The 58314-nt window shown below is 38.6% G+C and overlaps 2 protein-coding genes across 2 annotated transcripts; both read left to right on the top strand.

The window, feature by feature from the left end:
* The first annotated feature begins 6280 nt into the window (after positions 1–6280).
* On the top strand, positions 6281–6850 carry LOC141637717 (uncharacterized). Its single transcript, XM_074447165.1, has one exon. It carries the CDS (start codon positions 6281–6283, stop codon positions 6848–6850), a length of 570 nt encoding a protein of 189 aa, XP_074303266.1.
* A 9230-nt stretch (positions 6851–16080) lies between these two features.
* LOC141637704 (uncharacterized) lies at positions 16081–40283 on the top strand. Its single transcript, XM_074447156.1, has 3 exons — positions 16081–16790; positions 38585–38788; positions 39473–40283. Exons 1-3 carry the CDS (start codon positions 16081–16083, stop codon positions 40281–40283), a joined length of 1725 nt encoding a protein of 574 aa, XP_074303257.1.
* The last annotated feature ends 18031 nt before the right edge of the window (positions 40284–58314 follow it).

Raw genomic sequence — 58314 nt, 5'->3', positions numbered from 1 at the left:
GGAAGTCGTATCCCAGAACCGATCCAAGAAAGCACGGACCAGGCTAAGGTTAGCCCGCAGCTTCCTCTTCACGATATCCCTCCAAACCTGAACCAGAGGACCAAACGCTCCGCGCTCGATCATGGCCCTCTCCTCCGCCGACAGCCGCTCGTAGTGCTCCATCGCTGTCGTGTAACCCGAGAACGACATGATGTTCCCGGCCTCCTATTATGATTTGAAGCAAAGCTATCTTTAGTTTTGACTGGAATTTGCAAGAAGTTTGGACAAAAAGAATGAAAGAGAATAGGTGATGAGTAGTGAATTCTTATTTACCAAGCTCTTCACCGTCCTGTAGGATAGGTGACCCTCTGCAGCACACACGAGGTGCCTACTCTCCCAAGTCTCAGCCCACGCGGGAGCTCCCCTCAGCTGACGACCTCCTCGCCTGACGTTGGCCCGTCTCGGGGCCTCCTCCTCCTCCGCTTCCTCGTGTGCCTCGTCTCCAGTGGCCATCACCGCGTCGGTGAAAGCCTGCTCCAAAGCCTCCTCAACCACACTGGCGTCTACCTCCATGGGAGTCCTCCCGGAAGTGGAAGCCCCTTCACCTGCAACATTGAAGTAAATTTAGGCCGCGTCACATGACGGCGAGCCTTTGTTAAGAAGTTTTCGAGCCTCCGGAGCCCTGAAAACTGTCCTTTCTGGCCATCTTTGGTCATATTCCCGCCAACCCGATCACTCATGTGATAAATTGGGTCAAGTCAAGTCCAAGTCAAAGCCTGGTCCCGGGTTTGAGTCGAAAATTCGGCAGCATTTCGTTATAACGGCGATTATGCCCTAGAAAGGTGCCCTGAAAAGTTGTCACAAACCAAAATTTCGAGATGACAGGAAGTTTAACCATCATCCAAGGATTCCAAATATCAAATTTCATCGCCAATGGACAATCCTAAGGCTATTTTCGAAGCGATTTACGGTTCAGCTGTGAAACCGTCTCAAAATTCGCTCAAGGGCTCAAAACTCGACGGAAATTCAAAGTAAATACATGGTTATGTTCCTAACATTGCCTACTATCCATTTATAGCATCAATTTGGCAAAACAAATCCATTTGGGGGAAAAGCCCCAAATTTTCGATCAAAAGGGTCGAAAACCCTAGTTATTGCGGCTCGAAATTCGACAAATGTAGATGATTAATGCAAGATTAAGACACATACCTCGGTTAGTCATATTTAAAGCAAGATTTTGAATCCAACCTTGACGGAAATGGTGAAGATTTGAGAGAGAAATTGAAGGAAATGAGTTTCGAAATAATGAAACATAAACCTCCTGATTTCGCGTTTTTACGCGGAAATTGCCAAATTGGGGAAAAGACGCAGCAGGCGCTGCGCCTCTTCCAAGAGACGCAGCTCTTGCTGCGCCTCTTCCTTTTGTTCCCTCCATACGAATTTTCAAAAGTTCGTTATGAGTTCGTTATTTGCGGGCCCATCTTTGGTGCGCCTCTTCTTCAATGCTATTATATCCTTTTGGTCCGTTTCGACGATTTTCTTTCGTTTCGGTCCGCATTTTATCCAAATAAGCGACAGATTTTTTGCAAGATCTTGTCCAAACCCATTTTATCCCGCGCAGCAGTATTTTGCAGTATTGCCCAATTTGTTTTGCCCAGCGCAGTAGTATTTTGCAGTACTGCTCACGCAAGACTTCTCCTCCGACGATCAAGATGTTCCTAGTCGTCAATATATTCCCCAACAAGAGTTCGCTTGAGACCAACGCAAGCAGATTCAACCTCAAGTTTTCTTGCCTGAGTTCGTTTGAGACCGACGCAAGCGGATTCCCCCAGCAGTTTCTACCGACGTCCTGCTGCTTTCAATATTTCTTGTTTCCCTGCGGAGTTCGACAGGGTGTCATTCTCCGGAAGTTCCCATACTCAAACCTTAGTTACCTTTAGGTCGAAACTCATATTTGGCCTCCTTCCCGTCAATGCTTTCCTTTAGGGTCCCACACCCTAGCACAATCCTTATAACTTTTAGGTCTTACCCTTAGCTCCCAAGCTCAAACCTTAGCTCCTATGCACCTCCGAAAGCATCTCGAGAAGAAGTCTCAGGTATGGTCTCTTCTTATGGCTGACGAGCCTCCTTACGTAGTCTAATGGACTTTAAACGACCCTCCCCGATAGTTGACAGACTCTAAAATATTCCCGACAACAGGTCCTTGGCTCAGACCCCTTGAGCCGCCTCGCGTCGCCATAGTCGTCAGGTTGTAATCGTCGATTGACCTGATGGCTATACTTTCACTTTCGCCTTGTCCAAGCCTCAGTCAAAGTGGGGGCTCTGTAGACACCTCGTTTCTGCACCTCCCGCAAACCACCCGGTGATGATTGGGTCGCATGTTTGATTCGCGGAACGATTTGTGACAGTTCGTAAGATTATTGTCAAGTGTTTGCTCAAATATTAATGTCAACCTCTTAGTTGTCATCTACGTCCTGATACGGTCGTTTTGGCAGTAATTAGAGTATATTCGGAGTCCGGGTCAAAAACCGTCTCCATTTTCTCGATAATCGTTAAATCCCGAGTCAGAATGTTCTGGAATGTTCCGGATATTTCTATTCCATATTTCACAAATTTTATCTTTTGGCAAATAATATCCCGTAATATTCAAAAGATAACCGAATTATTTCCGTCCTACCATAACTCAAACACGGAAATCTTTCTTCAGCAGGAGGAAACCTCCTGGGAACAGACGCAGCAGTCTTTGCGCGCTCTTCCAAAGGACGCAGTGGCTGCTGCGCCTCTTCCCAGGCCCTTCTTTGCATGATTTACGTATCTTTTTTATATCTTTCCGAGATTCACTTCCAAAGGGTCTCCGAAACCCTATTCCTTCACGTGATTAGTATAAAAAGGAGCCTTCGCTCCTCATATTTCTGACGTGAGTGTCCGCCCTTCTCTTCTCCCTTTGCATTCTAGACTTCGTTCTTACTAATTGGCGCCTACGTGCTTGGACTTCCGACCACGTAAGCTCGGATCTTTCCGGGTACCAGCCTCTCCGTTGCATGACCGACCAATTTGACCAACTACACTCAATCAATTTAATTAATTAATCGTTTTCCTCTTACGAGGGCACTCTTTCCTTGCATACGCGTCGAGCATTCACTAGTTGATTTTCTTAGTCCTTCTCGTTCCGTCAACATGTAAGTCTGAGGGTGTATATTCTCTTTTATTTATTGTATTTTATTTATCGTATCATCATTGTAAGATTTATGTCGAAAACACAATTAAAATCGATTTCTAAAACCGTGCTTTAAAACCTGTTTTTGCGGATTTCCAGTAGATAGACGTCGAGAAAAGACGCAGCAACTGTTGCGCCTCTTCGAAGGAGCGCAGTTCCTGCTGCGCCTCTTCGTGAGGCTGCCGCAGTTCCTGCTTCTTTTCTTCTTCTTCGTCCTCTGTAATTCTTTTTTCGTTTATATTTGCTTTCAATTGTTTTCCGTTGATTCGTTCACATCATCATTAATAATTTCATATGTATATTATTCATTCATCATTAACATGTTTAATCCATCATTGTTCCGACTTAAATCCTAAATAATCAATATTTACGGGTTTTCGTCTTTAATATTCAAACCCGGATTTTAGAAGTTCAATCTGTTCATATTGGGTTTCTGGGATTCGTCATTGATATATTTGCATCCATATTCGTCATCATTCATCATGTTTAGTCTAATTAATTGTTTAGTTTGTTTCATTCACCGATGTCACTAATTAATCATTCATTAACATCGTCCCTTCACATAATTTATCCGTTTAATTCCGTCTTATCCATGTTTACTGTTTTATGACCCATTCACATGTAATTAATACATTAAATCACTTTCATCTGAGTCCAATTATCAAATCAATCCTTAAAATTACCAATCGACATTAACGATTTGCAGTTCCGGCTTCACAGCCAGAACTCACCCTTGGAACAGACGCGAAGAATCGCTGCGCCTCTTCCAGGGCGCGATTTCTGCTGCTTTGTTCCAGATGAGTTCTGCCCAACCCCGTTTACGCGCTTGACCTAGTTATTTAGTTTACGTATTAATCTACTATTAATCGTATTATCGCCCTAATTTATGTTCGTTAATTTCTTAATTTTTATTCTTTTATTCTTTTTCTCAAATCATCCGTTTTAAAGGTATTTTCGACATAAATCGCCTAGTCCCTTGTAATTAATGTAATTTTATTGTAATTTATAGTTATTGTATTTCTTTTATTCATTCGTATGTGTTTTCACATGTAATTGAATTTAAATTCTACTTTGACCCAATTGTATGCTAAATTACGTGTCAACCGACTTAGCCTAATTCTCACATGCTAGGATTAAAACTTGGATGTTGCATTGCATGCATATAGCCGACGATATATCAAGTACGAATAAACTCCCTAATCATTAGTAGAGGCCGCTATCGAGGCGGGCGGGATTAGGTGTTCGATCAAAAGAGCTTCCTAATACGTACCCTCACCCCTTACTCCAGATCTCCGTGAGCACCCGTGTTCATTGGCATCCACGAGAGTCATTCTAGACATAGAATGCTAAGGGTAACGATTGCTTAGTGTTCATGTCACTACTTTGTGTCTTGACATGACACGAGGTATTCGAACGGTTCCAATTTCCCATAAAAATTGGTGGCGACTCCTTACAAAATGCAAACGCTTGTCCCTCGTTTCTCACCAAGCGCCCCCGTGGGCGGCCCGCTGTCCACAGTATCTCATTAAGTGCTAAATCTATAAATACTATTAAAAGGTTAGCCTAAAAATGCCACATAGACGCGCCACAATCAATAAAATCCATACAATAAAATCAATAAAATCCATAGATTCTCTCTAGGGTTTCCTATGAGGGTTCCTACTGGACGGCGTTTCTGAGTTTTCATTATTTTCGAGGCTTCTCCCTCACTTTTGTGTAGGGTTTTCGCTTCTTTTTCTATTTTAAATCTCTCTTTTCGATATCTCTGGTAGTTTTCGTGTGATTGGCAGTTATGGAGAATAGGGCACAAAAAAACAAGGCTATCGTTTGTGATAATGAATATGTTTGGGATGTGGGTGAACAACGAGGGCAGGAGAAGGAGATATTTATTCTTATTGGGCGAATTTGGACAACGAAGGCAATCAATGTCAAAGCCGCCATCGACACAATGATACGACTATGGCAAACGAAAGGTACGATTGTTGCTAATGTTCTCGATGCAAAAGATAGAGTTTTTATATTCAAATTTGAAAATGAGAAGGATAGAACCAAGATTATTGATGGACAACCATGGCATTTCGATAAGTTTATCTGGTGCTTTAATGAACCAAATGGGGAAGGGAAGCTAACTGAAACACCGCTATACCATATTCCTTTGTGGACAAAGGTGTATGACCTTCCTATAAAGGGCAGAACCAATGAGGCGAATCTTCGATTTTTAGGTCAGCAATTAGGGCAATATATGTGCAGTGAGGAATCGTCCTTATCTGAAATCGATAGAGCGGTTAGACTGAGGATAGTTCATGATGTCCGGAAACCTCTTAAGAAGTATGTAGGGGTACGAATGGCAAAGGGCAACATGGTGGAGTTCAAGGTTAAATATGAGCGACTACCCATCTTCTATTATGGGTGTGGGCAATTAGGGCATGGAGAAAAGGACTGCGACGAAGGACCGTATGAGGATGGAGAATTGCAATTTGGTGAGGATCTTAGAGCTTCGCCATGGAAGCCTATCAAGACAGTGGCAGAAACTTCAAAGGGGAAAGGTAGATCGTTGGGCAAGGAGATGGATAATGAATATCAAAGGAGGGAAGAGGAGGCAGTACAAATTCTCATTGATAAACTTCAACAAATTGTTGTGAAGGGGAAGGAAAGGGGTAGGGCTGCGAATCCAAGGGAGGATGCTGGGGGGAGAGAGCAGCTGGAGGTACATGGAGATAATAGGCCGGCTATGTGAGGGGATTGTGGGATTGAGGGGCAGGGATATGAGGTAACACAAAATCAGGAAAGGGGAGAGGACCGTGGAGTGGTGGATATGGAGGCAGATGGGGGAGGAGAACGAGGGTCTATAGCTGAAAGGGGTGGGCATGAGACTACGGGGTCGGAGAAGCGTGGAGGATCATGGGTTCGAATAGGGCAAGAGCAGGACAAGGGGGAGAAGGGGGACATTACAAGCAAGCTGGGCAAAAGAGAACGTGTGGAGGGGGAGAAGGGAGGAGTTGGGAGTGGTAAGAAGTTAAAATCAATCATGGGTGTCAGTTCACCTGAGGCGGAGGCTGAGACGACTCAGCCCCGCCGGGCATCATGAGTCTTTTGAGCCTAAACTGCCGGGGCCTGGGCAACCCCGATGCAGTAGGCGGGTTACGAAACCTCCTAAGGAGGGAAGCCCCTGCTATAGTCTTTCTTTGCGAGACGAGACTTAACAGTAAGGAGTTTGGGAGAGTTAGGGCGTGCTTAGATGATTATGAGGGGCTTGAGGTGGACAGTGCGGGAAGGTCGGGGGGTCTTGCTTTTATGTGGAAAAGAGAGATAGGGTGTACTTTGAGGTCTGCATCGATGCATCATATCGATGTGGAGGTTAGCTGGAATAGTAAGGTGTGGAGAGTAACCGGTTTTTATGGGTGGCCGGTTGTGAGTGATAGGCATTTATCGTGGCAATTACTGAGAATGCTGAAGGAGGAGTATGATGGACCGTGGGTTTGCGTGGGGGACATCAACGAGGTTTTGTATGCGACGGAGATGAAGGGTGGCGCCCGAGCACAATGGCAAATGAATAATTTTCGGGAAGCGGTAAATGATTGTGGGCTGCGAGATGTGGTGTTTGAAGGTTATGAGTTTACTTTTGATAATGGGCAAGCTAACGAGGCAATGTAGACTTGATAGGGCTATGGGAAATGAGGGGTGGTTTGAGTTGTTTCCCTATGCAAGGGTGGAACACTTGGTTAGGGAATGGTCAGACCGAATGGTCAGACCATTCCCCTATCAAATTATTGTTGGAAAGAAGAAGGGGCCGGAGGGATGGGAAGAAGTTGTTTCGTTTTGAGCAGGTATGGATTGGTGAAGAGGAGTGCGAGGATACCATTCGACTGGCGTGGGGAAGGGGTGAGGGTGAGATTATGGATAGGCTGAAACGGTGTGGGGAGGAGCTGCTTGCTTGGAAAGGTGTGAGTATTGGCAAGGTGATGCGTGATATTCAGAAGAAGAGACGTAGGCTTGGCATTCTCAATGAGGGTGCAAGGACACCGGCTTTGTTGAAATAAAGAAATGGGCTCGTTAAAGAGATTTCGAATTTACTTAAGCAAGAAGAAGTGTTCTAGAGGCAGCGATCGAGAGCTATTTGGCTACAGGAAGGGGACAAAAATACAAAATATTTCCACCGGAAAGCGACACAACGCAAGCAAAAGAATACTATTCTGAAATTGATTGACGATGGAGGTGTTTGTCGCATGGGAACCGAGAATATTTAAGCGGTGGCGTGTGATTATCTTGAAAAATTATTCCAAAGCGAAGAGCCAAGTAATTTTGAGGAGGTCCTTGAAGGGGTGGCTGGGAGATTTACGGAAAACATGAATAATATCCTATGTGCTGACTATACCGAGGAGGAAGTAATCCGAGCATTGGAACAGATGCATCCGGATAAGGCGTCGGGTCCAGACGGAATGAATGGCTTATTTTATCAAACATATTGGCACATTGTTGGACCGGCTGTGCTTAAGACGGTGCTCGGAATTTTAAGAGGTGGTCAGTTCCCGCCAGGTATGAATAAAACTTTTATTGTGCTTATCCCTAAGGTGAAGAGCCCTGATAAGATGAGTGAGTTCCGTCCTATTAGCCTTTGCAATGTTGTGTATAAGCTTGTGTCGAAAGTCCTCGCTAATAGATTGAAAATTTTTCTTGGGGAAATAGTTTCTGAGAATCAAAGTGCATTTACCCCGGGGAGATTAATTACGGATAATATTCTCATAGCTTTTGAAATATTCCATCATAACACACGCAGGGGTGAGGGACATATGGCTCTTAAACTTGACATGGCCAAAGCTTATGACAGAGTGGAATGGGGCTTTCTAGAGCGAGTTTTGCAGAGGATGGGTTTTGATGATCGATGGATTGATAGAGTGATGATGTGTATTCAGACGGTCTCCTTTGCTGTGCTTGTTAATGGTAAACCTACGAGGGAATTTCGACCGCGAAGAGGTCTACGTCAAGGGGACCCGTTATCACCATACCTTTTCATTTTGTGTGCCGAGGTGCTTTCGAGTTTAATGAGAAGGGCAGTTGAAAACGGGTCTATACACGGCATTAAAATCTCGAATGAAGCACCAATGATCTCTCACCTTTTATTCGCTGACGACAGCTTATTCTTTTGCAAAGCCAATCTGGATGAAGTGCGGACAGTGAAGGGTATATTGACGGCGTATGAGATGGCGTCGGGACAACAGGTGAATTTTGATAAAAACGACGGCGTCATTTAGCCGAGGGACGGGAATGTTGAGGAAGGAACAGGTGGCGCAGGAGTTGGGTGTGTGTGTGCTCGATAATCCGGGTAAGTACTTGGGATTACCCACGGTACTAAGCCACTCTAAACAGGCCCTTACGAGTCTACTACGAGATAAACTTAGCAAGAAACTGCAGGGGTGGCGATGGATGTTACTTTCGAAGGACGGTAGAGAAGTCTTGATAAAGGCAGTTGCCCAATCAATCTCTACCTATGCTATGAGTGTCTTCAAACTCCCGAGTGATTTTTGCGAGGAATTGTGATCGTTGGTCTCAAGGTTTTGGTGGGGCTCGGAAAATGGGAAGCGCAAGATTCCATGGATCGCTTGGCAAAAGCTATGTAGGTCGAAGCATCTTGGTGGGTTGGGATTTAGAGATTTCCATAAATTTAACATGGCTATGCTCGGAAAACAAGCTTGGAGGCTTTTGACGGAGACTGGCTCACTACTTGCGCGGCTGCTAAGGGCGAAGTACTATCGAGGAAAGTCGTTCATGAAGGCGGGTTTAGGATATAATCCGAGCTACACTTGGAAAGGAATATGGGAAGCCAAAGAGGTGTTGAAGAAGGGTGCCTTGCGACGAATAGGAAATGGGATGAGTACTAAAATATGGGGTGATCCTTGGATTCGAAGCTCAAACTCAGGCTATGTACTATCGACTAGGGTGAATGGGGTTGAGGAGTTGATGGTCTCTGATCTTATTGCAGCTGATGGGAAATCGTGGAATATACATACGGTACGCTCACTTTTCTTGCCCTTTGAACAAGACGAGATCCTTAACATGAAATTGTGTGGAGGACATAAGGAGGATATTTGGTGTTGGAGAATGGAAAAAGACGGTATTTATACTGTTAGGTCCGCATATCGAGCCCTTATGGAGGATGATAGCATTGAACAAGGTCCGTCTGACTATACTCGGGGTAAGTTGTTATGGAAGGGGATTTGGAGTGCGAATGTGCTCCCTCGAGTTAAAGTTTTCTTTTGGCAACTATGCAACGAAGCGATTCCCACAAAAGAAAATGTTGCAAAACGAATTCAAGGCTTTAACGCCATCTGTCCGGTCTGTTTGGCTGAGGTGGAGACTTGTCTCCATCTCATTAAGGGTTGTGGTTGGGTGGGAGGGTTTTGGGACGGGTTGGGTTTGGAGCCAAAGAAGGAAGTTGGGCATGAGAGGGTGAGGGAGTGGGTGGAGGATTTGTGGAGGGAGATGGGGGCAGAGGAGCGAGGGAAGCTTATGACGGGATGTTGGGCGATATGGGAAGCTAGGAATAATTGGGTGTTTGAGCAAAGGGCGATGAACTTGGATAACACGAGGAGAAGGGTGGAGGAGCTATTAATGGAGATGGAGATAGGGAATGCAAGGAGGAGTGTTGGGACTGTAGGTGCTGGTAGGAAAGGCTGCAATCAGGAGAGTGGGAGTGGTAGTATAGCAAGAAGGGAGCGGGGTGATGACAGGTTGGAGGAGGAATGGGTACGTATCATGTGTGATGCAGGGGTAAAGTAGGGATGGGGAGTGGGTTTGGGCATGGTATGCTGGGACCATGAGAAGGTAGTATAATGGGCGGTGATGGAAAGGAGACGAGGAATGGCGGAGGCAGACGAGGTAGAAGCAGAAGCAATTTTTGAAGGCGTGAAGGAAGCAGCTAGGCGAGAAGCAAGGCGAGTTGTAGTGGAAAGTGACTGCAAATCCGTCATCGATATCTTGAAGGACGGAATGAAGGGACGGAGTTTTCTATACTTGCTTATTGACGAGATACGACATATGTGTGGCAACTTTGATTCTGTCATTTGGCGTTATGTAAACCGTAAGGATACTAGAGTAGCTCATGATTTAGCTCACTTGTCGGATTTTGTAATCGGTAGGAAAGTGTGGGAAGGTCGACTTCCGTGTAGCTCTGAGTTTTCATATATGCAAATTTAATCCCTCTATGGGGTTTTCAAAAAAAATAAAAATGCCACATAGACAATGCCACATTGGATGAAAAAAAGCCACGTATACAATAACATGTGACTTGGCAAACTAATATGACGTGGATTATCTAATTTATTATTATATTGCATTAATTTAGTTCACTTATTTACTTTAAAAATCCATCCATATTCCATTAGATTTAAATTTAATTAACTCAAAAAAAAATTACAATAAAAAAATACGCATTAACTATAAGTTAATAATTTCAAGATATTTCATATGGAGTACTATTATATGTATTCGAAATATAAAAAAAATTGAATACATAAGAAATTAAGAACGAAGAAGAATAAATGAAGTTGAAAACAAAAAAAATTGTATTGTCACTAATTCACTACTTTTTTTTAAAGGCATTAACTCACTATTATTGTTACTATAACTTTGTTGTATATAGAAGATGTTTTACAGAATTAATTAATCGACAAATAAGTATTAACGATCATATAAAATATTTTCTTAGGAAAATGTAAAATATATGAAAACGAAAATATTTATTTAATTTAAGTAATTTACAAACAAATTCTGTAAATACTTGTGAAATTAAACACTAATAATAGAATTTTAAAAGGGTAGAAATACCATATTTAGTTCATGAAATTATTTCACGTAAAGGATAAGGTTTTGGAAAATATAAAATATATGGAAAAGAAAATATTTATTTAATTTAAGTAATTTACAAACAAATTCTGTAAATACTTAAGCAAATCTATGCAATGTAGTTAAAAGGCTAGATTAAAGCATTTAATTTAATTTCACATGGCATTAGCATTTAATATTTTATACCCCACTAATTTCCATTAATTTTTATTGACTGTTTAATTATTATTTATTAATTATTATTAGATTATTGGTTATTTGATATGATTCTTTAAAAAAAAAATGAATGATTACTAAAAGTCCTTACAAAAAAGTCATTACATATTGTGTAACATACAAATAAAGAAAATCAAAAGATATCATTAATATTCTTAAACTAAATGTATATATTAAAGATTTGATGAGCTAAAAAAACCAAAAAAAGATGTAATTTACCAAAATTCACATAAAAGTTTCATAATTTACAATTATATTTCACATTTTAATTGAAATTTTTGGAAGAGAACATAGATGTTAGTGAATTGGTTAAATTTTTTCATATTAATACAACTCATCAAATTAAAGTATATATTTATTTATTTCTTTAAAATCTATATAATAAATAGTATAAAAAGGCTAACATTGAGTACACTTTTAAATGACATTTGATATAACCACATGATTTCAAGAAGCCATATTACAAGTCTCATCATTATTGTCTTTTATGTCCCCTAATATTTATTCTTACAATTACAATATTAAAAAAAAATTAAAGAAGACAACAAACTTTTTATCTTCTTCCACTTCAATACTTTATTCAATTCACTACAAGCATTTAACCATACTTTTCATATTCTTTCTCCATAACTCATTTCTCAAGTTTCTTTATAATGATTCATATTTTTAGTTTACCTTAAATCTTTTGATGATATTATAACTTCTTAATTACTACTTTTTTTTTAGATGATAATGCTATTCCATGAGCACAACAATAGACATGCATTTTTATTATAATTTTTTATCAGCCTACAGCTCATTCGTTTTTCTCATGTTCTCTTTTCCATTATAAGATTTTACTATATTGGTCAAACTTATTTGATAATATTTTAAATATACTCGGTATATCTTATGCAATTTTGTATTTCGTTTACAATTGATTTTGGCATAATACTAATTTGTACAATTGATTGAATTTCCAGGAGCATGACATGCCTGGAGATCAATACGTGCAAATGACAATCGACAAGTATGTGGATATTTTAAGAGGTAGCATAGTATTTCTCATTTTTTTTCTTGGAATTTCTTTTTTTGGGAGATTTTTCTATTTTAATTATTAATACAAAACTCATTTGATAATATTTTACATATACTCGGTATATCTTATGCAATTTTGTATTTTGTGTACAAATAATTTTGGCATAATACTAATTTGTACAATTGATTGAATTTTGAGGAGCATGACATACTTGGAGATCAATACGTGCAAATGACAATCGACAAGTATGTGGATTTTTTAAGAGGTAGCAGGATGTTTCTCATTTTTTTCTTGGAATTTCTGTTTTTTTGGGAGATTTTCCTAATTTAATTATTAATACATGACAATCGGTGACTCGGTGAGTACAGAACACAATTTAAGAATTATCAATTTTTTTTCGGAAAATTCACGTGGTACCCTCGAACTTTGTCATTTTGCACGTGGTATCCAACTTTTTAAGTTTGTGTACATGATACCCTCCATTTTTCATTTTCATGCACAACATGTCCTTTTTGTCGCTATAAAAAAACTCAATTGCGCATAATTCATAGACCGAAATTCAGAATTGGCCAATTTTTTTCCTAAAATGATTATCTCGTCATAATTTATGATTTGAGGAAAAAAAAAATTATCAACTGACATTTTATAGGGTTTTTTGTTAACGTAAATATCAAATCAACCATAGCTTCGATCTTAAATTTTCGAATGACCATTTTTCTTTTATCAATTTATATATCTCGAAGAGGTAATGAGTTTGAAAAAAAATTAGTCAATTCCGATTCCTAGTCTATGATTTATGCTCAATTGAAAATCTTAAGAACGATAAAAAGGGCACGTTGTGCTTGAAAATCAAATCTCAAGGATATTTTGTGCAAAAACTTAAAAAGTTGGATACCACGTGCAAAATGACAAAGTTCGAGGGTACCACATAAATTTTTCGATTTTTTTTTATTTTAGATATTAGTTCAATATCAGTTAACATGATATTTGATGTTGGAGGATGTGTTCATATGGATGATCAAATCTGAAACTCGTGAATGGAGTAATCACCATATTGAGAATGTATTTTTATGTCGCTGACATTTTAATTGATATTAGTCTATCTATTTTTGTTCCAATAATTATGCTAAGGTTTTAGCCTATTAGTTATTCTTGGCCTTTTAGTTGTAGTGATAGTATCGACACAACATCGACGGATAATCTTACAAGAGAAAAAAAAACCATCAAATGATAATTAAATTTGAAATGGAGAGACACGTATTCAATGTATTCAATTACTATATTAGTCTTACTTCATTCATTTTGTTAGGCTATTTTTCTTTTACCTATTGAAGGAGAAAAACTTGATCGCCTTTGGTAAATTGGCGGTTAAGAAGATCTTCAATATCCGGAGCACCAATATCTTGAAGTTACATAATACATAACCCATGTATAAGTATTAATCATTGATTTCTATATAAACAACTTATGTCTATATACATGTAATTAGACTATTTAATTTGAGTATGATGAATTGAGAATGCAAATCATTACTGAATTTACGAGTTAGCATAAATTATGAATCATTAGAGCAATGAGCAACGTCATTCGTTCAACATATACATTCAAAAAAAACTCTCTACTAAATGCCTAAATCCCATTAATTTACTAGGTTGTTAATAGAGGAGAAGAAGAGTTATTCATGATTAGATTTTTTTTGTATCTTTTACAAAGACCCACATTTTAACGATAAATACAATGCCTCTATTCCCCACTAATCTAATATTATTATTGTTTATATTACCGTGTTATTATGTTCAATCTCATAATTTCCATCCTATTTTATCGTCTGCAATGTTTCCAAATCAAAATCTGTTTTATACAAGTAGTATTAATAAAAAAAGAAAATTTGTATAGGACCCGTGATTTTTCAAGGGTTTCAAAACTAGTTAATTATTAAAAGTAAAGCGGTGAGTAGGTCGAACCTAGGAAAAGGTAGATTGCTAATGAACTTAAATGTGAAATGAGACCAAATTGTAAACAAAGGACACAACAAAACAATAAAAAGGGGGGGTTTTGATTTGATTAATATGAACATAGTAGCTTTTACATATCTAGCTTGTATATAAATACCTTGTAACAACCTACATAACTAACTTAATCATAATACAACAAACTTTATTTAGCTTTATGTTTCTCTCTCTACATTCTGTTACTCTGTTTTCAAGCTTTATTTCCTCAATCAATGGCGATCTCCATCATTTCACATGGTATCAGTCGCTCAGTACTGCTGATCCTGTAGTTCTTTCTTCATTTTCTCTTCGATCATCTTCTGGAGATCTCGCGATTCTTCGTCCTCATTATTTTTCTCAAATTTTTTACTCTCTCCGCGTTTATTTCGCGATTATTTCTTCGAATTTCGAGGTAAATTCGTTCTTCTTTGCTAATCCTTTCCGCTAATCTTCATCAGCAAGTGATTTCGCATCTTTCAGTACGTTTTTTAGCTTCAATTGTTTCTGGTCAAATTAAACCCTAAAATTCTCAATTCTTTACATTTCTGGAGTTTTCTTGCTATTAAATGGCGATTGATTCTGATTCTACTGCTTCCACTACACCTTTTGCTTACGCTGTCTTTGATGATCCATTATATCTCAGTAATAATGAATCTACATCACTTTCACTTGTTTCTACTAAATTTGATGGAACTAAGTTTCTCTCTTGGAAACGCGAGGCTTATCTTACCTTAATTGCCAAAAATAAAGAAGGTTTTGTTGACGGTACTTGTAAAATGCCTCCAGTTTCTGACGATAAGTATCACCAATGGATACGTTGTGATTACATGGTGTTAAAATGGATTTCCAACTCTTTGACACCTGAAATTAAGGAGACTGTGGATTATGCTACTTCAGCAAGGGAAATTTGGTCTGATTTGTTGGAACGTTATGGTCAGATGAACAGTGTTGAGATCTATCAGTTACGCAAGGAATTATCTGGTATTTCTCAGGCTAATGCTCCTGTAGTCGAGTATTATAGCAAATTGAAGCGTACTTGGGAGACTTTGGACAGTGTTGATCCAATTCCTATGTGTACTTGTGGTGCTATGGCAGCTTGCACTTGCTTTCTATTTAAGCGTTTGTTTGCCAGGGAGACACAGACCAAGCTAATTCAGTTTCTCATGGGATTAAATGGCGGTTTTGAGAATGTGAAGACTAATGTTCTTTCCATGGATCCTTTGCCCCCTCTTAATAAGGCATATGCTTTATTGCAGCAAGTTGAAAAGCAGAAACAGGTGACTGGGGCTGTTGATTCCTTGACAGAGGCCAATGCTTATGCCTCTGCAAGGCAGTCTAATAACAGCCAGGGTCAGTGGAAGAAAGCTAAGGTTGAAGATGATTCTGTTGAACCAGTTGTGAAGGTCTGCACCAACTGTAAGAAGGAAGGACATCTTGTTGATACATGTCACCGACTTATGACTTGTACCGATTGTGGGAAGAAGGGTCATATCAGAGATTATTGTTTTGATCTTCTCAGGCCTTCTCCCAATTCACAGTTCAGCAATCCACAATTCAACAATCCACAGTTTAGTAGTGGACAATTTAAGAGCAAACGTGGTGCTGCTTCTTACAGACCATCTAATACTTACTTTCAGAATGGCAGAAATGTTTATAGGCGTGCAGCATATACTGCAGACGTTCTTCTTGATGAATATTCTCCTCTTGATTTTTCTGATGAAGTTTTCCAGCCTCCTGAGAGTGTTATGAAACCTCAGGACTTGCCTTCTAATTCTGCTTCTGGTGATGCCTCAACATCTACTATTGATCCTATTTTGATGCAAGGAATTGTTCAATCTGTTTATCAACAGGTCATGAAATCTTTACCAGACAATACTGCAAATTCCTCTTTGAATTTTGCAGGTATTATTCCTTCCTCTCATGTCAATAATGCCCGTATTCAGTTTGATATGCTAAATTTGATTGTTGACATTGGTGCTAGTGATTACATGACCTCAAATGAATCTTTATTACATGACATTCAACTCCTGAACTATCCTGTTCATATTGGTCTTCCTGATGGCACAATAAAAGTTGTTTATAAAGCTGGTAAAATTAGACTTAATGCACACATCACTCTGCATAATGTTCTGATTGTTCCAGATTTTAAGGAAAACTTACTTTCTGTTGGTAAGTTACTTGATACTACAAAGCTTGTAGTTCATTTTACTGAGAGTATCTGTTGTTTTCAGGACCTTTCAAGTAAGGTCGTTTATGCTGTGGCAAGGAAGATAGCTGGCCTCTATAGACTAATAATTGATCCTAAAGACATTAAGCTTCATCCTGAGAGATGTGTAAATGCTAATGTTGTTCATTCTGCTGGTTTTTCTTGTAATGCTAATAAGACTAGTGTTGAGTTGTTACATGCTAGGCTGGGCCATACCTCTAAGGACAAACTTTGCCATGTAACAGGATCTTTCACCACTTCTATGAAAGATTTTTTTTGTGAAGCTTGTGCTTTGGCCAAGCATCATATGCTTCCTGATACGTGCATTTTATATAGTCTTACTGGTCTATTTTATGCACGTATTTATATGCTTTTATCGTGGTTTTATGCTACGAAATGCCCCGAATATGCTACTTTGGGTTGTTTTGTCTTATTTGCAGGAATGAACCCAAAAGTAGTGAAATCAAGCCTTTTACCATCCTTTTAGCATGCATTTGGAGGAAGAGTGAATTTGGAGCGGGAATGAAGCTATTTTGAGATGCGCATTGGAGTAAGGAAGTTAGGCGAGCCAAGAGAGTGCTTCAATTTGCTAGTTCCTGCTTGTAAGAGCCATATCTCGAGTTCTACAACAGATATTCAGGTGATTCCAATTGGAGATGAAAGTTTGTCTTTTTAGCTTTCCAACGCCACCAACCACGCCCTGTTTGCCTAAGTAACAAAAGAAATGGCAGCCGTTTGAAGTTTGGTGCGCGAAGCGAATTACGCGTGGCGAGAAGTGCTCGATCGAGGACTACTTCTTCGATCGAGAGTTTATTTGCTCGATCGAGAGCTACTTCTACTCGATCGAGTGATTAAAGGGAAAGAAGTTCTGGATCGAGAGGAATTGTTCTCGATCGAGAGGAATGCTAAGGAATATCACTCGATCGAGAGCCTTAAGTGCTCGATCGAGTGGATTTTGCTACGGGATGGGCTTTTTAGGTTTAATTCCGTCATTAGGTTTAACTTTACCCCTAATTTCTTATAAATAGGAGTAAAGGTTGTCATTTGTAATGGACCGAGTGATCACGCTCTCTCTTCTCCTCTCTCACACACTTTTTATTTCGTTCCTTTTCTCTCTGGTTCGGCTATTGCTACTGTTACTTTTGTTCATTTTCCGGATCTCTTTAATTCAGTAATTCTTTCTTCCTTTCTCTCCTTTTAATGTTTATTATTCTTATTTCCTTTAAGTTTGTTTCCCTTATTTCCATGAGTAGCTAATTCCCCCTAGTATGTTAGGATTAGGGAAGCCGTGGTAGCATGTTTTAATTGTACTAAATAGATTAGCCCTGTGATAAGAATTGAATTAGGCAATTTAACTGTTATTCGGTCGAATGAATGCATGCAGGAGACCATAAATTTAGTTAACCCCGACCTAGATCGAAAGATTGGAAGGGAAGGCTTGCTTAATTACAATAGGGTATCGTAGTGAGGGCGAAAGTTAAGCTATTTACGCTCTAGGGCGGTTTAAGGACCGAAAGGTGACGACCATAGCTCTTCTTATCAATAGTCTAGTCGCCTTAGTATTCATGATAGTATAAGATCTGATAGCTGCCACGGTAGACCGACTCCTAGCATACTACCCTTCTCTTATTGTTAATTTCTTTTATTCATTTCCCTCGCTTTAGTCTCTAGTCAGTTAACAATCAATCAAAACCCCCATTAGTGACATTTAGACAGATAAATAGACAAATAGATAGTACACCGCCTCCCTGTGGAGATCGACCCTACTTACCGCTGACTTCTGTTAGTTGTACTTAGGTATTTTATTTTTGGTACGAAACGACAGTATCAAATTTTGGCGCCGTTCTTGGGAGGCAATCTATTTATTTATTTGTTTAATTTTATCTGTTTTTAGCCTCAGGGGATTTTTCCCTTGAGGCCGTTCTGATCTTTTTCCTTGAGTGCTGTTTTGATAGGCCTTACAGGTACTACCTAGACAGTTCTAGGTGAAAGACAGTCAAAGGGAAGGCTTGAGTACCTTTGATCCATCACCGATGTCCCATTATATGGAACAGCCGGTGATCTGCTACGGGAGATGTGGTTCTGCTGAGCACAATACAGCTGTAGTTGTGCCGCCACATCCACCCTATCAATGGCCACCGCAACAAGATCCTCCTGATATACAAGAAGAAGAGATTGCGGAGCTGAAATCCTTACTGCAGACACTTGCATCTCAATTGCAAGATCGTGACCGAGAGAGGCAAGATCATGATAGACGCACTTCTTCGCGACTTGAAAAGCTCGAATCGACATTGCTCGGTTAGCGGTGAGATACAAGAAGAAGAGGTTGCAGAATTGAGGTCTTTAATGGAGATACTTGCATCTCAAATACAGAATTATGATCGAGTGAGGCAAGAGAGTGATAGACGTGCGGATGCTCAAATCATTGAGCTGAAGTCTAAAATTGCTCGATTAACGGTGAGTCGGATAATTGGCAACCAGAAGAGGTATACCTTGTTGAGAACGGTTTTTCCCATGAAAAAACCGTGTTGCCCAATCTTGAGAGGATGACTTTTATGACTCGGACGACGAGTTTCTATCACATTTCATTGCCCCACACGAGGATTTCATTTACAGACAGAGGAATCACTCGATCGAGTGACTTATATTGGTCGATCGAGTGATTTTCCAGGAAAAACAGCTCGATCGAGTGAAATTGCTGCTCGATCGAGTGGAATTCGAGAGGAAGTTGGTCGATCGAGTGATTATTCTCGCTCGATCGACGAGTTGGCCATTGGGAGCTTTGGTTCGTCATTCTGGTTTGATTTGGATGACGAGTCTGACGATGATGAAGGTTACGGTGAACCTCCCCTTATTCACAGCCGAGTCGGATACACTTGAAGCTGCGATCTACGGGATGGATTCCACTGAGGAGGTTGAAGAAGAAGCAGCTGAGTCATTTTTTCCTCCTAGCACAGATGAGGTATTACATTCCTTTGTCAGTGATTCCTTCGTTGAGAGCAACCAACCTGAGGTAGTAAACGGTAATTTTATTATTGTTTGTATATTACCTCGTCTGATTCATGCATGTCCTTTTAATGCTTTACCCCCTTCCATGTGGACATATAATTTAACTGATTTTCACCGTACATGTCATCTCAAAATTGCTAATTTGAATTTAAACCATAATGTATTGACGATCGCTCCCGCGCTCCTTTATTTTGTGGATAAGTTTAGGAGCGCTCATAGGAAATTTGTTCGACTTAAACGGTCTTATATTTTAATTTCCTATTCTCGTTATTCCACTTTGGTGCTACTTATCTTTGTTGTGTAGCACATGCGCAGCTATTTGACAAAGTTTTTCGCGCTTTGAGCTGTTTTGATTGTGATTAGTTGAGTGGCTCGAAGAAAAGAAGGTCGAGCTGGGACCTTCTTGAAGCTAGCGCTATCCGGGAGGCAACCCGGCGATTTTATTTTGCTTTTTATTTTATTTCATTGTAATAAATGGTTTTTACACCATAGACTATCTCGGTATGCGTGTTTTTGTCGATTGAGGGCTGTTTTCATTGCGTTTGCAGGAATTACATTGAGGATTACTCGATCGAGTGGTTTTTCTACTCGATCGAGTGATTAACCCACTCGATCGACCACCAAGCAAGATGAAAACTACTCGATCGACCGGTATCTTCCTCGATCGAGCGCTTTTAGATGCCCATTCACTCGTGTTGACCTGGATTAGCTTCCTGAGACGGTTTTCCGGGCCCTTAGCAACCTCCCAATTCATGGTCGGTTTGGGGAGGTCCCCTTATTCGCGCATTTTGTGAGTTTTTCCGCATTTACTCTCTCTTCTCCTTCGATTTGCATTTCCTTTCCATGTTTTGGTACAATGGGGGCATTGTACGGTTTGGTTTGGGGAGGCTATGCATCCATATCTCGTGTTCCGCATTTCGTTTTCATTGCATTTCAGTAATCACGTTTAATTTCCTGTTTGCATTGTTATTTATTTCATAAAAAATTAAAAAATTCAATAAAAATTTGAAAAATTGTTAAAATTCAAAAAATTCACGTTTATTTTAGCATATAGGTTGAGTCGAACGGTAGATTTCCATGATGATATTGCTCTATAACTCTTTTTTTGCTTAAGCCTTGCATTAAACTATTATCTTATTAGCTTTGTCTCTTTGCATAATCTACGAGTTTATGTTTAAATTTAGCTGAACGAATAGACTTGACTGAAATTTTGGCAACCTACTTATAATTTCTAAGATTTAGAGCCTTATAAACTGGTGTCATTTATGACCGATTTCATGTAGGATTGTGAGTAGTTACTCCTTGCATAACATGTATCATCAATTTGCACATATATGAAATTCAATTGCTTTTTGCCGTCATACATTCGGGATAGTGGTTGGTGTCACATGCCGGGAGGTGCTTACATTTTCCCTTTCTTTCATTTTTTACCCATTTAACTCCACATTAGCCAAATTTGCCAGTTGACCCTTTAGCTACATCCAAATTTAGCCTGCCTTGTCAAGCTAGTTTAGATTGTTGTTTTGCGGTATATATTTCATTGTATCAAATATTGGCGCATATTCTATTGAATCGGAGTTGGTATTTTATGAAGAAAAGGAGGATGATGGAAAAAAAATGACGTGAAAAAGAAAAAAAAAGAATTCGGAAAAGAAGAAAACAAGAAACCGTGAGTAAAGAAAAAAAATAGAAAAAAAAAATCGAAAAGAAAAAAAAGATGTTGTTAGTTGACGGTTTCTACTCCTATGTTCTATCTTACATTATTTGAGGAGTATGTTTGGTTTGGTTTGGTGAGTTTTATGCCAAATGAAGGGCATTGTGCTTATTTCATAATTGAGTTGAGAATTGGATTTGTTTCATATGGTTTTGTTAGGTACTAGCTTGGCCGCCTATACCTCCACATTCCCATAAATGTTTTGCCTTTTCTTACCCATTGCCTCACTTTACCATATTTTTGTAAGCCCTCGGCTGTGACAGGACCTTGTTTGGTTGGAATGTATATACGGTAGCTAGAATTGTCTATCATATTAGTTGCATGCATGTTTATGTGGGTCGTAGTCTAGGTGAGCGACTATTTTTTTCTCTCTACATATATATGTTCACCCTTTGCTTCATGAGAGAAGAGTGACCCGTGAGAGTCCATTATTAAAGGTCTTGCAAGGTCGACAGTTCAGCTTTATTTATAAACATCTTACAACTCGTTTGCATTTGACTATTTGCTATAGGTGTTAGTTTGCTTGCATTAAATTGGCTTAAGTGGGCATTTGTAGCTAGCTCTGAGTTATCTTTTTCCGTTCCTTTAGTTGCATTTTAGTTTACTCGGGGACGAGTAAAGGTTTGGTTTGGGGAGATTTGATACGTGCATTTTATATAGTCTTATTGGTCTATTTTATGCACGTATTTATATGCTTTTATCGTGGTTTTATGCTACAAAATGCCCCGAATATGCTACTTTGGGTTGTTTTGTCTTATTTGCAGGAATGAACCCAAAAGTAGTGAAATCAAGCCTTTTACCATCCTTTTAGCATGCATTTGGAGGAAGAGTGAATTTGGAGCGGGAATGAAGCTATTTTGAGATGCGCATTGGAGTAAGGAAGTTAGGCGAGCCAAGAGAGTGCTTCAATTTGCTAGTTCCTGCTTGTAAGAGCCATATCTCGAGTTCTACAACAGATATTCAGGTGATTCCAATTGGAGATGAAAGTTTGTCTTTTTAGCTTTCCAACGCCACCAACCACGCCCTGTTTGCCTAAGTAACGAAGAAATGGCAGCCGTTTGAAGTTTGGTGCGCGAAGCGGAATTACGCGGCGAGAAGTGCTCGATCGAGGACTACTTCTGTTCGATCGAGAGCCCATTTGCTCGATCGAGAGCTACTTCTACTCAATCGAGTGATTAAAGGGAAAGAAGTTCTGGATCGAGAGGAATTGTTCTCGATCGAGAGGAATGCTAAGGAATATCACTCGATCGAGAGCCTTAAGTGCTCGATCGAGTGGATTTTGCTACGGGATGGGCTTTTTAGGTTTAATTCCGTCATTAGGTTTAACTTTACCCCTAATTTCTTATAAATAGGAGTAAAGGTTGTCATTTGTAATGGACCGAGTGATCACGCTCTCTCTTCTCCTCTCTCACACACTTTTTATTTCGTTCCTTTTCTCTCTCGGTTCTGGCTATTGCTCATCATTACTTTTGTTCATTTTCCGGATCTCTTTAATTCAGTAATTCTTTCTTCCTTTCTCTCCTTTTAATGTTTATTATTCTTATTTCCTTTAAGTTTGTTTCCCTTATTTCCATGAGTAGCTAATTCCCCCTAGTATGTTAGGATTAGGGAAGCCGTGGTAGCATGTTTTAATTGTACTAAATAGATTAGCCTTTGTGATAAGAATTGAATTAGGCAATTTAACTCGTTATTCGGTCGAATGAATGCATGCAAGAGACCATAAATTTAGTTAACCCCGACCTAGATCGAAAGATTGGAAGGGAAGGCTTGCTTAATTACAATAGGGTATCGTAGTGAGGGCGAAAGTTAAGCTATTTACGCTCTAGGGCGGTTTAAGGACCGAAAGGTGACGACCATAGCTCTTCTTATCAATAGTCTAGTCGCCTTAGTATTCATGATAGTATAAGATCTGATAGCTGCCACGGTAGACCGACTCCTAGCATACTACCCTTCTCTTATTGTTAATTTCTTTTATTCATTTCCCTCGCTTTAGTCTCTAGTCAGTTAACAATCAATCAAAACCCCCATTAGTGACATTTAGACAGATAAATAGACAAATAGATAGTACACCGCCTCCCGTGGAGATCGACCCTACTTACCGACTTACATTAGTTGTACTTAGGTATTTTATTTTTGGTACGAAACGACAAAGATCAAATTTTGGCGCCGTTCTTGGGAGGCAATCTATTTATTTATTTGTTAAATTTTATCTGTTTTTAGCCTCAGGGGATTTTTCCCTTGAGGCCGTTCTGATCTTTTTCCTTGAGTGCTGTTTTGATAGGCCTTACAGGTACTACCTAGACAGTTCTAGGTGAAAGACAGTCAAAGGGAAGGCTTGAGTACCTTTGACCCATCACCGATGTCCCATTATATGGAATGCGACGGTGATCTCGCTACGGAGATGTGGTTCTGCGAGCACAATACACCGTAGTTGTGCCGCCACATCCACCCTATCAATGGCCACCGCAACAAGATCCTCCTGATATACAAGAAGAAGAGATTGCGGAGCTGAAATCCTTACTGCAGACACTTGCATCTCAATTGCAAGATCGTGACCGAGAGAGGCAAGATCATGATAGACGCACTTCTTCGCGACTTGAAAAGCTCGAATCGACATTGCTCGGTTAGCGGTGAGATACAAGAAGAAGAGGTTGCAGAATTGAGGTCTTTAATGGAGATACTTGCATCTCAAATACAGAATTATGATCGAGTGAGGCAAGAGAGTGATAGACGTGCGGATGCTCAAATCATTGAGTCGAGTCTAAAATTGCTCGATTAACAAATGAGTCGGATAATTGGCAACCGAAGAGGTATACCTTGCGAGAACGGTTTTTCCCATGAAGAAACCGTGTTGCCCAATGTTGAGGATGACTTTTATGACTCGGACGACGAGTTTCTATCACATTTCATTGCCCCACACGAGGATTTCAGCACAGACAGGGAGGAATCACTCGATCGAGTGACTTATACTAGTCGATCGAGTGATTTTCCAGGAGAAACAGCTCGATCGAGTGAAATTGCTGCTCGATCGAGTGGAATTCAGGAGGAAGTTGGTCGATCGAGTGATTATTCTGCTCGATCGACTGAGTTGGCCATTGGGAGCTTTGGTTCGTCATTCTGGTTTGATTTGGATGACGAGTCTGACGATGATGAAGGTTACGGTGAACCTCCCCTATTCACAAATAGAGTCGGATACACTTGAAGTCTGCGATCTACGGGATGGATTCCACCGAGGAGGTTGAAGAAGAAGCGGTGAGTCATTTTTTCCTCCTAGCACGATGAGGTATTACATTCCTTTGTCGGTGATTCCTTCGTTGAGAGCAACCAACCTGAGGTAGTAAACGGTAATTTTATTATTGTTTGTATATTACCTCGTCTGATTCATGCATGTCCTTTTAATGCTTTACCCCCTTCCATGTGGACATATAATTTAACTGATTTTCACCGTACATGTCATCTCAAAATTGCTAATTTGAATTTAAACCATAATGTATTGACGATCGCTCCCGCGCTCCTTTATTTTGTGGATAAGTTTAGGAGCGCTCATAGGAAATTTGTTCGACTTAAACGGTCTTATATTTTAATTTCCTATTCTCGTTATTCCACTTTGGTGCTACTTATCTTTGTTGTGTAGCACATGCGCAGCTATTTGACAAAGTTCTGCGCGCTTTGAGCTGTTTTGATTGTGATTAGTTGAGTGGCTCGAAGAAAAGAAGGTCGAGCTGGGACCTTACTGAAGCTAGCGCTATCCGGGAGGCAACCCGGCGATTTTATTTTGCTTTTTATTTTATTTCATTGTAATAAATGGTTTTTACACCATAGACTATCTCGGTATGTGTGTTTTTGTCGATTGAGGGCTGTTTTCATTGCGTTTGCAGGAATTACATTGAGGATTACTCGATCGAGTGGTTTTTCTACTCGATCGAGTGATTAACCCACTCGATCGACTGGTATCTTCCTCGATCGAGCAGTTTTAGATGCCCATTCACTCGTGTTGACCTGGATTAGCTTCCCGAGACGGTTTTAAGGCCCTTAGCAACCTCCCATTTCATGGTCGGTTTGGGGAGGTCCCCTTATTCGCGCATTTTGTGAGTTTTTCCGCATTTACTCTCTCTTCTCCTTCGATTTGCATTTCCTTTCCATGTTTTGGTACAATGGGGGCATTGTACGATTTGGTTTGGGAGGCTATGCATCCATATCTCAGTGTCGCATTTCGTTTTCATTGCATTTCAGTAATCACGTTTAATTTCCTGTTTGCATTGTTATTTATTTCATAAAAAATTAAAAAAATTCAATAAAAATTTGAAAAATTGTTAAAATTCAAAAAATTCACGTTTATTTTAGCATATAGGTTGAGTCGGAACGGTAGATTTCCATGATGATATTGCTCTATAACTGTCTTTTTGCTTAAGCCTTGCATTAAACTATTATCTTATTAGCTTTGTCTCTTTGCATAATCTACGAGTTTATGTTTAAATTTAGCTGAACGAATAGACTTGACCTGAAATTTTGGCAACCTACTTATAATTTCTAAGATTTAGAGCCTTATAAACTGGTGTCATTTATGACCAGTTTCATGTAGGATTGTGAGTAGTTACTCCTTGCATAACATGTATCATCAATTTGCACATATATAAAATTCAATTGCTTTTTGCCGTCATACATTCGGGTTAGTGGTTGGTGTCACATGCAGGGAGGTGCTTACATTTTCCCTTTCTTTCATTTTTACCCATTTAACTCCACATTAGCCAAATTTGCCAGTTGACCCTTTAGCTACATCCAAATTTAGCCTGCCTTGTCAAGCTAGTTTAGATTGTTGTTTTGCGGTATATATTTCATTGTATCAAATATTGGCGCATATTCTATTGAATCGGAGTTGGTATTTTATGAAGAAAAGGAGGATGATGGAAAAAAAATGACGTGAAAAAGAAAAAAAAAGAATTCGGAAAAGAAGAAAACAAGAAACCGTGAGTAAAGAAAAAAAAATAGAAAAAAAAATCGAAAAGAAAAAAAAGATGTTGTTAGTTGACGGTTTCTACTCCTATGTTCTATCTTACATTATTTGAGGAGTATGTTTGGTTTGGTTTGGTGAGTTTTATGCCAAATGAAGGGCATTGTGCTTATTTCATAATTGAGTTGAGAATTGGATTTGTTTCATATGGTTTTGTTAGGTACTAGCTTGGCCGCCTATACCTCCACATTCCCATAAATGTTTTGCCTTTTCTTACCCATTGCCTCACTTTACCATATTTTTGTAAGCCCTCGGCTGTGACAGGACCTTGTTTGGTTGGAATGTATATACGGTAGCTAGAATTGTCTATCATATTAGTTGCATGCATGTTTATGTGGGTCGTAGTCTAGGTGAGCGACTATTTTTCTTTCTCTCTTACATATATATGTTCACCCTTTGCTTCATGAGAGAAGAGTGACCCGTGAGAGTCCATTATTAAAGGTCTTGCAAGGTCGACAGTTCAGCTTTATTTATAAACATCTTACAACTCGTTTGCATTTGACTATTTGCTATAGGTGTTAGTTTGCTTGCATTAAATTGGCTTAAGTGGGCATTTGTAGCTAGCTCTGAGTTATCTTTTTCCGTTCCTTTAGTTGCATTTTAGTTTACTCGGGGACGAGTAAAGGTTTGGTTTGGGGAGATTTGATACGTGCATTTTATATAGTCTTATTGGTCTATTTTATGCACGTATTTATATGCTTTTATCGTGGTTTTATGCTACGAAATGCCCCGAATATGCTACTTTGGGTTGTTTTGTCTTATTTGCAGGAATGAACCCAAAAGTAGTGAAATCAAGCCTTTTACCATCCTTTTAGCATGCATTTGGAGGAAGAGTGAATTTGGAGCGGGAATGAAGCTATTTTGAGATGCGCATTGGAGTAAGGAAGTTAGGCGAGCCAAGAGAGTGCTTCAATTTGCTAGTTCCTGCTTGTAAGAGCCATATCTCGAGTTCTACAACAGATATTCAGGTGATTCCAATTGGAGATGAAAGTTTGTCTTTTTAGCTTTCCAACGCCACCAACCACGCCCTGTTTGCCTAAGTAACGAAGAAATGGCAGCCGTTTGAAGTTTGGTGCGCGAAGCAGGAATTACGCGCTGAGAAGTGCTCGATCGAGGACTACTTCTGTTCGATCGAGAGCCCATTTGCTCGATCGAGAGCAACTTCTACTCGATCGAGTGATTAAAGGGAAAGAAGTTCTGGATCGAGAGGAATTGTTCTCGATCGAGAGGAATGCTAAGGAATATCACTCGATCGAGAGCCTTAAGTGCTCGATCGAGTGGATTTTGCTACGGGCTGGGCTTTTTAGGTTTAATTCCGTCATTAGGTTTAACTTTACCCCTAATTTCTTATAAATAGGAGTAAAGGTTGTCATTTGTAATGGACCGAGTGATCACGCTCTCTCTTCTCCTCTCTCACACACTTTTTATTTCGTTCCTTTTCTCTCTGGTTCGGCTATTGCTACTGTTACTTTTGTTCATTTTCCGGATCTCTTTAATTCAGTAATTCTTTCTTCCTTTCTCTCCTTTTAATGTTTATTATTCTTATTTCCTTTAAGTTTGTTTCCCTTATTTCCATGAGTAGCTAATTCCCCCTAGTATGTTAGGATTAGGGAAGCCGTGGTAGCATGTTTTAATTGTACTAAATAGATTAGCCCTGTGATAAGAATTGAATTAGGCAATTTAACTCGTTATTCGGTCGAATGAATGCATGCAAGAGACCATAAATTTAGTTAACCCCGACCTAGATCGAAAGATTGGAAGGGAAGGCTTGCTTAATTACAATAGGGTATCGTAGTGAGGGCGAAAGTTAAGCTATTTACGCTCTAGGGCGGTTTAAGGACCGAAAGGTGACGACCATAGCTCTTCTTATCAATAGTCTAGTCGCCTTAGTATTCATGATAGTATAAGATCTGATAGCTGCCACGGTAGACCGACTCCTAGCATACTACCCTTCTCTTATTGTTAATTTCTTTTATTCATTTCCCTCGCTTTAGTCTCTAGTCAGTTAACAATCAATCAAAACCCCCATTAGTGACATTTAGACAGATAAATAGACAAATAGATAGTACACCGCCTCCCTGTGGAGATCGACCCTACTTACCGTGACTTCGTTAGTTGTACTTAGGTATTTTATTTTTGGTACGAAACGACAGTATCAAATTTTGGCGCCGTTGCCGGGGAGGCAATCTATTTATTTATTTGTTTAATTTTATCTGTTTTTAGCCTCAGGGGATTTTTCCCTTGAGGCCGTTCTGATCTTTTTCCTTGAGTGCTGTTTTGATAGGCCTTACAGGTACTACCTAGACAGTTCTAGGTGAAAGACAGTCAAAGGGAAGGCTTGAGTACCTTTGATCCATCACCGATGTCCCATTATATGGAACGACCCGGTGATCTCACTACGGAGATGTGGTTCTCTGAGAGCACAATACACCGTAGTTGTGCCGCCACATCCACCCTATCAATGGCCACCGCAACAAGATCCTCCTGATATACAAGAAGAAGAGATTGCGGAGCTGAAATCCTTACTGCAGACACTTGCATCTCAATTGCAAGATCGTGACCGAGAGAGGCAAGATCATGATAGACGCACTTCTTCGCGACTTGAAAAGCTCGAAACTGACATTGCTCAGTTAGCAGCTGAGATACAAGAAGAAGAGGTTGCAGAATTGAGGTCTTTAATGGAGATACTTGCATCTCAAATACAGAATTATGATCGAGTGAGGCAAGAGAGTGATAGACGTGCGGATGCTCAAATCATTGAGCTGGAGTCTAAAATTGCTCAGTTAACAGCTGAGTCGGATAATTGGCAACCAGAAGAGGTATACCTTGCTGAGAACGGTTTTTCCCATGAAAAAACCGTGTTGCCCAATGCTGAGGATGACTTTTATGACTCGGACGACGAGTTTCTATCACATTTCATTGCCCCACACGAGGATTTCAGCGCTGTACAGGAGGAATCACTTGATCGAGTGACTTATACTAGTCGATCGAGTGATTTTCCAGGAGAAACAGCTCGATCGAGTGAAATTGCTGCTCGATCGAGTGGAATTCAGGAGGAAGTTGGTCGATCGAGTGATTATTCTGCCTCGATCGATGAGTTGGCCATTGGGAGCTTTGGTTCGTCATTCTGGTTTGATTTGGATGACGAGTCTGACGATGATGAAGGTTACGGTGAACCTCCCCTATTCACAGCCGAGTCGGATACACTTGAAGCTGCGATCTACGGGATGGATTCCACTGAGGAGGTTGAAGAAGAAGCAGCTGAGTCATTTTTTCCTCCTAGCACAGATGAGGTATTACATTCCTTTGTCAGTGATTCCTTCGTTGAGAGCAACCAACCTGAGGTAGTAAACGGTAATTTTATTATTGTTTGTATATTACCTCGTCTGATTCATGCATGTCCTTTTAATGCTTTACCCCCTTCCATGTGGACATATAATTTAACTGATTTTCACCGTACATGTCATCTCAAAATTGCTAATTTGAATTTAAACCATAATGTATTGACGATCGCTCCCGCGCTCCTTTATTTTGTGGATAAGTTTAGGAGCGCTCATAGGAAATTTGTTCGACTTAAACGGTCTTATATTTTAATTTCCTATTCTGTTATTCCACTTTGGTGCTACTTATGCTGTTGTGTAGCACATGCGCAGCTATTTGACAAAGTTCTTTGCGCGCTTTGAGCTTTTTTTGATTGTGATTAGTTGAGTGGCTCGAAGAAAAGAAGGTCGAGCTGGGACCTTACTGAAGCTAGCGCTATCCGGGAGGCAACCCGGCGATTTTATTTTGCTTTTTATTTTATTTCAGTTGTAATAAATGGTTTTTACACCATAGACTATCTCAGTATGCGTGTTTTTGTCGATTGAGGGTCATTTTCATTGCGTTTGCAGGAATTACATTGAGGATTACTCGATCGAGTGGTTTTTCTACTCGATCGAGTGATTAACCCACTCGATCGACCACCTGCAAGATGAAAACTACTCGATCGACTGGTATCTTCCTCGATCGAGCAGTTTTAGATGCCCATTCACTCGTGTTGACCTGGATTAGCTTCCTGAGACGGTTTTCCGGGCCCTTAGCAACCTCCCATTTCATGGTCGGTTTGGGGAGGTCCCCTTATTTGCGCATTTTGTGAGTTTTTCCGCATTTACTCTCTCTTCTCCTTCAGTTTGCATTTCCTTTCCATGTTTTGGTACAATGGGGGCATTGTACAGTTTGGTTTGGGAGAGGCTATGCATCCATATCTCGTGTCGCATTTCGTTTTCATTGCATTTCAAGAATCACGTTTAATTTCCTGTTTGCATTGTTATTTATTTCATAAAAAATTAAAAAAATTCAATAAAAATTTGAAAAATTGTTAAAATTCAAAAAATTCACGTTTATTTTAGCATATAGGTTGAGTCGGAACGGTAGATTTCCATGATGATATTGCTCTATAACTGTCTTTTTGCTTAAGCCTTGCATTAAACTATTATCTTATTAGCTTTGTCTCTTTGCATAATCTACGAGTTTATGTTTAAATTTAGCTGAACGAATAGACTTGACTGAAATTTTGGCAACCTACTTATAATTTCTAAGATTTAGAGCCTTATAAACTGGTGTCATTTATGACCAGTTTCATGTAGGATTGTGAGTAGTTACTCCTTGCATAACATGTATCATCAATTTGCACATATATGAAATTCAATTGCTTTTTGCCGTCATACATTCGGGTTAGTGGTTGGTGTCACATGCAGGGAGGTGCTTACATTTTCCCTTTCTTTCATTTTTACCCATTTAACTCCACATTAGCCAAATTTGCCAGTTGACCCTTTAGCTACATCCAAATTTAGCCTGCCTTGTCAAGCTAGTTTAGATTGTTGTTTTGCGGTATATATTTCATTGTATCAAATATTGGCGCATATTCTATTGAATCGGAGTTGGTATTTTATGAAGAAAAGGAGGATGATGGAAAAAAAATGACGTGAAAAAGAAAAAAAAAGAATTCGGAAAAGAAGAAAACAAGAAACCGTGAGTAAAGAAAAAAAATAGAAAAAAAAAATCGAAAAGAAAAAAAAGATGTTGTTAGTTGACGGTTTCTACTCCTATGTTCTATCTTACATTATTTGAGGAGTATGTTTGGTTTGGTTTGGTGAGTTTTATGCCAAATGAAGGGCATTGTGCTTATTTCATAATTGAGTTGAGAATTGGATTTGTTTCATATGGTTTTGTTAGGTACTAGCTTGGGCGCCTATACCTCCACATTCCCATAAATGTTTTGCCTTTTCTTACCCATTGCCTCACTTTACCATATTTTTGTAAGCCCTCGGCGTGACAGACCTTGTTTGGTTGGAATGTATATACGGTAGCTAGAATTGTCTATCATATTAGTTGCATGCATGTTTATGTGGGTCGTAGTCTAGGTGAGCGACTATTTTTCTTTCTCTCTTACATATATATGTTCACCCTTTGCTTCATGAGAGAAGAGTGACCCGTGAGAGTCCATTATTAAAGGTCTTGCAAGGTCGATGATTCACTTTATTTATAAACATCTTACAACTCGTTTGCATTTGACTATTTGCTATAGGTGTTAGTTTGCTTGCATTAAATTGGCTTAAGTGGGCATTTGTAGCTAGCTCTGAGTTATCTTTTTCCGTTCCTTTAGTTGCATTTTAGTTTACTCGGGGACGAGTAAAGGTTTGGTTTGGGGAGATTTGATACGTGCATTTTATATAGTCTTATTGGTCTATTTTATGCACGTATTTATATGCTTTTATCGTGGTTTTATGCTACGAAATGCCCCGAATATGCTACTTTGGGTTGTTTTGTCTTATTTGCAGGAATGAACCCAAAAGTAGTGAAATCAAGCCTTTTACCATCCTTTTAGCATGCATTTGGAGGAAGAGTGAATTTGGAGCGGGAATGAAGCTATTTTGAGATGCGCATTGGAGTAAGGAAGTTAGGCGAGCCAAGAGAGTGCTTCAATTTGCTAGTTCCTGCTTGTAAGAGCCATATCTCGAGTTCTACAACAGATATTCAGGTGATTCCAATTGGAGATGAAAGTTTGTCTTTTTAGCTTTCCAACGCCACCAACCACGCCCTGTTTGCCTAAGTAACGAAGAAATGGCAGCCGTTTGAAGTTTGGTGCGCGGCGGAATTACGCGGCCGAGAAGTGCTCGATCGAGGACTACTTCTGTTCGATCGAGAGCCCATTTGCTCGATCGAGAGCAACTTCTACTCGATCGAGTGATTAAAGGGAAAGAAGTTCTGGATCGAGAGGAATTGTTCTCGATCGAGAGGAATGCTAAGGAATATCACTCGATCGAGAGCCTTAAGTGCTCGATCGAGTGGATTTTGCTACGGGCTGGGCTTTTTAGGTTTAATTCCGTCATTAGGTTTAACTTTACCCCTAATTTCTTATAAATAGGAGTAAAGGTTGTCATTTGTAATGGACCGAGTGATCACGCTCTCTCTTCTCCTCTCTCACACACTTTTTATTTCGTTCCTTTTCTCTCTGGTTCGGCTATTGCTATCAAGTACTTTTGTTCATTTTCCGGATCTCTTTAATTCAGTAATTCTTTCTTCCTTTCTCTCCTTTTAATGTTTATTATTCTTATTTCCTTTAAGTTTGTTTCCCTTATTTCCATGAGTAGCTAATTCCCCCTAGTATGTTAGGATTAGGGAAGCCGTGGTAGCATGTTTTAATTGTACTAAATAGATTAGCCCTGTGATAAGAATTGAATTAGGCAATTTAACTGTTATTCGGTCGAATGAATGCATGCAGGAGACCATAAATTTAGTTAACCCCGACCTAGATCGAAAGATTGGAAGGGAAGGCTTGCTTAATTACAATAGGGTATCGTAGTGAGGGCGAAAGTTAAGCTATTTACGCTCTAGGGCGGTTTAAGGACCGAAAGGTGACGACCATAGCTCTTCTTATCAATAGTCTAGTCGCCTTAGTATTCATGATAGTATAAGATCTGATAGCTGCCACGGTAGACCGACTCCTAGCATACTACCCTTCTCTTATTGTTAATTTCTTTTATTCATTTCCCTCGCTTTAGTCTCTAGTCAGTTAACAATCAATCAAAACCCCCATTAGTGACATTTAGACAGATAAATAGACAAATAGATAGTACACCGCCTCCCTGTGGAGATCGACCCTACTTACCGCTGACTTCTGTTAGTTGTACTTAGGTATTTTATTTTTGGTACGAAACGACAGTATCAAATTTTGGCGCCGTTGCCGGGGAGGCAATCTATTTATTTATTTGTTTAATTTTATCTGTTTTTAGCCTCAGGGGATTTTTCCCTTGAGGCCGTTCTGATCTTTTTCCTTGAGTGTTGTTTTGATAGGCCTTACAGGTACTACCTAGACAGTTCTAGGTGAAAGACAGTCAAAGGGAAGGCTTGAGTACCTTTGATCCATCACCGATGTCCCATTATATGGAACAGCCAGTGATCTGCTACGGGAGATGTGGTTCTGCTGAGCACAATACAGCTGTAGTTGTGCCGCCACATCCACCCTATCAATGGCCACCGCAACAAGATCCTCCTGATATACAAGAAGAAGAGATTGCGGAGCTGAAATCCTTACGCGACACTTGCATCTCAATTGCAAGATCGTGACCGAGAGAGGCAAGATCATGATAGACGCACTTCTTCGCGACTTGAAAAGCTCGAAACTGACATTGCTCAGTTAGCAGCTGAGATACAAGAAGAAGAGGTTGCAGAATTGAGGTCTTTAATGGAGATACTTGCATCTCAAATACAGAATTATGATCGAGTGAGGCAAGAGAGTGATAGACGTGCGGATGCTCAAATCATTGAGTGAGTCTAAAATTGCTCGATTAACCGAGTCGGATAATTGGCAACCAGAAGAGGTATACCTTGCTGAGAACGGTTTTTCCCATGAAAAAACCGTGTTGCCCAATGCTGAGGATGACTTTTATGACTCGGACGACGAGTTTCTATCACATTTCATTGCCCCACACGAGGATTTCAGCACAGACAGGGAGGAATCACTTGATCGAGTGACTTATACTAGTCGATCGAGTGATTTTCCAGAGAAACACTCGATCGAGTGAAATTGCTGCTCGATCGAGTGGAATTCAGGAGGAAGTTGGTCGATCGAGTGATTATTCTGCTCGATCGACTGAGTTGGCCATTGGGAGCTTTGGTTCGTCATTCTGGTTTGATTTGGATGACGAGTCTGACGATGATGAAGGTTACGGTGAACCTCCCCTATTCACAAATAGTCGGATACACTTGAAGTCTGCGATCTACGGGATGGATTCCACTCGAGGAGGTTGAAGAAGAAGCAAACAGTCATTTTTTCCTCCTAGCACAGATGAGGTATTACATTCCTTTGTCAGTGATTCCTTCGTTGAGAGCAACCAACCTGAGGTAGTAAACGGTAATTTTATTATTGTTTGTATATTACCTCGTCTGATTCATGCATGTCCTTTTAATGCTTTACCCCCTTCCATGTGGACATATAATTTAACTGATTTTCACCGTACATGTCATCTCAAAATTGCTAATTTGAATTTAAACCATAATGTATTGACGATCGCTCCCGCGCTCCTTTATTTTGTGGATAAGTTTAGGAGCGCTCATAGGAAATTTGTTCGACTTAAACGGTCTTATATTTTAATTTCCTATTCTGTTATTCCACTTTGGTGCTACTTATGCTGTTGTGTAGCACATGCGCAGCTATTTGACAGGTTGCTGCGCGCTTTGAGCTGTTTTGATTGTGATTAGTTGAGTGGCTCGAAGAAAAGAAGGTCGAGCTGGGACCTTACTGAAGCTAGCGCTATCCGGGAGGCAACCCGGCGATTTTATTTTGCTTTTTATTTTATTTCAGTTGTAATAAATGGTTTTTACACCATAGACTATCTCAGTATGCGTGTTTTTGTCGATTGAGGGTCTGTTTTCATTGCGTTTGCAGGAATTACATTGAGGATTACTCGATCGAGTGGTTTTTCTACTCGATCGAGTGATTAACCCACTCGATCGACCACCTGCAAGATGAAAACTACTCGATCGATCGGTATCTTCCTCGATCGAGCGCTTTTAGATGCCCATTCACTCGTGTTGACCTGGATTAGCTTCCTGAGACGGTTTTCCGGGCCCTTAGCAACCTCCCATTTCATGGTCGGTTTGGGGAGGTCCCCTTATTTGCGCATTTTGTGAGTTTTTCCGCATTTACTCTCTCTTCTCCTTCAGTTTGCATTTCCTTTCCATGTTTTGGTACAATGGGGGCATTGTACAGTTTGGTTTGGGGAGGCTATGCATCCATATCTGTGTCTGCATTTCGTTTTCATTGCATTTCAGTAATCACGTTTAATTTCCTGTTTGCATTGTTATTTATTTCATAAAAAATTAAAAAAATTCAATAAAAATTTGAAAAATTGTTAAAATTCAAAAAATTCACGTTTATTTTAGCATATAGGTTGAGTCGGAACGGTAGATTTCCATGATGATATTGCTCTATAACTGTCTTTTTGCTTAAGCCTTGCATTAAACTATTATCTTATTAGCTTTGTCTCTTTGCATAATCTACGAGTTTATGTTTAAATTTAGCTGAACGAATAGACTTGACCTGAAATTTTGGCAACCTACTTATAATTTCTAAGATTTAGAGCCTTATAAACTGGTGTCATTTATGACCAGTTTCATGTAGGATTGTGAGTAGTTACTCCTTGCATAACATGTATCATCAATTTGCACATATATGAAATTCAATTGCTTTTTGCCGTCATACATTCGGGTTAGTGGTTGGTGTCACATGCAGGGAGGTGCTTACATTTTCCCTTTCTTTCATTTTTACCCATTTAACTCCACATTAGCCAAATTTGCCAGTTGACCCTTTAGCTACATCCAAATTTAGCCTGCCTTGTCAAGCTAGTTTAGATTGTTGTTTTGCGGTATATATTTCATTGTATCAAATATTGGCGCATATTCTATTGAATCGGAGTTGGTATTTTATGAAGAAAAGGAGGATGATGGAAAAAAAATGACGTGAAAAAGAAAAAAAAAGAATTCGGAAAAGAAGAAAACAAGAAACCGTGAGTAAAGAAAAAAAATAGAAAAAAAAAATCGAAAAGAAAAAAAAGATGTTGTTAGTTGACGGTTTCTACTCCTATGTTCTATCTTACATTATTTGAGGAGTATGTTTGGTTTGGTTTGGTGAGTTTTATGCCAAATGAAGGGCATTGTGCTTATTTCATAATTGAGTTGAGAATTGGATTTGTTTCATATGGTTTTGTTAGGTACTAGCTTGGCCGCCTATACCTCCACATTCCCATAAATGTTTTGCCTTTTCTTACCCATTGCCTCACTTTACCATATTTTTGTAAGCCCTCGGGCTGTGATGAGACCTTGTTTGGTTGGAATGTATATACGGTAGCTAGAATTGTCTATCATATTAGTTGCATGCATGTTTATGTGGGTCGTAGTCTAGGTGAGCGACTATTTTTCTTTCTCTCTTACATATATATGTTCACCCTTTGCTTCATGAGAGAAGAGTGACCCGTGAGAGTCCATTATTAAAGGTCTTGCAAGGTCGATGATTCACTTTATTTATAAACATCTTACAACTCGTTTGCATTTGACTATTTGCTATAGGTGTTAGTTTGCTTGCATTAAATTGGCTTAAGTGGGCATTTGTAGCTAGCTCCGAGTTATCTTTTTCCGTTCCATTTAGTTGCATTTTAGTTTACTCGGGGACGAGTAAAGGTTTGGTTTGGGAGATTTGATACGTGCATTTTATATAGTCTTATTGGTCTATTTTATGCACGTATTTATATGCTTTTATCGTGGTTTTATGCTACGAAATGCCCCGAATATGCTACTTTGGGTTGTTTTGTCTTATTTGCAGGAATGAACCCAAAAGTAGTGAAATCAAGCCTTTACCATCCTTTTAGCATGCATTTGGAGGAAGAGTGAATTTGGAGCGGGAATGAAGCTATTTTGAGATGCGCATTGGAGTAAGGAAGTTAGGCGAGCCAAGAGAGTGCTTCAATTTGCTAGTTCCTGCTTGTAAGAGCCATATCTCGAGTTCTACAACAGATATTCAGGTGATTCCAATTGGAGATGAAAGTTTGTCTTTTTAGCTTTCCAACGCCACCAACCACGCCCTGTTTGCCTAAGTAACGAAGAAATGGCAGCCGTTTGAAGTTTGGTGCGCGAAGCGGAATTACGCGTCGAGAAGTGCTCGATCGAGGACTACTTCTCGATCGAGAGTTTATTTGCTCGATCGAGAGCTACTTCTACTCGATCGAGTGATTAAAGGGAAAGAAGTTCTGGATCGAGAGGAATTGTTCTCGATCGAGAGGAATGCTAAGGAATATCACTCGATCGAGAGCCTTAAGTGCTCGATCGAGTGGATTTTGCTACGGGCTGGGCTTTTTAGGTTTAATTCCGTCATTAGGTTTAACTTTACCCCTAATTTCTTATAAATAGGAGTAAAGGTTGTCATTTGTAATGGACCGAGTGATCACGCTCTCTCTTCTCCTCTCTCACACACTTTTTATTTCGTTCCTTTTCTCTCTGGTTCGGCTATTGCTACTGTTACTTTTGTTCATTTTCCGGATCTCTTTAATTCAGTAATTCTTTCTTCCTTTCTCTCCTTTTAATGTTTATTATTCTTATTTCCTTTAAGTTTGTTTCCCTTATTTCCATGAGTAGCTAATTCCCCCTAGTATGTTAGGATTAGGGAAGCCGTGGTAGCATGTTTTAATTGTACTAAATAGATTAGCCCTGCGATAAGAATTGAATTAGGCAATTTAACTGTTATCCGGTCGAATGAATGCATGCAGGAGACCATAAATTTAGTTAACCCCGACCTAGATCGAAAGATTGGAAGGGAAGACTTGCTTAATTACAATAGGGTATCGTAGTGAGGGCGAAAGTTAAGCTATTTACGCTCTAGGGCGGTTTAAGGACCGAAAGGTGACGACCATAGCTCTTCTTATCAATAGTCTAGTCGCCTTAGTATTCATGATAGTATAAGATCTGATAGCTGCCACGGTAGACCGACTCCTAGCATACTACCCTTCTCTTATTGTTAATTTCTTTTATTCATTTCCCTCGCTTTAGTCTCTAGTCAGTTAACAATCAATCAAAACCCCCATTAGTGACATTTAGACAGATAAATAGACAAATAGATAGTACACCGCCTCCCTGTGGAGATCGACCCTACTTACCGCTGACTTCTGTTAGTTGTACTTAGGTATTTTATTTTTGGTACGAAACGACAGTATCACTTCCCTTTGCTCGTAGTTTATCTCATGCTCCTACTTGCTTTGACCTTGTTCATATGGATTTGTGGGGGCCATATAGGGCTCCTAGTTTAAATGGTGCCAAGTATTTTTTAACCATTGTTGATGACTGTTCAAGGTGTACTTGGACATATTTGATGCAAAATAAACAGCAAGCTTATGGCTTGATTACTGGTTTTTTAAGTCTAGTACAAACACAATTTGGTGTTTGTGTCAAAGTTATTCGCACTGATCATGGTTCTGAGTTTGTTCAAGACACTTGTGGGGATTTTTTTGCTGCTAAAGGGATTGTGCATCGGAAAAGTGTTGTTGGTAGACCAAGGTTGAGAGGAAACACCAACATTTGATTGAAACTGCCAGAGCCATAAGGATTCATGCTGGTTTACCCATCAAGTTTTGGGGAGAATCTGTTCTCACTGCTACTTATCTAATCAACAAAATGCCTACTCCTATACTTCATTGGAAGACTCCAGTAGAGATTTTGTTGAAAGAAAAGCCCTTTTATGATGAATTAAGAGTCTTTGGCTCATTGTGCTATGCTTCTGTTCCTATAACACATAAGGACAAGTTTGGCCACAAAGCAAGAAAGTGTATCTTCATAGGGTATTCTTATGGAGAAAAGGGCTACAAACTCTATGACTTAGACACTCACAAGGTCTTTGTCAGTAGAGATGTGATTTTTAGGGAATATTCCTTTCCTTTTAAGGACTATTCCTCCCTTGTCTCATTCCTAGGAATCTGACACACATTGTGTCAATCCTGCCACATCTTCCTGGTCTCCTCTTCAGGAGTCCTCTCATAACAACTCTATCTCTCCCATTTTACCAAACACTGCCCATTCCACTCCAATCCCTCCACATCTTAATGTGAATGGTTCAGTCTCTCCCACAAATAATAATATACCTACTCCTCACATTAGAGTTTCTCCCAATAATGCCACAACATAAACTGTCTCACCTCTTACTCATACTCATTCTGATCCCTTTGTTCCTCCTCCACTTGTTAGGCAATCACACAGACCTAGACAAGCCTCTGTCAGACTCATAGGATATGAATGCCCTAAACATCTGCTTAACTCCATCATTCCTGCAGAAAATGTTGTTCATACCAGCAAAACTTCATCTGTTTCTTTTCATGCCAAAGTTCTTCAAGATCTCCCTGATTATGCTGAGACATATGTTGCTTCTCTGAACACTGTGTTTAACACAATGGAACCTTCCACCTATAAGCAAGCAAGCACTGGTTCTAATTGGGTGGCATCAATGCACCAAGAACTTCAGGCTTTGGAGCACAATCAAACATGGGATCTGGTTCTTCTTCCCACTGGTCATAAAGCCATTGGTTCTAAATGGATATTCAAGGTCAAACATAGGGCAGATGGGAGTATTGAGAGGTATAAAGCTAGGCTTGTTGCTAAGAGCTTTAACCAAGTCAATGACAAGGATTACAAGCACACATTTTCTCCTATTGCCAAGTTCACAACAGTGAGGGCAGTTTTAGCCATTGCAGTTGTTAAGAAGTGGCCCTTATATCAATTAGATATCAACAATGCCTTTTTTCATGGCTATCTTGAGGAAGAAGTCTATATGAAACCTCCTGAAGGGTATACCAAAGCACAGCATAACATGGTTTGCAAACTCAAGAAATCTATCTATGGCCTTAAACAAGCCTCTAGACAATGGAATGTTGAACTTACCAAATTTTTGAAGCATTTGGGATTTGCACAGTCTAGGGAAGATTATTTTATGTTCACTAAGCATACTGCTGGTTCTTTTTTGGTTGCTCTAGTGTATGTTGATGATATCCTCCTCACATGAGATGATTCCCAAGGAATAATTGCTACAAAGCATCAACTTGATCTTAAATTTACTATCAAAGATCTAGGTGAAATGAGATATTTTTTGGGTCTTGAGGTGGCTAGGAACTCTACTGGGATCATGCTTAATCAACGCAAGTTTATTCTTGACATTATCAAGGATATGAAAATGGAAGATTGGACCACTTCAGCATTCCCCCTGCCTAAGGGCCTGCAGTTGTCCACTGATAATGGTGATGTTTTATACAATCCTGAGCAATATAGGAGACTTGTTGGCAGACTACTGTACTTAAATCTTACACGTCCTGATATTTCTTATGCTGTCTAACATTTGAGCCAATTTCTGACTCAACCATGGGAACCTCATCTTCAGGCTGTCATTCATGTGATCAAATATCTCAGAGGCACTATTAATGCAGGATTGTTCTACTCTGCTGACACTACTCTCGACCTCACTGCCTATAGTGATGCAGATTGGGGCACTTGCAGGTTTTCTTCCAGATCCTTAAGTGGATTTTGTATGTTGTTAGGCTCTTCTTTAATTTCTTGGAAAACCAAGAAGCAGAAAACCGTCAGTAAGAGTACAGCTGAGGCCGAATACAGGAGCATGTCCTATGCTTCTAGTGAGCTTGTTTGGTTGCAGGCATTGCTAAAGGATTTGAGAATACAAACAAGCTTACCCATACCCTTGTTTTGTGATAATAAAGCTGCCCTACACATCTCAGAAAATCCTGTCTTTCACGAACGCACAAAACATCTCAATATAGACTGTCATTTTGTGCGAGATAAATTACAAGAAGGGTTGCTTGAGCCTTGTCATGTTAGAACAGGAATGCAACTGGCAGATTTGATGACTAAACCCCTGGGCTCTCAACAACATCATTTCTTAGCTTCCAAGCTTGGCCTTGTCTTCACAGCCAGTCCAGCTTGAGGGGGGGATATGAACATGGTAGCTTGTACATATCTAGCTTGTATATAAATACCTTGTAACAACCTTCATAACTAACTTAATCATAATACAACAAACTTTATTTAGCTTTGTGTTTTTCTCTCTACATTTTGTTACTCTGTTTTCAAGCTTTATTTCCTCTATCAATGGCGATCTCCATCATTTCACAATTAAAGAGTGATAAATTCAAATTTAGAGCAATTTCAATTGTGCTAGTTGATATTTACTTTGCCTTTATCACATCATTTTCTTCAGTTATAATAATTTCAAGGTACAATTTACTTTAATGATTAAGTCAATTTACTACTAACTTGATTAGACGCACTTGCCACACTCTCCTACTTATTTATTCAACTAGTATTGGTGCCCGGCTTCGCCCGGGCTACCTCTACTTACCATTAAATTTTTTTTTTATTAAATAAAATTACTTAAAGTTGCATAACCCATAAATTTATCAATAATATATTTTTCTATGACATATCCTAAAATTACGATGAAATAAATTTTGAGACAAATTCACTGCTCCCGCTATTAATATTTTACTCTTATTAATGAAACAATAGTAATAACATTTCACTACTTTCCCGTAATCATTGTTACTTTCACTATTCCCGCCGTAATTATTGTTACTGTCACTAATGCCCCATTAATATTGATAATTTTACTACTCCCGCCGTAATTATTGTTACTTTCACTATTGTTGTAATAATATTAATTATTTCACTACTCTCATTGTTGTTTCTACCACTTTCACTAATCTCGCTGATAATATTGTTACTTTTACTATTCAAATGAGTAATTACTATCATATAACTATACCCAATGTTACTACAATTCTTTTCTTTACTGACGAAATTACTTTTACTACTTAGGCATGCAATTTTAAGAAAATTATATATTTATATAAATATATTACATATATGCGTTAAATCAAATCGAAAGAATTATGCAATATTATATATTATGGAGTCTACCTTGAATTATTTATAACCTATTTATATTATATTTTTATATTTTAAATAATTAACATCTCTATACATCTAATAAACTATAAAGTTTGATAAAATTGCATAAATTTTAAATTTAATACATAATTTTATGATGATAATTAATACCATAAGTGTCCATATTTATACAAATTAATTATTTTATTTTAAGAAAATTGACCATCTTCTAGTCTTTTATAAATATTTAGGAAAATTACCAAGCATCTTCTTTCTCTTAGTCTCCTTGAAATTGGCCATCTTAATTAATTATTTTATTTAATGGAAATTGACCATCTTAATTAATTATTTTATTTTAAGGAAATTCACCATATTTTAGTCTCTTACAATTTTTTAGGAAAATTACCAAGCTTCTATCTAATTTAATTTTAACCCAAACTATATAATATTTGCATTTAGATCCCTTAATCGGGTCCATCATACGGTGCTAGTAATTTAAAACTATATAGTATAGTATAATTATTTTGTATAACTTTCTTTAATTGCATTAAAGTCTCTTGGTTTCTGGATTTAACTAGTATTAGTGCCCGGCTTAGCCCAGACTACCTCTACTTACCATTAATTTTTTTTTTTCATTAACTAAAATTACTTAAAGTTGTATAACCCATAAATTTATCATTAATATATTTTTCTATGACATATCCTAAAATTACGATGAAATAAATTTTGAGACAAATTCACTTCTCCCGCTATTAATATTTTATTCTTATTAAATAAACAATAGTAATAACATTTTACTACTTGCCGATAATCATTGTTACTTTTACTACTCCCGCCGTAAATGTTAAATAATTAACATCTCTATACATCTAATAAACTATAAAGTTTAATAAAATTGAATAGATTTTAAATTTAATATATAATTTTATGATGATTAATAATTAATACCATGAGTGTGCATATTTATACTAATTAATTATTTTATTTTAAGGAAATTGACCATCTTTTAGTCTTCTATAAATATTTAGGAAAATTACCAAGCATCTTCTTTCTTTTAGGCCATGTTCTTTTGGACTGAAATTGTCTGAATCAATCAATCTGAATCAACTTAATGGAGTGAATTGAATTGAATGACAATCGAATCGAATCAAATAATAATAATAATAATAATAATAATAATAATAATAATAATAATAATAATAATAATAATAATAATAATAATAATAATAATAATAATAATAATAATAATAATAATAATAATAATAATAATAATAATAATAATAATAATAATAATAATAATAATAATAATAATAATAATAATAATAATAATAATAATAATAATAATAATAATAATAATAATAATAATAGTAATAATAGTAATAATAGTAATAATAGTAATAATAGTAATAATAATAATAATAATAATAATAATAATAATAATAATAATAATAATAATAATAATAATAATAATAATAATAATAATAATAATAATAATCTAAGAAGCCTTCTGGTAAAAAGGGTGGTGCTGTAAAGCAACTTATTGGTCCAACTAAGGTTTTTAAACCTGTTACTGCTCCTATTGTTGTCATGACTCAGCTTTACCATGTCAGGATGTTGGCTCTGATTGTCACATGCTAGGTGGTACCTCACCCTCTCAAGAGATTTCAGGTGACTTTGAAGAGACTGTTGGCTCAGAATGCACTGTGCTAGGCCCAGATGCTCTGTCTAAGTCTTCTGTCATCTCCTCTGTTGAGGGTGTAATGCACTCAGAATGTTGTGACCCCCGGCCTGCTCCTGTGCAGGATGCTGCTATTACTAAGGTTAATACTTCAGAGGGGGAGATTTGTGAGGATGTTGGCTGTCACATGCTAGGTGGTACCTCACTCTCTCAAGAGATTTCAGGTGACTTAGAAGAGACTACTGACTCAGAATGCACTGTGCTAGGCCTAGATACTCTATCTAAGTCTTCTGTCATCCCCTCTGATGAGGGTGTAATGCACTCAGAATGTTGTGACCCTGGGCCTCCTCATGTGCAGGATGCTGCTGTTACTGAGGTTAATGCTTCAGTGGGGGAGATTTGTGAGGATTGTATTGTGATCCCTGTTGTTCTTTCCCCTGCTAGTTCTCAAGTAATAGCTTTGGATACTACTATGGTTTCTGTCAATGAGGCTCTTATAGAGGTGGATCCCCCTGATAAGCAATTCACATGATCATATCCACTTGGAATATAAGAGGGTTCAACAAGCCTTTTAAGCATTTAGAGGTTCTTTCTTTTATCAAGGAAAATAAAATTGATGTTCTTGGTTTATTGGAAACTAGGGTGAAGAAAAATAAAGCTCCTAGGATTCTGCAGTCTAGATTTAGTAGGATGAGTTCCTTTACCAACTATAATGCTCATTATAATGGTAGAATTTGGATTCTCTGGAATCCTGTCACAACTTTTGTTAGTATTGTTGAGGAGCATGTTCAGGTTGTTCACTGTCAAGTGAGACATTTTGCTACTGGTAGGACTTTTCATCTTTCTGTTGTCTATGGTTCCAATAATGCTGGTTTAAGGCAGCAGTTATGGCAGTCCTTGTCTGATTTTGCTGTAATTGGTGGTCCTTGGGTCACTATGGGGGATTTTAATGTGGTTAGGCATTTCAATGAAAAAATTAGTGATACTCCTCCTGTTTTCTCTGAACTAGCTGAGTTCAATAACTGTCTTTTGGATTGTGGTCTTGATGATCTTCAAGGCACTGGTGCTGATTTTACTTGGTTTAATAAGCATGACATCTCCTCCAGGGTTTATTCTAAATTGGATCGGGTTATGGTGAACTATGATTGGTTTCAGCATTACCCTCAAACTTCTGCTCAGTTTAAACAACCTGGAGTGTCTGATCATTGCCCTGATATCCTGTCTTTTCACAATGATACTCTCCCTAAAAAGCAATTCAAATTCTTGAATTGTTGGGCTACTCATCCTGACTTTCTTTCTATTGTTTCTGATGCCTGGAGCTGCAGGATTCGGGGTAATCCTATGTTTAGATTGATGGAGAAATTTAAGAAGGTTAGACTTGGCCTAAAAAATTTACATAATGCTGAGTTTTCCAATATTGGTCAGAGGATTAAAGATAAAAAAGTGGAAGTAGCTCAATGTTTTGAGGATCTTCAGAAGTATCCCTTGTCTGAGGTTCATATTAATAAGGAAAAGTTGATCTCTGATGATTTCCTTAAGCTTAAGGAGGCTGAGACCAGTATCTTACTTCAGAAAGCTAAACTTCATGATATCAAGCACAATGACTTTTGTTCTGCTTATTTTTTTGCTAAGATAAAAGAGAGAGAACAATGTCACATGATTGGTGCCATTCAGGATATTAATGGTGTTCCCTGTTATGGTCCTCAGGATGTAGGTGCTGCTTTTGTAGAATATTATGAGAAGCTTCTTGGATCTTCTGTTCAAACTCATGCTATTGATCCTGCTATTATTTCTACTGGTTGCTGTGTGGAGAAACAGGATCATGAGTTCTTAATTGCTCCCATTACTAGGGTGGAAATTAAGAATGCACTTTTTTATATGGGATCTAATAAGAGTCCTGGTTTGGATGGATTTTCTGCTGGGTTTTTTAAAGCAGCTTGGTGTGTAGTAGAACATGACTTTTGCACTGTTGTTGAAGATTTTTTCAGAAAGGGCTTTATGTCTAAGCAGGCAAATGTCACTATTCTCTCCTTGATTCCTAAGAAGGCTACTGTGCAAACTGTTAAGGACTTTAAGCCCATCTCCTGTTGCTCTATTATCTATAAAACCATCAGCAAAATTTTAACCAACAGACTCCAAACTATCTTACCTAAGTTGATTGGTGCTGAACAAGCAGCTTTTGTTAGAGATAGGAGCTTGTTTGAAAATATCATGCTTACTCAGGGGTTGCTTAAAGGGTATGACAGGAAGAATTTGACTCCCAGATGCATGCTAAAGGTTGATATCAGTAAGGCCTTTGACTCTTTACAGTGGGGGTTTATCCAAAATATGTTAGTCTCTAAAATTTCCTGCTCTCTTCATAAAATGGATAATGGGTTGTATAACTGGCTCGTGGTTTACTATCAAGGTCAATGGTTCTAACTTTGGATTCTTTAAAGGCAAAAGTGGTGTTAGGCAAGGTGATCCTCTCTCACCTAGTCTTTTTGTTCTCGGTATGGAGATTTTGTCCAGATGCCTTAGAGTTATGAACAAGGAGCATAATGTCTCCTATCATCCTAAGTGTGTTAAGCTGAGCCTTAATCATCTGATCTTTGCCAATGATCTCATGATCTTTACAAGAGGAGACTTGCCTTCTGTTCAAAAAGCTGCTGATGTTCTTCATTTATTCTCTACCTGGTCTGGTCTTGTTGCAAATTTTGAAAAAACTGAAGCTTATTTTGGTGGTGTCCCTAGTTGCTTGAAACAGCAGATTCTTTATGCCATTGGTCTAAATGAGGGGTCGTTCCCTTTTAGATATCTTGGTATGCCTGTCAATCATGCCAGATTGACTTGCAGCATGTATGAGGGTCTGTCCCTTAAAATTACTGGTGTTTTGCATAAATGCTCTAATAAGTTTCTCTCTTATGCTGACAAAATCCAAATTATCAACTCTATGATTTTTGGTTTGGGTAATTTCTGGAGTTGCAACATCTTTCTTCCCAAACATGTCTGCCATTTTATAAATAAAGCCTGCATGCAATTCCTTTGGGGTGCTGGCAGTTCCAGGAGAATGTCTTTTAAAAGTTGGTCTTCCTGTTGGGGTTGGTGTCCTTAACAGTTAGTGCAAGGACTTATAAACCTCTAAAAGGATCAAAGGGTATACTTTGTATTATTATCAGTTGATCCACGTTTATCAATAACGGTTGGCTTGCTAGATAAGTTTGACGTTATTGTCATACAGATGGCGGTGATCAACTGGTCCCTAAAAGTCACACCTATAGGATACGTTCGAGAGATGTGACGGTATGAAAATACTGTCATGTAGATGCCAAATTTGACTAACCAGTTAGTCCGAGTTATTTGACTAGTAATTAGTCAAAATATGATGTTGAGATATTATATTTAATACGGATTAAATATCATGGGCCAAAGGCGAATTAACCAGTTAATCCGTAAATTTAAATATAAGCGTTTTATATTTAATTAAATGTATATTGAATATAATTATACAATACTGTTTTTGTCGGACACGAATTAATAATTCAGCTAACCCGTATTATTAGCTGATGCCTTAATTTCCGATAACCGATAACAGTTTATAATCAGACCGCGTCATATACATTTAGTCATTTGGGTACGGACTACGAGGTAAAATTAAGAGGAAGTGGAAGCCCACTTCCCCATGCATGCCTTCGGTCCAGCCGAACCAAACAAAAGGAGAGACTCCCTCTCCTTTTGACCTAGACATTTTCATTTTACAGAAAACTAGGGTTTTGGAGACACTTTCTCTCTGAAACTCAGATCTCACATCTCAAAAACACACAACAAGTTCTCCCAATATTGCAAGGCAATCGGAGAACACTGTTCTAGCACAAGGGCATATCTCGGACAAGTCTTGGGTGCAACGATTAGGAGGAAATCTGCTTTGATTTCTGTTCTTTACGCCGCAATTTAAAGGACCCGAGGTTGTTACTTGCTTCTTATCGTTTCTCTACTGTTTTTACGTTTTATGACTATATTCACATGTAAATTTTACGTTATAGTCCTACAATTAAAGGGGTAGTATACGGATATTAACCCACAAGTGGTATCAGAGCGAGGCCACGTAAATTTTTATATGTGTTTTTCATCAAACGATTGTTGAAACGATGAATTTTGGTTAAAAAATGTCACGGCTCACATTTTTTTTTACTCGGCAGCCTTATTTTTTTTCTCGGCAGAAATTTTTTTTTTCATTGCTGCGTTTTTGGTTGCATTGGGAACCGTGTCCTGTATACACGGTTGCTCTTGTTGTTGTTTTGTCTCGAAAACCTAACCGTGCCATGTTTTACACGAGTTTTATAATCTTGTTTTCGTTTTGATATTATGCATATTGTTATTTTACACGATCATTATAACAATATGTTAATGTCTAGCAATTGTTGGATTTTGTTTTCAATCAGTTTTGATCAAAATTGCGTTCATTTTGTCACGCCAAAACTGTTTCACGAGGGTTTGATGTTTTCAGAGGTTTTAGCACTCGATCGACCAAGTTTTAAATCGATCGAGTGGTTTTTCTGTCAAGTTTGTGCTCGATCGAGTCCTTGTTGTACTCGATCGACCCTGTTCCAAAACATTTTGCTCGATCGAGTCTCTGTTGTACTCGATCGACCCCTTTCAAAACCCCTCTGCTCGATCGAGTTGTCCTCGTACTCGATCGAGTAGATTTGCTGATATAAGTTCTCGATCGACCTCCAGTTTAGTCGATCGAGTACTCCCTGATTAGCATACCCCTCGATCGACTTGCAGTTCAGTCGATCGAGCCCTTTTGTTCCTCGATCGAGCACTTATGTCCCTGGATCGAGGGATTTCGTCTTTAACAGCTTTGAAAATTTGTTTCCTTTGATTTAAATTTTCTTTTGGCTTCAATATGTACTTTATACGGATATAGTACACTCGCTTAATAGTGAATCGGTTCACTCACGTACCATATAGTTGTTTTAAAGCGTCTTTAAAATGACAGATTGTAATGGATTAAAATTAAATGATAGAAGCGGTTTTATCACATGAATTTTAATCATTAAAAGGTGGTTTGGATAAATTTAACATAATTACGGAATTATGTCACGAATGAATCTGTTTTTAGTTGATGCATTATAATTTATCGTTAATTTATGAATGCCGTGAATGCCTTTTATTACGTATTTATTTTTACAAACGGTTGTAACTTAGTGTGGCCTTAGTAGAACGTGTTACCGTAATGATGGAACACGGTCTTGGTTGTATTTTGAGATCTTGTATCTCCGTTTTGGATTTTTCACTTGTAATTACAGTTTTAATTAGAATGTAAATAGGTTTATATTTTGTAATTTTAATTGTAATTTTTGAGAAGACCAAAGATGGAGACCAGATGCTCACTCCCGCTACCTGGATCAAGATGGAACATCAAGACAAGCTTTTCGGGTCCAACGGTGGATTCCAAAGTTGTATTATGTTCTTATACTAGGATAGGCCACACTAGGAAATTTTATTTACGTATTGCTTTCATTTATTTATTTTTCGCAACGATAATATGCATCATATTCCGCCTAAAAACCAAACCACCTAATAATTGCATGAAAACTGACACATATAGAGGTCACGAGTTAGTTTTCATTGACATTCTCATGTCACACGTTTTTAAGCCATCATCCAAATAAATTCATTCACGACAGACGCTAGTTATTCGTTCACTTAAAATGAATTATGATTTAGTTGATGGGATCTTCCTCGTATAAACAAAAATTGAGAACGGTCTTTATAGGTCAAACTCCAATGAGTCCCTTCTTCGTCGGTAGGCATACTATGACCCCTTCTACGTCGGGTAAGTTGGAACCGATTGACCTATTTTATCTCAACACTGTGGTCACTCGTACGATCCTGTGACTGTGGTGGACTATAGATAGGATTTACAGAAATCTATCGACCAAGAGTTCTTCCGGAAGAATTAGCTAAACAGTTGGCTTATCAATTTACAGAAATTGAGTCTTGGGATCACTTGTATCATTCTTGAGGGAGATCAATTATGCAAGTGCATTGAGTCTACATGTTAAAATGAATTTTAAATAGACTTAAATCACCTCGATGAGTTGCTTATTTCGTTTTGTTTTTCTTTCTTTTTCAGTGTAGATCACGTTCTTTAAACTGCAAATAACAAATGGCTGGTCACTTGAACGACCCAATGCCTAGTGCCACATTGGACCGTGAGTCCTGGCTTCGGATCTTCATGAATCAGATGAATCAGTCAACTCGACTGAAGAATGATGGATCAAACTTCGCGGATCGGGAGGCAAAGATTACGGAATGCTTTGCCGCCGCCGACGGGAAGCTCAGATTCTGCTGAGCCCATGCCGTCACATCCAGGCCCCACGGCCGAGTAAACGAGATCAACAAGTATAACGATTTCGCCTTGGAAGCGGGTGCGATTAAAAACGTACTCATTTTTGCAATGGAACCCAATTTGCAGAAACGCTTCATAGCCCAAGGTGCAAACAAGATTTTCACCACGCTCACCAAGGAATTCTCGAAAGCACCGAGAATCGTGACCTATGAGCATACCACTCGCTTCTTTGATGCGAGACTCCAGAAGGGCCAACCGGTTAGCCCACACATTCTCAGCATGATTGAGAATGTCGAGAAACTGGAGACCTTTAACTGTAACATCAGCGAGAACATTGTTATCGACCGCATTCTTCACTCACTCCACGATGGTTATTCGCAATTTAGAGCGAATTACTATATGAATGATCTCAAGAAGACTCCCCATGAACTGCACTCCTCCTCGTATGCAGACCGAGAAGGACATGAAGTTCAGTGGGAGCATGAAACAAGATGTTCTCGTTGTGTCAAATAAAGGAAAGGGTAAGGGCAAAGCTCGTGCAAACCTAGCGAGGTAAGGCGAAGTTCAAGAAGTCGGGCTCGGGTAAGAGTGGTCCTGGTGAGTCGAGTAACTCATCAGGCGCGACAAAGAGCAAGAAAGATAACATGGAATGCCATCACCGCCACATGATCGGGCATTGAGACGCACATGTCCTGTTTATCATGAGGACTTAAAGGCAGGTCGTGTTAAACCCGTTGGTATGTCTTCTTCTTCTACTTTTATTCATATGATTGAGATTAACCATGCAAGTTACGGAACTTGGGTACTAGATACTGGTTGTGGTTCTCATCTGTGTAATCATGTGCGGGGGCTCAAAACATCGAACCCCTCGTAAAGGGTGAGGTGGAACTGCGTGTTGGGAATGGAGCAAGAGTGGCTGCCATCTCAAAGGGGACATATGTGATCCAGCTTCCTAGCGGATTTGAGTTATCATTATATGATTGCTATTATGTTCCTAGTCTTTCAAAAACATTATTTCAGTTTTACGCACTTGACAAACTTGGTTTTTCATTTGTAATAGAAAATAATGCTTGCATTTTCTCTTTACACGATATGATTTATGGCAAGGCAGTCTCCATGAACGGAATTTATGTTTTAGATCAGACCACGGAAATATTACACGTAATGAATAAAAAGTTAAAGGTTGGTGACAAAGATCAAACGTATCTATGGCACTGCCGTATGGGACACACTAATGAGAAACGCGTAAAACAGCTCATCAAACATGGAGCTATCTCGGCCTTTGATTTTCAATCATTTGGCACGTGTGAATCATGTCTCATCGGTAAAATGACTCGTATTTCCTTCAAAGGTGTTGGAATGCGCGCTGACCTATTAGGACTCATACACACGGATGTATGTGGACCTATGTCAATCACCGCACGAGAAGGCTATAGGTATTTCATCACTTTCACGAACGATTTAAGTAGATATGGCTATGTCTACTTAATGAAGCACAAAAGTGAATCCTTTGAGAAATTCAAAGAATACCAAAATAGGGTACAGAACCTATTGGGTAGAAAGATTAAAACACTACGTTCAGATCGTGGTGGCGAGTATCTTTCTCACGAGTTTGATCAACACCTTAAAGACGTGGGATCGCCCTACGCTTAACTCCACCTGAACACCTCACCTGAATGGTGTGTCCGAACGGAGAAATCGAACACTACTTGATATGGTTCGATCCATGATGAGTCACACGGTTTTACCGATTCATTATGGGGTTATGCTCTTTGTCGGCCGCTCTAATTCTTAACCAAGTCCGTCTAAAGTCATGTGACAAGACTCCATATGAACTATGGAAGGGAACGGTCCCCAACTTGTCCTTTATACGGGTTTGGGGCTGCGAGGCTTATGTCAAGTGGAGACACGAGGATAAGCTCGGCCCGCGATCGGTCAAGACATACTTTATAGGTTATCCTAAAGGATCACGTGGTCATTACTTCTATTCGCCAACCGAACAACGTGTTTTTGTTGCGGCTAGTGCGACATTCTTAGAGAAGGAATTTCTCGAGAATGCAAAGAGTGATAGAACCTTCGACCTGTCGGAGATTCCAAAACCAAACACCGAGCAACCATTGGAGGAACCAATTCCTTCAATCCCGGCTGCGGTAAATATTCCCGAGGAACCTAGGAGGTCGGGAAGAGTCTCTATTCCTCCGACAGGATACATTGGTATGGTCGAGGAACATGATATAGATGACGTTCTACTCTTAACGAGTAGTGAACCCGCAACCTATAAAGGTGCCATGACTAGTTTCGACTCAAAGCTATGGCTTGAGGCCATGCAATCCGAGATGGACTCCATGTATGAGAACAACGTATGGGATCTTGTTGACTTACCTGCTAAGGTTCGTCCCCTTCAATGCAAATGGCTTTACAAGATAAAGCATTCTGTGGAAGGTCAACAAGATATCTACAAAGCACGACTAGTTGCTAAAGGTTTCACCCAAGTGCCAGGTTTGCACTACGATGAGATTTTTGCACCCGTAGTCATGCTGCGTTCCATTCGGATTATCTTAGCGATTGCCGCTTTTCATGACTATGAAATTTGGCAAATGGACGTGAAAACCGCCTTCTTAAACGGCTTTTGGAGGAAGAGTTGTACATGGTACAACCTGAAGGTTTCATCGATCCAGTACATCCTAAGAAAGTGTGCAAGCTTAAGCGTTCCATTTATGGACTTAAGCAAGCATCAAGGAGTTGGAATCATCGCTTCGACCAAGTGATAAAAGAAAATGGATTTACTCGATCTGTCGAGGAACCATGTCTATATATCAAGTCGAGTGGGAGCAAGATTGTCTTCCTAATATTGTATGTTGACGACATACTCCTGATTGGGAATGACATGCCTCTCTTAACTTCGGTGAAAGTATGGTTGAAAAACCATTTCCAGATGAAAGATCTGGGAGAGGCACAGAGAATTCTAGGCATCCGTATCTATCGAGATAGATCACGACGGAGGTTATCTCTCGCCGAGAGTCTTACATAGACAAAGTCCTAGAGAGATTCAGCATGACTAACTCCAAGAAGGGGTTCCTTCCTATGGCTCCAGGGGTGCATTTGAGCAAGTCTCAGGCACCAGGGACACCGGAAGAAAAAGAGCGCATGACACGGATTCCTTATGCTTCGGCTATAGGATCAATCATGTATGCCATGATATGCACACGTCCGGACGTGGCATATGCATTGAGTATGACAAGTCGATTCCAACAAAGAACCAGGTGAACCCATTGGTTGGTCATCAAGAACATTCTTAAGTACCTCCGGAGGACTAAAGATTGGGCATTAACTTATGGAGGCTCTCAAAAGCTATGCGCAACCGGTTCCGCAGATGCTAGCTTCCAAACGGATCGAGATGACTCGAAATCTCGGTCTGATTCGTTTTTACTCTTAATGGCGCTGCGATCACCGGAAGAGTTCGAAACAAATCTGTTACAGATTCTACGATCGAGTCCGAGTACTATGCCGCGTCTGAAGCAACAAAGGAAGCGATATGGATGCGTCAATTCTTACATGGGCTCTCTGTAGTGCCTAGTTCGAATGACCCGATCACCATCTATTGCGATAATAGTGGTGCCATCTTCCAAGCTAAGGAGCCAAAGTCTAGCAACAAGTCTAGACATGTACAACGGAAAGCTCATCTAATCCGGGATTACGTGGAGCAAAAGGAAGTAGTGATAGAAAAGATTGTTACAGATGATAACATAGCAGATCCTCTCACTAAAGCATTGCGACAAGATAAGCATGAAGGGCACGTTAATTCCATGGGAATTAAACGTGTTCCTAAGTTGTAGTACTTTTTATGGATCAGATTCATTCTCGTTTGTACTCTATACGACATCATCGTTTTGATATTTATATATATATATTTTGTTTTTCATGTGGAATTGTACGACAATTTTGAACACCACAAAGTGAACTGAACAAACATCATATCTTGTTAGTCCTTAATTGCCCACATGAGCTGATAACTCTGGCAATTATTTTGTGCCGTTGGTTGATGGTGGGTTCAACGAGCCATAAGTCAACCGGTTGACTGACCAATCACAGAGGCGATTTATACGGATATTTCGTAGGACACAATTGTGACATCGACGTGGAGTCCTAAATGTTTTATAACATTCGTTGCCCGGTCGTGGATAGGACTTCCATGGTGATCCTAAGAGTCGATTCTTTGACTATCGACTGTCTCTTGAGACTAAGGCAGATTTTGGGTGACTTTGGTTTCTTTCTCACGGTCATCCGTAACGGGGGCCAAGTAGATTTTTTTTCGGGTCATTTCATGCCGTGCTTAGATCGGAAGGAGTTCGAGTTGAAGGAAATATTCAGCCTTTATCGGTACTAGATATTTCTCGGGGCCACTCGAGGAGTCAGAATCGAAATGCATGGCCATGCTCGGATACGGATTCGTTTAATCAGTTAAGTTACTCTCTAGTCGGGGAAACCACTCTAGATACAGATCGATTGTAAAATACGACCTTTGTGGATCCAGATCTGCAAATTGTTTTACATTGAGTGGGAGAAATTTTTAAATGAATATGAGAATCGGTTATCGCACATACACTTGTACGGACAAGTGGGAGTTTGTTGGAGCTTGTGTCCTCCAGTTAGTGCGGATAACGTCATTGCACATACACTTGTACGGACAAGTGGGAGCTTGTTGGGGTTGGTGTCCTTAACAGTTAGTGCAAGGACTTATAAACCTCTAAAAGGATCAAAGGGTATACTTTGTATTATTATCAGTTGATCCACGTTTATCAATAACGGTTGGCTTGCTAGATAAGTTTGACGTTATTGTCATACAGATGGCGGTGATCAACTGGTCCCTAAAAGTCACACCTATAGGATACGTTCGAGAGATGTGACGGTATGAAAATACTGTCATGTAGATGCCAAATTTGACTAACCAGTTAGTCCGAGTTATTTGACTAGTAATTAGTCAAAATATGATGTTGAGATATTATATTTAATACGGATTAAATATCATGGGCCAAAGGCGAATTAACCAGTTAATCCGTAAATTTAAATATAAGCGTTTTATATTTAATTAAATGTATATTGAATATAATTATACAATACTGTTTTTGTCGGACACGAATTAATAATTCAGCTAACCCGTATTATTAGCTGATGCCTTAATTTCCGATAACCGATAACAGTTTATAATCAGACCGCGTCATATACATTTAGTCATTTGGGTACGGACTACGAGGTAAAATTAAGAGGAAGTGGAAGCCCACTTCCCCATGCATGCCTTCGGTCCAGCCGAACCAAACAAAAGGAGAGACTCCCTCTCCTTTTGACCTAGACATTTTCATTTTACAGAAAACTAGGGTTTTGGAGACACTTTCTCTCTGAAACTCAGATCTCACATCTCAAAAACACACAACAAGTTCTCCCAATATTGCAAGGCAATCGGAGAACACTGTTCTAGCACAAGGGCATATCTCGGACAAGTCTTGGGTGCAACGATTAGGAGGAAATCTGCTTTGATTTCTGTTCTTTACGCCGCAATTTAAAGGACCCGAGGTTGTTACTTGCTTCTTATCGTTTCTCTACTGTTTTTACGTTTTATGACTATATTCACATGTAAATTTTACGTTATAGTCCTACAATTAAAGGGGTAGTATACGGATATTAACCCACACTTCCATCTGTGTTCCATGGTCAGAGGGAGGTTTACAGATAAAGGATATTTCTTCCTGGAATAAGGCTACTCTCCTGAAATGGCTCTGGCATATTGATAGAGGGACTGGTTCTATTTGGTGCAACTGGATTATGAGCTATTTTATTGTTGATACTCCCATTTGGTCCCTGCAAATTAAAGAGTTTCATCCTGAAAGTCTTCGCAGTATTCTTAAGGTTAGGGATATGTGTGCTGAACAGCTGGGAGGTATTCACAAGGTGCAGGATCTGTTGCTTTCCTGTTCCACTCCTCGTGGTTTTTGCATCAGTAAAGCTTATGAGGCCCTTAGACCTAAGCTTCCTCATTTGCAGTGCTATAAAGCTGTTAATTCTGGGTGTCTTCTACCAAGGCATAAGGTCGTTCTCATGTTAGCCATTCAGAGGAAACTTGCCACGACTGATCTACTAATGGCACGAGGAATACCTATTCCTAATAGATGCTCCCTTTGTAGGGAGGCTGCTGAGAGTTCTCGTCACTTGTTTTTCCAGTGTTCTTATTCTAAGGCTCTACTCTTGCGAGTTAATTCTTGGTCTGGTATAACTTCTCCTAGATCTCAACTCAGGGGCATCTTAAATTGGGTTCATCAAAGTAAGGTGTGCAGATGGAGGAAGAGATGGGCGTATGGTAGCATTGTAGCTACGGTTTATACTATTTGGACTTAACGGAATCGCAGAATTTTTTGTGGCCTTGACAGGCCTATTAGTACTCTTTTGAGGGACATTCAGTTAGTCGTAAGTGCTGCGCTAATTTTCAGGTCTCCTTTGATCAATCATGAGATCATTGAGTCTTCTATCAGTGGTAGCGTTACTACTTTTCCCTTATAGAGGATATGCTTTTGTAAGATCACTCATGTATCCTTTTTTGAATATATGAGAACTACCTTTCTTGCAAAAAAAAATAATAATAAATAATAATAATAATAATAATAATAATAATAATAATAATAATAATAATAATAATAATAATAATAATAATAATAATAATAATAATAATAATAATAATAATAATAAATATTATAATAAAAATAATACCAATAATAATAATAAATATTATTATAATATTATTCATTAATAATAATAATATATTAATATAATCTAATAATAATAATCTAATAAGATATATAAAAAATAAAATATTAATATAATAATAAATATAATAATAATATATTAGTAATATAAATGATAACATTATTAATAATAATATAATATATTAATAATAATAACTAAAAAAATAAATAATAGGTCTAATATAATAACTTATTAACATAATAATATTAAATATAATAATAATAATAATAATAATAGTAATAATAGTAATAGTAATAATAATAATAATAATAATAATAATAAATATGTGATTAATAATATTAATAATAATGAGTATATTAATAAAATAATAAATAATAAATAATAACTTATTAATATAATAGTATTAAATATAATAATAATAAATATATTAATAAAATAATAAATATAATAATAATAATAATAATAATAATAATAATAAATGTATTAAATATAAATATAATAATATAAACAATACGAATTAATTATTAATAAATATAACAGTAATATAATAAATATAAAAATAATAATAACAATAGTAAATACATTAATATAAAAATAATAATAATGATATCAATAAGAATAATAATAGTAATGTTGAAATAAACTCAATCAATTGAATCAATCAATCAATCGATCTAAACTGATCCAATCAACTAAACTAAATCAATCGAATCGAATCAATCAATCAATTGAGTGAATCGAATCAATCGAATCAACTTATTAAAACTGAAATTAAGTCCAAAAGAACAGGGCCTTAATCTCCTTGAAATTGACCATCTTAATTAATTATTTTATTTTAAGGAAATTGACCATGTTTAGGAAAATTACCAAGCTTCTATATAATTTAATTTTAACCCAAACTATATAATATTTGCATTGAGATCCTTTAATCGGGTCCATCACATGGTGCTTTTGATTTAAAACTATATAGTATAATTAATTTGTATAACTTTCTTTAATTACATTGAAGTCTTTTGGTTTCTGGATTTAATATAGTATTGATTGATTGATATATAGTATTGATTCTTAATTTTTAAACATAAAATTAAAATTAAATAAAGGGTTATGCTCAATCATGGACATGATTTACTCAATCATGGACATAATTGACCATTATACCCCTTAAAAATACCTTCATTTACAATTTTGTTTCACTCCAATTTATCCTCTCAATTTACTCACCCCAACTACGACCAGCTAACCACCGCCACCGACAGCCACCGTGCACCAACTCCCACCGCCCCTCCATGTCGGCCAGACCACCTCCTCAAAGCCGCACTTCCTGAGACTTGCACCTCCCAGACCACCATTGAACCACCCCCTATGCTG

Source organism: Silene latifolia, chromosome 2 (genome assembly GCF_048544455.1).
Source record: "Silene latifolia isolate original U9 population chromosome 2, ASM4854445v1, whole genome shotgun sequence".
Taxonomy (NCBI): domain Eukaryota; kingdom Viridiplantae; phylum Streptophyta; class Magnoliopsida; order Caryophyllales; family Caryophyllaceae; genus Silene; species Silene latifolia.
Note: the sequence above shows the minus strand (reverse complement) of the source record. Positions and strands in the feature narration are given on the sequence as shown.

Bases quoted from the DNA above. Each gene is read 5' to 3' on its own strand.
- LOC141637717 (XM_074447165.1), top strand. From the start codon at position 6,281: ATGAGTCTTTTGAGCCTAAACTGCCGGGGCCTGGGCAACCCCGATGCA.
- LOC141637704 (XM_074447156.1), top strand. From the start codon at position 16,081: ATGCAAGGAATTGTTCAATCTGTTTATCAACAGGTCATGAAATCTTTA. The intron at 16,791-38,584 runs GTGCATTTTATA...TGACTGTTCAAG, and splicing joins CATCATATGCTTCCTGATAC to GTGTACTTGGACATATTTGA. The intron at 38,789-39,472 runs GTTGAGAGGAAA...TCCACTTGTTAG, and splicing joins AGTGTTGTTGGTAGACCAAG to GCAATCACACAGACCTAGAC.